The sequence below is a fragment of the Dendropsophus ebraccatus genome, chromosome 4 (genome assembly GCF_027789765.1).
Source record: "Dendropsophus ebraccatus isolate aDenEbr1 chromosome 4, aDenEbr1.pat, whole genome shotgun sequence".
Taxonomy (NCBI): domain Eukaryota; kingdom Metazoa; phylum Chordata; class Amphibia; order Anura; family Hylidae; genus Dendropsophus; species Dendropsophus ebraccatus.
Genome location: NC_091457.1, coordinates 37159803 through 37231891, shown reverse-complemented (window position 1 = coordinate 37231891; position 72089 = coordinate 37159803). Strand labels below are relative to the sequence as shown.

General features: G+C 45.7%; 1 protein-coding gene across 2 annotated transcripts; it reads left to right on the top strand.

Moving 5' to 3' along the window:
* Positions 1 to 32248: 32248 nt before the first annotated feature.
* ZFTA (zinc finger translocation associated) lies at positions 32249 to 56054 on the top strand. Of its 2 annotated transcripts, XM_069965593.1 has the most exons (6): positions 32249 to 32619; positions 37661 to 38128; positions 40777 to 42264; positions 43511 to 44047; positions 52538 to 52960; positions 54638 to 56054. In XM_069965593.1, the coding sequence occupies exons 1-6, from the start codon at positions 32283 to 32285 to the stop codon at positions 55072 to 55074; spliced, it is 3690 nt and encodes a 1229-aa protein (XP_069821694.1). In that variant the 5' UTR covers positions 32249 to 32282; the 3' UTR covers positions 55075 to 56054. The 2 variants fall into 2 exon arrangements, with proteins under 2 accessions (XP_069821694.1, XP_069821695.1); XM_069965594.1 differs by lacking the exon at positions 37661 to 38128 and having other exon boundaries at positions 32250 to 32619.
* The last annotated feature ends 16035 nt before the right edge of the window (positions 56055 to 72089 follow it).

The following is a 72089-nucleotide window of genomic DNA, read 5'->3' as shown; positions in this document are numbered from 1 at the left end:
AGAAATATGTGCAGGAAGGTGTGCATGCTGTGGCTCAGCACTGCCTCTACAGAACTGATAGAACAGGATTTTATACCTCTACCTATGGCCATCTGCAAAAGTAATGGTATATTTCCCTAGCACCAGACGTGTGTGTGTAGCAGAGCTGTGTGCACATATAATATACAACAGTGCTGTGCATTTAATATGTGTGCGGCAGAGCTGTAGAAATATAGATACACAAAAGTATGTAAATGTGTCATCCTTGTATTTTATTTATATATATATATATATATTTTTTTTTTTACTTTTTTTCAGGGGAAAAAAGGACACTGTAATGGACTGTATTTTCACAGCTGTAAAATGAAGTCCAAGGTCCTGTTTTCTGTTCCTGTGGAACAGAGGCAAATTTTTTTTAGTTTTCTTTTTTTTTTTATCCCTTTACAGCATGTACTAATTATTTTAAAAAATTTTAGGAAAATCCCTTTAAGCTGCTGTAACGTTTATTAACCATGTCACTTAGAAAATATTCAAGTAATATTTGGAGTACAGCACATAATGGTAAACTGTGATATTTAGGGAAAGAAGTAAATGGGCTCTTCAAAGTCCTGGCAGAGGCGCAGTAAATCAGGGCACGGTCCCCGTCATGGATGGTGTTGTCATAGTGACAGAACTGCAGGGCAATGCCCCTATAGTTAGTGTGCAGTCTGACGTACATGTAGAGTCAGCCGGTTAGAGGCACACATCAGCTTTCTATACTGCACTTTGACAGCTCAGTGTACTGCACAAACTATGCTGTGCTGAGCTCTTAGCATCAGAGGTCATGGCAGCTGCCTATGAAAACCATCGGAGCACCCTTACCCGGTGAAATGTTCTGGAAAAATGTGCACAATGTAAGGTGCAACATTTAATGGCAAATTAAAATATATACGTTTAAAATGGTAACACAATTTACGGTGTTAGAGACAAATTTAACTTGCAATATTCCTAGGTTAACAACACTAGAAGACCTAGTACCTATTTGACTAGTATATTGCAAGGTGCCTCAAATATATTGCGTGCCAATTTTGACAAATTTGGTGATATTTGTGGTAAATTATTTCCTTCCTCTAATAAAGTTATATTAGGCCTGGTTCACATCTTGATTTTCTTATCCGTTTAATGTATCCATCCTACGAAAGAAAAAAAAATGGATGCTCTTGTATGCCATCCATTTTGATCTGTTTTCAATTGACTTACATTCTAAAAAAAAAAAAAAGATCTGTTTTTTTTTTTTTTTTTACATTTTGTTACGTGCACAAAAACATGGCTGACCACGTTTTTCTGTACGTTTTCCAAAACGGATACAGTGAGATTACAAAATAGTTATGTGAACCTAGCCTTACTTTGTAGTATAACTTTATTATATAAAAAAAAAGTCAGTATTTTACATAAGCACTTGTGTTGAGTAGCAGCAGTATGGGGGGACACAGACCCTTCTGCTGCCACCAATGTTTGTGTTGGGAACTGCAGGGTGCTCTAAGCCCGATCCACTGATCTGCTTAAGCAGTGATGCACAGCAATATACAGAGTAGGGGCTGGTGAACTGTATGCGACACCAGAAGTGGGGGAGGGACCACGCCCCCTTGAGGCAACCTGGAAGGGAGTCCAATGCTGTGCTTTCAGCTAATCCCGCTTCTCCCGATGTCCTCCTGCTGTGTCTCTGGGACCCCTCCTGGCTGCCACTTTTTAGATGGTCTCATCTCTGCAGTGACAGATACAGGGTAAGTAGATTTTAAGTAGATCTCAGAATGCCCCTTGTCTGTCCTTGCACAATTTGATGCCAGCTCTTAACTGGCGTAGATTTCAACTATGAACAATGCCAGTTTACTGGAATGCAGTGATCACACCCCTTTACACCAGGCTCCACCCACTTTTTTTAAAAGTATTGAGCAAAACGTAAACCCGCTAAAAGTCACACCTTTTTATTAATAAGAAAAAGTGAAAAATACATAACAGGGCTTGTGAAACAAGTTTTAAAATCAGTCAGAGCACGTGCCATTGTGGTTTGGTGTATCCTCTGCCTGGTCTGGTTTTATCCTAACTTTACACTATTTCAGTGCGTGAACGGTGAACCCAGCCCTGTGTGGACAGATTTACTATTAAGAATGTGTGCCAGAATTGGCATACGTGATTTTCACCACATTTATTATGTACTTTAGACACTTTTATGCCTTGTTTGACAATGGGGGGTGGCTTTAAAGGAAAGGGGCAGGGCTTTAAAAACAATAAAGTCATTAAAGTTCTACAAAATGTAAATATATCTATAAATATATTTAAATACCTTAAAGTGTACCTGTCATAATAAAAAAAACATTTGACATGTCATAGAGACCTGGTCTAAGTGTTCAGACCCTTACTGAACATGAGAATGAACAGGGAAAAGACCGCACTAAGCGCAGTCCTCTCCCAGCTCTGTGTCACATGATGAGTCGGGCTCCTAATGTTAGTCTATGGAGCCTGACTTTTTTTTTTTTTACACAGTGCAGGCAGTGGGTGTGCTGCAGGGTGGTCTTTTACCCGCTTGTTCTCCTAGTTGGTACAGGTATTAACAACAGACCAGGAGCGATCAAAACTTTTTTTTTTAATGACAGGTACACTTTAATGTGTTTTCTGCACTTTCACCTCCTTACTCCTGATTTTACAAAAACACGTTTTGATCAGGGGAGTCAGTAGTGCAAACCTATACTTAATTCACTACAATTCATGAATAGCTCTGTGTCACTGCCCTTTTTAATGCTCGTGAACATTGAAGGAGAAGTTTCAGCAGGTTAGACAAATCTCGCCTGCTATGTCCTTATTGCCAGATTATCGCTATGGGGGCGGGTAGTGTTCCTAAGGCCCCCCCCCCTACACGTTCTCCTAACGGTCTTACTGGACTGTGGCACCGGAACGGCGCTGAGGAGGGAGGTAAGAGACATATCATCATCCTCAGCGTCTCCTGTGCTCTAGGGACACATCAGCAGGTGAGATTTGTTTAACCTGCTAACACTTCTCCTTTAATGTTAATCATCATTATAAACGGCCGTGCCACAGAGCTATTCATGAATTGTAGGGAAAATATTATCAGATGTTTTATTTCTATCAAATTCAGTGATGAAACCTGCCAGATTTAATTTTATTTCATCCGGGGCATCCCTCAGGAAAATATACCCATCTGCCCACTTGGATGCCAGTTTCAGCACCCAGAACCACTTTGGGCCAGGCTGCACTCTATTGGATGTAATGCATGTGTGTAGGCAGTGTGAGATCAGTCGCCCAAACTCATTTAAACCCTTTAAAAACACCGGTTACTTATTCCTGTATGCCCACTTTGATGCCAGTGTCAACACTCTGAGCCACTTTGGGCCAGACTGGACTTTTGCATGGCATGGGGAGCATCCCTCTCTGTGTATTATCAGTGTGATATCAGTCACCCAAACTCACTACTTTTTTTAAGACCAGTTTCATACGGAACTGCAGCGGATTTCCCAGCCAGGAACCCACAAAGCAAGCCGGAGCGTGGAGCCACCTGGCAGGGGGCTGTCACTTACATACTTGCAGGGGGATGTCAATCCCGCTGCAAGTATGTAATCTGATTGAAAATGAGGGGCAAGGGATCTGCAGCAGATTTCGAAACTGGCCTAAATCTCAATTATGTATTTTCACTTTGATGCCCATTTTATGCCAACCACAGGGTACCTTTGGCCATTTTGGCCTTTGGCTCTATTCCCCCCAGGGCACCTCAATTATGGGTAATTTATTTTTATTATAAATTTCCTATAAGAAAAATGTCTAAAAATTTAAATAAAAAATCCTATGAATAAGAAAACTGCCGAATAAGAAACCAACCTTAGCATGGTTTAATAGTTGACTTTTGCTTTGTGGTACTGTATTGCAATTGACTGAAATTTTTAGACATGTATAAAATATCAATATAATTTTGGAGGCTATATTATTTATTCTTATAACTTATTCTTGGCATTTCGGACCACTCTCCAATTTTTGTAGGACATCTAACGGGGGAAGGTAAAATCTGCTTTTCTTGGAAACTCAATGCACATTGGTTCAAGTTATTAAACAAGAAAGAAAGGGTTAAACAGCTAGGAGAAATGGAGAAAAAATGGAATACATCCACAGACGGTATAGTTTGGGATGCCGCTAAGGCTTTCTTAGGAATAGACAAAAGGAAAGATGCAGAGGGTCAGGTATTAAAGAAGGAAGAAGAGTACCCTAAGTCATAAGATCTACTAAACCAGACCTCCCAAGCGTTAAGATTCCACTGCAGCCATAGGCTCTCTCAGCAGTTCCTTCCCAGATCAGATTTTGCAATAACAATGTGACTGACCCCTATAACCCAGTTTTATGCCCCCTTCTCAAGGAATAGTGCCCCCTGTAGCCATTAGTAATGCCACGTCCCCAATGTCCCCTGTAGCCACATACAGTGTGTCCCATACAGCCAGATACAATGCTCCTGTAGCTAGTGATAATGTTCTGTATAGCCAGATATGGCCCCTGTAAAAAGATGTCATTCTCTTGTAGTCAGAAACAGTATCTTCCTTGCTAACAGAAAGAAAAGCAACCTCACCTCCTCACCGCTCCGATGCTCATTGTTGGGTGCTATTGGTGAAATGTAGTCATGGTGAACTAGATGCGTTTGCCAGGTGGGCAACTATCAGGATCACTTATAGGCTGTGGGTATGAAACAGTCTACAGCAGTGTTTCTCAACCGTTTCAAGCCAGGTACCCCCATGCAACAAGATGCTCCGGCCGAGTACCCCCAAGGATGCGATCTGTTATAAACATTGCCTTAGGGTTGATTCACACGTACATTTCACAGCTAAATCCACTGCGATACTCTGTACTGTTATGGCCTATGGCTCTGCATTCTCCCTGTGGATTTTCATTCCACTGCTAGAATGTAGCCACTGCCTATTTACCTAATTAGCTGCCGGGCCCTGAACAGATCATACTTACCTGTCTGCACTCCCACCTGCTTCTCTTGCTCCCGGCTCACTAAGGACCGGCAGCTAATTAGGTAAATAGGCAGTGGCTACATTCTTGCAGTGGAATGAAAATCCACAGGGAGAATGAAGAGCCATAGGCCATAACAGTACAAAGTATTGCAGTGGATTTCGCTATAAACTCTGTATGTGTTAATCTACCCTTATTTAGGACAAGATCACACCGCTGCCATGGGCTCTGGATAAAATCTCTGTCAGCATTTCATTCACAGATCAGATCCCCCCCATAACAATGTGACTGACCTGTAGGACCCAGTAATAATGTCATATAATAATGCCCCCCTAAGTCAATAATAATGCCCCCTGTGGCCAGTAATAACATAGTAACATAGTTAATTAGGTTGAAAGGTTAAAGCTAGGGAAACCTTACTGTGCTGTTCCTCCCGACTCCAATGGCAATCAGAATAATCCCTGGATCAATGCCCCTGTGGCCAGTAATAATGCCCACCCTGTAACTTAATGAAAAGCCTCCTGTAACCTGATATGCCCCCTGCAGCCAGGTATGACCAGTACAACTAAGTATGCCCACTGAACCCAGATATACCACTTGTAGTTAGATATGCCCCTTTTAGCTAGGTATGCTACTGGAGCCAGATATGTCCCCTGCAGCCAAATACACCCCTTGCAGCCTCATATGCCCCTTTCAGCTAGGTAAGTCCCATGTAGTAAGATGTGCCCCTAGCCACGTATGTCCCCTGGATATGGTGTCTGTAGCTATGTATGCCCCCTGCAGTCACATATGTTTTTTTATGTCAGGTATGTCCCCTGCACCTGGATTTGTTTCTTCCAGACGGATTAGTCCCCTGAAGTTGAAGATGCCTCTTGCTGCCAGATCTGTCCAACAGAGCTGGATATATCCCCCAACAGATACCTCCCCATGTAGTAACATACCCCCCATGTAGTCACATACCTCCCCCCATGTAGTCACATACCTCCCCCCATGTAGCCAGATACCTCCCCCCATGTAGCCAGATACCTCCCCCTATGTAGCCAGATACCTCCCCCCATGTAGTCAGATATCCCCCGATGAAGCCAGATACCTCCCCATGTATTCAGATACCTCCCCATGTAGTCAGATACCTCCTCATGTAGTCAGATATCTCCCACATGTAGTCAGATAACTCCCCAATGTAGTCAGATACCTCCCCCATGTAGTCAGATATTTCCCCCATGTAGCCAGATACCTCCCCATGTAGCCAGATACCTCCCCATGTAGTCATATATCTCCCCCATGTAGTCAGATACCTCCCCTATGTAGTCAGATATTTCCCCCATGTAGCCAGATACCTCCCCATGTAGCCAGATACCTCCCCCATGTAGTCAGATACCTCGCCCATGTAGTCAGATACCTCCCCATGTAGTCATATACCTCCACATGTAGTCAGATACCTTCCCATATAGTCAGATACCTCCCCTATGTAGTCAGATATTTCCCCCATGTAGCCAGATACCTCCCCATGTAGCCAGATACCTCCCCCATGTAGTCAGATACCTCGCCCATGTAGTCAGATACCTCCCCATGTAGTCATATACCTCCACATGTAGTCAGATACCTCCCCATATAGTCAGATACCTCCCCTATGTAGTCAGATACCTCCCCCATGTAGTCAGATATCTCCCCCATGTAGTCACATACCTCCCCATGTAGTCACATACCTCCCCCATGTAGTCAGATATTTCCCCCATGTAGCCAGATACCTTATATAGGTGCACAGCAGGAGCATTATTACTATTTACCTTGGGGCACCCCTACCAAATAATGTTCTATGAAATAAAAAATAAAAATAAAAAAACTGTTCAGTGACTCACAGGTGACATCTTCTTTGATCTGAGGCGTCACTTTCCTTTTCCCCTCCATCCGGCCCAGACCATCATGATGATTTCTTGCAGCTACAATTCATCCCTTCAGAACCTGCCGGACATACATCTTAGGCTCCAGCAGGCTTCCTTCCCTTATTCCCTCCCGTAGCAATGCCCTCATAGTAATGTCCCCCATAGCAATGTCCTCCATAGCAATGTCCTACATAGTAATGTCCCCCATAGTAATGTCCCCCATAGCAATTCCCAATAGTAATGTCCCCCATAGCAATGTCCCCCACAGCAATCTCCCCCATTGTAATGTCCCCTGTAGTAATGTCCCCCACAGCAATGCCCCCCATTGTAATGTCCCCCATAGTAATGTCCCCAATAGCAATGTCCCCCATAGCAATATCCCCCATAGCAATATCCCCCATATTAACATTCCCCATAGTAATGTCCCCCATAGCAATGCCCCCATAGCAATGTCCCCCATAGCAATGTTCCCCATAGTAATGTCCCCCATAGTAATGTCCCCCATACTAACGTCCCCCATAGAAATGCCCCCCCCTAATACCCTAACAACAACAAAAAAAACTTCATACTCACCTAATCCAGGTCTTCGTGTCTTCTGCCTCTGAGTCGGCTCTGCAGTGAGGTCCGAGGGGGAGATAGGGGATAAAGAGGGGAATGGAGAAGAGAGGAATAGAGGAGGGGAAGGGGGGTGGAGAGTGGGGTCGTTCCATAGCTCCCAGCGGCACCTGTAGCCGCGGGTCTCTGGGGGACGGAAGGGGGAGACGGGGCCATATCTGCCGGCGCGTGTCCCAGGGGGCGGAGGCCAGGATTGCCAGGGGTCTGTAGATGCCGCCGTGGATTCAGATTCGGGGGGGATATGTCGGCGCATGTCTTACGAGAGGGGGAGATAGCTGCCAGCGCCCCCTGTCGGCTCCTTGTGCTATTAACTGCCCTGAGTCTCTGTCCTTCCCCCAGCAGCAACTTCTGTCCCTCACACAGAACGCTGCTTGGCTGCTGCTGGGGGAAGGAGGAGAGAGCAGCGGCGGTGATCTGGGCTGGGACAATGCTGTGTCCCGGCACCAAAAGTAAAACTTTATTCTTTTTTTCCCCCTCTGGCGTACCCCCTCAGACTGCGGAGTGTGCCCCCTGGGGTACGTGTACCGGAGGTTGAGAAACCCTGGTCTACAGCATGCAAAAGTAACGGGGCGCCATAGGTTTAAAGGGAACCAATCAGCCCGTTTGGGCTGATATGGTTCCTTTGAGCATTGTATAAAGCACCTGGAGCGGCCCCGGCACGTACCGGCCGCAGCTGCAGCAGGAGCTTTATAACGAAGAAAATGACTTTTATTCCCCGGCTCGTGACTAGATACGAGCGGGGAAGTAGTCATGGTGGGCGGCTCCCCGCTCGTATCTAGTCACTGCGCTCTGCCTGTCAGCGCGCTCAGAGGGGATGATTGACAGGCAGAGAGGTCCGTTACTGCAGCCTGGAGCTCTCCTGGTTGCATTACTATAGGCCCCATCCTCATCTTGTGGTGATGGTACATGATGGGAATTGTAGTTATGCAACCAGGAGAACTCCAAGTTGGAAAACTACAACTCCCATAAAGTATAGTCCCCCACAATATGATCATGGGACTTGTAGTTCTGCAACTTGGAGCTCTCCTGGTTGCATAACTACAATCCCCATCCTCATGTTCTAGTGATGGTACATGATGGGAAAGCTCCAGGTTGCAGAAATACAATTCCCATCTTGTACTGTCACCACAAAATGAGAATGGGGCTTGTAGTTATACACTAAATACAGCATACACTAAAGCACATACTATATACACTATATACAGCATACAGTACAGCATATACTATATACACTACATACAGTATACAGTACAGCACATACTATATACACTACATAGAGCATACAGTACAGCACATACTATATACACTATATACAGCATACAGTACAGCATATACTATATACACTACATACAGTATACAGTACAGCACATACTATATACACTACATACAGCATACAGTACAGCACATACTATATACACTACATACAGCATACAGTAAAGCATATACTATATACAATACATACAGTATACAGTACAGCATATACTATATACAATACATACAGTATACAGTACAGCACATACTATAAACACTACATACAGCATACAAAACAGCACATACTATATACACAACATGCAGCAGATACTCTATACACTAAATACAGCATACACTACAGCACATACTATATACACTACATACAGCATACAGTAAAGCATATACTATATACACTACATACAGCATATACTATATACACTACATACAGCATACAGTACAGCACATACTATATAGACTACATACAGCACATACTATAAACACTACACACAGCATACAGTACAGCATATACTCTATACACTAAATACAGCATACACTACACAGCACATACTATATACACTACATACAGCATACAGTACATAAAAAAAACTCTTCTTTACTGAAGGAGCACGTAATACACCAGTTGACAATAGACTTTTCACTTGACTGGACAAAATCTGTGCTGAGAGCTTCAAAGGTAGACTAATAGTGTTGACTTGGTTGCATGCTGAGAAGTATGCAAAATAGCAGAGTTCAAAATAGCGGAGTAGAGTAGGTTGTGAGAGTTCAGAGTAGTGGAGAGGAGTTTGTCGTGAGAGTCCCAACCCAGTTTAGAAATGTGCTCTGCCGGAACTTTAGAAGAAGAAGAAAGAGAATACTTGAGAGAAGAATACTTATGCCCGTGTTTCAACCTCTGTCGTGATACCACCTAATGCCCTGCAGTGTCAGGTGACCTGTCCTAACAAGGTGACACAAGCCCCAGTCCTTGTTACCTGAGTTAAGCAAGGTGGCCAAAGCTACCTGGTTATACCTGCACTGCGAGATAGAGTACATAGGCTTCTAGCAAATTTGCTCTATCCGGATCAGTTCCTCTTGTTTCAGGATACTGTCCTGCATCTTTAGAGTCGTTCAATGGTGTGGGTTGGGATAATCCCTGACTTGTCCTCTCTTGAGTGGTTTAGCACTGCATAAGTAGAATAAGTGTTCTTTTTAAGAAAAGAGTCTCTGCATCTCCCATGTGTGTCCATCCACTACCACACTCTAGACTAGACTACACTGGACTTGGTGGGGGACCTATCAGAGCCAGAGCCCAGGTGGACTATAGCAGGGACAGACTTGTCTTGTGTCTTCGCTCTACAGAAACTTGGCTAAGACTGACTAAGTGTGGGTGTGTACTTCCTCTCCCCAACTTCCTACAGGGTATGTAATAACTCCTGTGAGTGGTGAAGAGTGTATAAAAAGAAGAGGATAGAGATAGGTGGAGAAAAAAAAGCTCTCATTGGTGCACAGATCACAAATAAACAATAACCCCTTGCTTACTACAGCTGTGCAATATACAAGTACATAGATTTACAGTAGCAACATCTAGTGGCAAAACTTAGGCATCACTTCATTACCACTTCACTTGGAGTACAGGCTTTTGCGAGGGGTATACAGAGTAGCAACACCCGTGGTGGGACACTACATATAGACCCCCTGTGTGCTCCCCGAGTAGTATATAGACCCCTTTGTGCTGATGCCAGTAGTATATAGTCTCCTGTGCGCTGCACCAAGTAGTATATAGACCCCCTGTGTGCTGCCCCCAGTAGTATATAGACCCCCTGTGTGCTGCCTCCAGTATTATATAGACCCCTTTGTGCTCCCCCAGTATTATATAGCCCCCTGTGTGCTGCCCCCAGTAGTATATAGACCCCCTGTGTGCTGCCTCGTTATATATAGATCCCTGTGTACTGCTTCCAGTGTTATATAGACCCCTGTGCGCTCCCCCTGTGTGCTCCCTCAGTTTTATATAGACCCCTGTTTGCTCCCCCAGTTTTATATAGACCCCCTGTGTGTTCCTCCCGTTGTATTTATAGCCCCAGTTAAATAAATATATATATATATATATATATATATATATATATATATATCCCCTGTGTGCTCTCCCTCCCATATAGCAGGCACCTGGCATCCTCTAAAACAACAACAAAAAACAAGCATCTCCTCTTCTGTGCACTGTTGTAGTTACAGGCAGTGCTTTGCCTGCAGTCACAAGAGGCCGCTCTCCCCCTGTGGTCCCGGAGGCCGACGCTATAGTGGCGTCACTCGAGCGCCGCCACATCAAGGAGAGAGTGGCTTCTTGTGACCGCAGGGAAAGCACTTCCTGTGGCCACAAAAGTGACTGACAGAGAGGGAGCCAATAGCTCCTGCTCTGTCAGTGCTGCTGCATGTGTGATGTCCCACCACGGGTGTTCCTTGTATGGCACCTGTCGCAAAAGCCTTATACTCAAAAGTAAGGTGGTGATGAAGATGTTTATGAGTTTTACCATAAACTACTTACCTTACTTTTGGTGGATGTGGGTGCTCATAGATTTGTTGTGAATAATTACATAATTGAGTTAACAATGATTCATTTCCTCAATGAACCGGTTTACATTGGAATAGGACAAAGAACTAACCTACTTCTTAGGCTAGATTCACATAGAAATCCGCTACAGATGTCAGTACCAGGAGGCTCTTGGTTACCATTTGCAAACAGTGTAAACTACCCCACCACGTTAAGGTGGCCTCATACCGGGGCAGTCCTACACTATACTATGGCCTCTCCATGGCATGAAATACACCCATGCTCGGGGCATGCAAGATCCATCTTATACCGGCAAAAGTAATTACACCACCTGGGTGGGATGGGTGGAGTGCACGACCAAGTAGAGGCAGCCACTCCCCCCATCTGGAACACAGAAAAAAAGACAAACTTGGTCAGCTCTCCTAGTACACCATTCACACTAGGCAGGAGCACGTTGCTATGGCTGAAATGGCCAACACACAAAAACCCGTTTATAAACATGCTAGGAATCAAAATTAAACAAACGCTGAAAATAAAGGCCGTTATTTTACGCAGTGTGAACATAGCCTTACACTGCATCATTACAGTCCAGACAAAACTGAGATATTAGTTGTACCAGAAAAATGTGCACCCAAAAGAAAAGAAAAAGCTTACATCTTATGTATCCTATTTATTTAAGATGATCTATGAGTAAGATGGCGTGAACGCCCAAAACATGTCGGATCAGGATTGGGCTCTACATTGTTTTAGCCTTTGGATTTAAAGGGGTACGGTAATCTTTGCCTTTCAAATCAACTGGTTTCAGAAAGTTATATAGATTTGTAATTTACTTGTATTTAAAAATCTCCAGTCTTCAGTACTTATCAGCTGCTGTATGACCTGCAGGAAGTGGTGTATTTTTTCCAGTCTAGTGCTCTCTGCTGCCACCTCTGTCCATGTCAGGAACTGTCCAGAGGAGAAGCAAATCCCCATACAAAACCTCTCCTGCGCTGGACAGTTCCTGACATTGACAGAGGTGGCAACAGAGAGCACTGTGTCAGACTGGAGAGAATACACTACTTCCTGCAGGACTTACAGCAGCTACTAAGTATGGGAAGACTTGAGATTTTTTAATAGTAAGTAAATTACAAATCTATATAACTTTCTGACACCAGTTGATTTGAAAGGAAAAGATTATTGCGGGAATACGTCTATAAGTTGGAGAAAAAGCTGGCTATGCAAGGGCCCTGCAGAAGCAGCTACTAAATGAGATCCATCTTTATCCACTCTGTATTGCATTGCATGATCAGAGCAACAAGCCCCCCTACCACACACGCATGTGGTGAGCCCCCGGATGGTGTTATAGCGGTGGGGTGGCCGGTCACTTGCTAGATGGAAGTGTGACGCCACTTCTTGAGGTGAATGGACGAGACACAAACGGACCTTAAGGTTTAGTCACGTGATGCCAGTGCCTGGTGGGCACACAGGTGTGATGACACTCCTGCTTTTAAGGTGAGATTAGAGGTACACTTGATAAAGTTCCAATAATAACAAAAAAACACCAGATTTGCGCAATAAGTGCTGAGTAGGATGTAGTAGAGTTGTACTGAGGTAGTGTGGTGGAGAGTGCCGTGAGAGTCTCAACCCAAGTTGTAATGTGCTCTGCCGGGATGTTGGAGTGTAAAGAAGAATACTTTTAGAAGAAGAAGAAGAAAACCTGTGCCTGTGTATTGACCTTCTTATAGTCTTCACACCACCTTATGCCCACTAGCGTTGGCTGAACTGTACTAATAGGTTAAACAGGCCCCAGACCTAGCTACCTGGGTTGAGCAGAGTGCTGAGGGTTTTGTGGCTGACACTCGCGCTGTGAGATGAAGTTCATAGACTTTATAGTAACTTTGCTCCACCCGGATCAGTTCCTAGCTTTTTGCAGTGGTTACTGTCCTGCACTGTTGTAACTCCTAGTCCACGGCGTGGGTTGAGATGATCTGTTGGCTGGTCCTCTCCTAAGAGGCTTTAGCACTGCACAGTGCTGCGTGTAGTTGCTGAGAGAGAAGGTTGGAGCAGAGCACCTGCGTCCTACCCATGCGGGGCACTGACTAAGACTACTCTTCTCTTCTTCTCAGAGGGACCTGGCAGAGGGCCAGGGCCAAGTAGAACACTGTGGAGAGCTATCTGGTCTTCGTCCTTCCTCCACAGAATCCTGACTAAGGCTATGTTTACACTATGTATGTGTGCGGCTGTATTTTTTATGCGGCTGTAAATGTGCGGATGAAACTACGGCCGTGGGAAAAAATAGACATGCGGCTGAAAACATACGGTCATTTACTTGGAAATTTGGTTCAACTAAAAATAACAAATAAAATCTTAAGAAAGTGATGCAAACACCTCTGGATGCATCTGGGAAAGCAGGAAAACAGTTTACAGGAATCGCTATTACTGGGGTTTCCGATCCTCTGCAGTATGCCGATGCCTCTCATGGTTAATATATTGAATTAATAAAACACATTTTCGTTGTAATAAAGTCCCTTTCATTGTTCAATAATTAAATTTAAACGATTCCATCATTTTGCAATTAAGTATACTGTTAAAATATATATATATATATATAAATAAATGTATATTTATATATATATTTATTTTTTGACAGTATATTTAATTGCACAATGATGGATTTGTTTAAATTAAATTATTGAACAACGAAACTGATTTTATTTCAACGAAAATGTGTTTTATTAATTAAATATTAACCCCTTCACGTCAGCCATCTGTATATATACGTTCCTATTGCACATGCCCAGTGCAGTAGGAATGTACATATACGTTCCTGACAGGGGCTTTGTGATGAGAACGGGATCGCTGTCCCTGCGATCCCGCTCTCATCTGTGTACAGCACCGGAGATAATGAGGATCAGCTGCGATTCTGCAGCTGACCCCCATTAACCCCTTAGTGACCGCCGAAACGGCGGTCACTAATGGGCCGGTGCCGCCGCTGTAAGTAAAAATCAGACCCCAGATCAGCCCCCTAGTGCCCCAGTCACTAACCCCCCCTCCCGCGGCGGCCATCGGATCCAAGATGGCCGCCGCGATCACTGTGAACAGACTAATGTCTGTTCACAGTGATCAAAAAAGAAAAATGAATGAAAGCCCCATGCTCTCCGCCACCGGAGGTAGCGGAGAGCATGAGGCAGTCATCGGGACCCCCCCTGTGGGGTCCCGGTACAAGCGATCAGGGGTATATACTATATACCGCTGATCGCTTGTGCCATGTGCCGCTGGCACTTTTTATCCCCTGTCACCATGAATGATTGGTGACAGGGGATAAAAAGTGATGTCCCCCCCCACCCCCCAAGTCGCCCCCCACCCCCCCTGTCACCCCCGTCCCCCAGTCACCCCCCCCTTCCCCATATACTCACCTGCTCCTGGAGCTCCTTCCTCTTCCGTGTCCTGGCTGGTTATGAAGTGCGCATGCGCTCCACAACCAGCCAAGCTCTGAAAATTTAAAGTGACAGAGACCAATTTGGTCTCTGTCACTGAACTATGATTACTGTGATAGAAAATATCACAGTAATCATAGTAATACAGTGAACATGAATGTATAAAGTACAAAAAGTGACAAACATACAAAAAAATAAAACACACACTTTTTATTATAGTAATAATTGCAGTTTACTCCCAAATTACCCCTAACTCCCCCCCCCAGATTACCCGTAACCACCGCAGGTTGCCCGTAACCACCGCACGTTGCCCATAACCACCCCAGGTTGTCCGTAATCACGTCAGATTGCACGTAACCCCCCAGATTACCCGTAACCACCGCACGTTGCCCATAACCACCGCACGTTGCCCGTAACCACCGCACGTTGCCCGTAACCACCGCACGTTGCCAGTAACCACTGCACGTTGCCAGTGACCCCCTCCAGATTGTCCGTAGTCACCCCAGATTGCCTGTAACCACCCCAAATTACATGTAACCACCCCAGATTAGCTATAAGCACTTCACTCTATCCGTAACAATTCTAGATTGTCTGTAACCCCCCAGGTTGCCCGTAACCACCCCAGGTTGCCCGTAATCATGCCAGATTACATGTAACCCCCCAGATTGCACGCAACCACCGCAGGTTGCCTCTGACCACCGCACCTTGCCTCTGACCACCGCACCTTGCCTCTGACCACCGCACGTCGCCTCTGACCACCGCACCTTGCCTCTGACCACCGCACGTCGCCTCTGACCACCGCACGTCGCCTATGACCACCGCACGTCGCCTATGACCACCGCACGTCGCCTATGACCACCGCACCTTGCATCTGACCACCGCACCTTGCCTCTGAACACTGCACCTTGCCTCTAACCACCCCAAATTGCCAGTGACCCCCTCCAGATTGCCCGTAACCACGCCAGATTACAGGTACCCACCTCTGATTACCTATTAGCACTTCAGTTTATCCGTAACCACAGCAGGTTGCCTGTAACCACCCCAGATTGTCCGTAACCACCCCAGATTGTCCGTAACCACCCCACGTTGCCTGTAACCACAGCAGGTTGCCTGTAACCACCCTAGATTGTCTGTAACCACAGCAGGTTGCCCGTAACCACCCCAGGTTGCCCGTAACCACCCCAGATTGTCCGTAACCACCCCAGATTGTCCGCAACCACCCCAGATTGTCCGCAACCACCCCAGATTGTCCGTAACCACAGCAGGTTGCCTGTAACCATACCAGATTGTCTGTAACCACAGCAGGTTGTCCGTATTCACCACACGTTGCCCGTAACCACCCCAGGTTGCCTCTAACCACCCCAGGTTGCCTCTAACCACACCAGGTTGCCTGTAACCACCCCAGGTTGTCGTAACCACAGCAGGTTGCCTGTGACCACCCCATGTTGACCGTATCCACCCCAGATTATCCGTAACCACCCCAGATTACCCGTAACCACCTCAGACTGCCCGTAACCACCCCAGATTACCCGTAACCACCCCAGACTGCCCGTAACCACCCCAGACTGCCCGTAACCACCTCAGACTGCCCGTAACCACCTCTAGATTACCCGGAACCACCCCAGACTGTCCGTAACCACCCCACATTACCTGTAATCTAATTTTTTTTATTGTATTTTAGTAACTGCGCTATTCTAATAACTGTTACTAGCTGCGGTTTTGCTCCAGCAAATTGTCGCTCCTTCCCTTCTGAGCCCTGCTATGTGCCCATACAGTGGTTTATGCCCACATATGGGGTACCGTTGTACTCAGGAGAACCTGCGTTACAGATTTTGGGGTACATTTTTTCTCCTGTTCCTTGTGAAATTTAGAAATTTCAAACTAAACCAACATATTTTTGGAAAAATTCAAGTTTTTAATTTTTACTGGCCAATTTTGAATACTTTCCTCTAATACCTGTGGGGCCAAAATGCTCATCCTACCCCAAGATGAATTCTTTGAGGGGTGTACTTTCCGAAATGGGGTGACTTTTGGGGGGATTCTATTCTGTAGACATTACAGGGGCTCTGCAAACGCACCTGGTGCTCAGAAACTTCTTCAGAAAAATCTGCAGAGAAAATGCTAATTGGCGCTCCTTCCCTTCTGAGCCCCGCTGTGTGCCCATACAGTGGTTTATGCCCACATATGGGGTACCGTTCTACTCAGGAGAACCTGCGTTACAGATTTTGTGGTGAATTTTCTCTCCTGTTCCTCGTGAAATTGAGAAATTTCAAACTAAAGGAACATATTTTTGGAAAAATTCGAGTTTTTCATTTTTACTGTCTACTTTTGAATACTTTCCTCTAATACCTGTGGGGTCAAAATGCTCACCACACACCAAGATGAATTCTTTGAGGGGTGCACTTTCCAAAATGGGGTGACTTATGGCGAGATTTTACTCCGCTGGCACTACAGGGGCACTGCAAACCCACCTGGCGCTCAGAAACTTCTTCAGCAAAATCTGCATTGAAAAAGCTAATTGGCGCTCCTTCCCTTCTGAGCCCTGATGTGTGCCCATACAGTGGTTTATACCGACATATGAGGTACCTTTTTACTCAGGAGAACCTGCGTTACAAATTTTGGGGTACCTTTTTTCTCTTGTTCCTCGTGAAATTGAGAAATTTCAAACTAAAGGAACATATTATTGGAAAAATTCGAGTTTTTCATTTTTACTGTCTACTTTTGAATACTTTCCTCTAATACCTGTGGGGTCAAAATGCTCACCACACCCCAAAATGAATTCTTTGAGGGGTGCACTTTCCAAAATGGGGTGACTTACGGCAAGATTTTACTCCGCTGGCACTACAGGGGCTCTGCAAACACACCTGGCGCTCAGAAACTTCTTCAGCAAAATCTGCATTGAAAAAGCTAATTGGCGCTCCCTTCCTTCTGATCCTCGCTGTGTGCCCATGCAGTGGTTTATGCTCACATATGAGGTACCTTTTTACTCAGGAGAACCTGCGTTACAAATTTTGGGGTACTTTTTTTCTCTTTTTCCTCGTGAAATTGAAAAATTTCAAACTAAACGAACATATTATTGGAAAAAATTTGAGTTTTTCATTTTTACTGTCTAATTTTGAATACTTTCCTCTAACACCTGTGGGGTCAAATTGCTTATCCTACCCGAAGATGAATTCTTTGAGGGGTGTACTTTCCAAAATGGGGTGACTTATGTTTTTTTTTCTCTCTGCTGACACTACAGGGGCTCTGCAAATGCACCTGGCGCTCGGAAACTTCTTCAGCAAAATCTGCAATGGAAAAGCTAATTGGCGCTCCTTCCCTTCTGAGCCCCGCTGTGTGCCCATGCAGTGGTTTACGCCCACATATGGGGTACCGTAGTACTCAAGAGAACCCGTGTTACAAATTTTGGGGTGCTTTTTCTCTCATGTTCCTTTTGAAAATGAGAAACTTTAATCTAAATGTATATATTATTGGAAAATTTTAATTTTTTATTTTTTTACGGCCTCCCTGGTGAATACTTTCCTCCAGCCCCTGTAGGGTTAAAATGCTCATTATACCCCTAGATTAATTCTTTAAGGTGTCTAGTTTCCAAAATGGGGTCACTTATGGGGGTTTCCAGTATACAAATCTCCTAAATCAACTTAAAATAAGAACTGGTCCCTAAAAAAATCAGTTTTGGAAACTTTCACGAAAATGTGGTAATTTGCTGATAAATTTCTAAGCCCCATAACACCCTAAAAAAGTAAAATATGTTTATGAAATGAAGCCAGAATAAAGAGGACATATTGGTAATGTGACTTAGTAACTAATTTATGTAATACAACTTTCTTTTTTAAGAAGCAGAGAATTTCAAAGTTCATAAAATGCAAATTTTTTCAATTTTTCATGATATTTTGATGTTTTTCACAAAAAACACACAAAGTAGTGACCAAATTTTGCCACTAATATAAAGTGCCATATGTGACGAAAAAACAATCTCAGAATCGCTAGCATACGTTAAAGCATCACTGAGCTATAAGCGCATAAAGTGAGATAGGTCAGATTTTGAAAAATGAGCCTGGTCTTTTAGGTGCAAATAGGCTTGGTCTTGAAGGGGTTAATTAGTACAGGAAGCTCCATAAGCCGTTAATTCATATTGCCGGCAATAGAGCATTCTGTACTAATCATCACTTTACTTTAATTAAAACATCAAATGTTTCTTCTAATTATGTTATGACAATAGCATTATTAGAAGAAACATTTAGAATTATATGTGCGCTCAGCTGATTGGCTGATCGGCTGAGCGCACATATAAAGAGTCGGTCCGCAGTACAGTGACTTCATTGTGCTGCGGACCAGCGAAGAGACAACATCGGGGTGAGTATAGAGCTCTACCCACCCCCTCCCCAGCACTGCACCCCTCCCAGCAAAGAAGGGGGGGTCACTTAGCCCCTTCCTTGCTGGGATGGGTGCAGTCTGACATCAGTCTGGCCCCCAAAGGGTTAAGGGGGATGCAATACATCCTCCCTTAACCCCTTGGGGGCCAGACTGTAAGCAGCGATCTGTAAAGATGCTGCATACTGTAAGGAGCACAACACCGCTCACAATGATGGGTGTTGTGCTCCTGTTTGTGTGTTTTTTGTGTGTTTCTCCCTTTTTGTTTTTCAGATATCGGTATCCTGTGGATTACGTCGGATTCCGTGGACTACGACGATGACCAGCGGTTGTTTGTTTGTTTTTTAAATAAAATGGTCAATGTGGGGGTGTGGGGGTGTTTTTATTTGAATAAAAAAATTTTTTTAACTTGTGTCTTGTCTTTATTTCTTTACTTTATAGACTTAGTAGTGGAAGCCGTCTAATAGACGGAATCCATTACTAAGTTGGGGCCTAGTGTTAGCCGGTATAAAATGGCTAACACTAACCCCCCATTATTACCCCAGTACCCAATGCCACCAGGGGTACTGGGAAGAGCCGGGTGCCAGTGGTCCCGGAGCGTCAAAATTGGCGCTCTTGGACCGGGCGGCAGCAGGCTGGTAAGATTTAGGCTGGGGAGGGCCTAAACCAATGGCTCTTCCCACCCTGGTGTTACCAGGCTGCTGTCGTTTGGTTTTTAACCCGGCTGGTTATAAAAATAGGGGGGACCCTATGCGTTTTTTTTTTTAAATAAATAAATAATTTAAAAAAAAACGCATAGGGTCCCCCCTATTTTTATAACCAGCCGGGTTAAAAACCAAACGACAGCCGCCTGGTAACACCAGGGTGGGAAGAGCCATTGGTTTAGGCCCTCCTCAGCCTAAATCTTACCAGCCTGCTGCCGCCCGGTCCAGGAGCGCCAATTTTGACGCTCCGGGACCACTGGCACCCGACTCTTCCCAGTACCCCTGGTGGCATTGGGTACTGGGGTAATAATAGGGGGTTAGTGTTAGCCATTTTATACCGGCTAACACTAGGCCCCAACTTAGTAATGGATTCCGTCTATTAGACAGCTTCCACTACTAAGTCTATAAAGTAAAGAAATAAAGACAAGACACAAGTTAAAAAAATTTTTTATTCAAATAAAAACACCCCCACACCCCTCATTGACCATTTTATTAAAAAAAAAACAACAAACAACCGCTGGTCATCGACGTAGTCCACGGAATCCGACGTAATCCCCAGGATACCGATATCTGAAAAACAAAAAGGGAGAAACACACAAAAAACACACAAACAGGAGCACAACACCCATCATTGTGAGCGGTGTTGTGCTCCTTACAGTATGCAGCATCTTTACAGATCGCTGCTTACAGTCTGGCCCCCAAGGGGTTAAGGGAGGATGTATTGCATCCCCCTTAACCCCTTGGGGGCCAGACTGATGTCAGACTGCACCCATCCCAGCAAGGAAGGGGTTAAGTGACCCCCCTTCCTTGCTGGGATGGGTGCAGTGCTGGGGAGGGGGTGGGTAGAGCTCTATACTCACCCCGATGTTGTCTCTTCGCTGGTCCGCAGCACAATGAAGTCACTGTACTGCGGACCGACTCTTTATATGTGCGCTCAGCCGATCAGCCAATCAGCTGAGCGCACATATAATTCTAAATGTTTCTTCTAATAATGCTATTGTGATAACATAATTAGAAGAAACATTTGATGTTTTAATTAAAGTAAAGTGATGATTAGTACAGAAATCTCTATTGCCGGCATATGAATTAACGGCTTATGGAGCTTCCTGTACTAATTAATATTTAATTAATAAAACACATTTTCGTTGAAATAAAATCAGTTTCGTTGTTCAATAATTTAATTCTAACGAATCCATTATTGTGCAATTAAATATACTGTCAAAAAATAAATATATGTATAAATATACATTTATTTATATATCTATTTATTTTAACAGTATATTTAATTGCACAATGATGGATTCGTTAGAATTAAATTATTGAACAACGAAAGGGATTTTATTACAAAGAAAATGTGTTTTAGTAATTTAATATATTAACTATTAGAGGCATCGGCATTCGGCATCATTGCCGGCTATTTTTGAAGAACTCCGTACGGACCGCCTGTCAATCCACGGCCGGATTTCCAGCCGCAAACAATGGTCTTGTTCATTTTTTACGGGTCCGTTTACGATAGGGCCGTAGATTCATACATAGTGTGCACTGTGCAGCCGTATATGGTATACTTTCCAGCGTACGCATGAACCACCAAAAATACCGCCGCACAATTACAGCCGCAAATATAGCCACACAGTTACATAGTCTGAACCTAGCCTAATGGTGCGTTTACACAGAAAGATTATCTGACAGATTATCTGTCAAAGATTTGAAGCCAAAACCAGGAACAGACTATAAACAGAGATCAGGTCATAAAGGAAAGCCTGAGATTTCTCCTCTTTTCAAATCCACTCCTGGCTTTGGCTTTAAATCTTTGGAAGATAATCTGTCAGATAATCTTTCTGTGTAAATGCACCATAAGACTTCTCCTTTACCCAAGGGACTATCTTCCTATCCAACATGTAAAGTGCGCTGTGGTTGGGTGGAGAGAGTGCAAAAGAAGAGCAGAGAGAGAAGAGGTGATAGGACAGAAGAAAGTAAGTATCCTACTGGGTCGCAGATTCTGGTACACAAACACAATAACCCTTTGAGACACTTCAGCTGCGCAGCTTCCACACTTAAACACATAATATAGCGACATCTAGTGGTCATCGTTAAATACTATTTTGGCTGCAATAACATCCCTAGTAGGAAACCACACACACACACTTTTCCAGAGGAGGGCTCGGCTGCACCTCAACATATTGACGGGACACCAGCTCTTGGTGGAATGTCAATGCAGGATAGGGTTTACCTGCTGCACCTCCTGCCAGGAACTACAGCAAGCTAATGAGCCGCGTTGGTCACCTCCACCCCCCCCCCCCCCCCCAGAATTCTTACAGGCCGCACCCTATTAAATTCCCTAATGACACCTCTGGTGGCTGACGTCTTTTCTCGGACGTATCGCTGAGGATCCAGGAGATAGGGCAGGGGACACCGCTGCTGCGTACCGGAGCTCTTGGAGGAGAAAGATGTATGAAGGATGTATTTGGTTGTGTGGTGAGCCCCCGGGGTGCTATGGCGGAGGAACGGCCGGTCACTTGCTAGTTGGTAGAGTGTGACGCCACCCTGCTGGTGGTTTGCCGAAATACAGCCGGGCCCGATGATATGTTGTGATGCCAGTGCCGGTTGGGCACACAGGTATGGTGGCACACCTGCTTTTAGTTTAGAGGGACGGTTGTACCTTATTCCCCTGTGGTCAGTGTCCTGCAGGGTTGCTACGGGGTCCCTTGAGATGTTATCACGGTGGGCCTCCCGAACTATTGGTACTGCCACCCACAGAAAGGGGAAACGTCCCAAGGATGTAGTGTACATTGTGTTGGTGTGGGACGAAGAATAACAGAGTCTCTCTACTAAAAATAATCTCTTGTTTACTTTGTAAGTACTTGTTTGCAGCAGAACATACAACTTTGCTTTGACAGGGTACGTTAGACTTCATAATACACTTGACAATACGGGATCCAGATCTGTGGTAGGAGTGTAGTAGAGAGTACAGTCGTGCTGACTGAGTTGCGTTTTGAGAGATACAAAGAATCAGAGGAGCAGAGAGGAGGATGACGTGAGAGTCCCAGCCCAAGTAGTACTGTGCTCTGCCGGAATGTTGGAGGATGAGATAGAAGAATACTTTAGAAGAAGAAGAGAACACCTGTGCCTGTGTTTTGACCTTTGGGTCTTCGCACCACCTAATGCCCTACCAGTGTCGGGGGACCCGTCCTAGTGGGATAAGTGGAATGCTGAAGGTTTCCTGCTGAAAACCGTGCTGCGAGATAGAGTTCCTAGGCTCTTAGCAACTTTGCTCTATCTGGATCAGTTCCTAGCCTCTTTGGCTTTGTTGTGGATACTGTCCTGCACTGTGACTCTCCTAGTCCACGGTGTGGGTTGAGATGATCTCTAATTTGTCCTCTCCTGTAAGAGTTCTAACATTGCATAGTATTGTGTAGAGTAAGCTGAGAAGAAACTGTTAGCTGTGTCTTGTCTTGCTTCCTTCTCATACAGAAACCTGACTAAAACTAACCTACACTTCCTGTCACCCATGTGACTTCCTATCTCTAGCGTATCTAAAGTGCGCTGTCAGTGGGTGAAGAGTGCATGAAGAAGAAGTAAAGTGAAAGATGATAGGACAGAAGAATAAGACACTCCCATAAGTTCACAGATCCATGTGACACACAAATAATAACCCTTTACATACTTCAGCCGTGCAGCATCTAAGTACATACACCTACAACAGAGACATGTTGTGGTGAAACTTTATCACTACCTCATCACCACTTACAATAACTAAAGGCTTTTATGAAGGGTGTAACCAATAGCAACACTGTGTAGTATCAGTGTGATGCGAGGCCACCATCTCTATGTAATATCAGTGTGATGCGGGGTCCCCCCTCTCTGTGTAGTATCAGTGTGATGCGGGGTCCCTCTCTGTGTGGTATCAGTGTGATGCAGGGTCCCTCTCTGTGTATTATCAGTGTGATGCGGGGTCTCTTTCTGTGTATTATCAGTGTGATGCGGGGTCCCCCACTCTGTGTATTATCAGTGTGATGCGGGGTCCCCCCTCTCTGTGTATTATCGGTGTGATGCGGGGTCCCCCCTCTCTGTGTATTATCAGTGTGATGCGGGGTCTCTTTCTGTGTATTATCAGTGTGATGCGGGGTCCCCCCCCTCTGTGTATTATCAGTGTGATGCGGGGCCACCCTCTCTGTGTAGTATCAGTGTGATGCGGGGCCACCCTCTCTGTGTAGTATCAGTGTGATGCGGGGTCCCCCCTCTCTGTGTATTATCAGTGTGATATGGGGCCCCTCTCTGTGTAGTATCAGTGTGATGCGGGGCCACCCTCTCTGTGTAGTATCAGTGTGATGCGGGGTCCCTCTCTGTGTAGTATCAGTGTGATACAGGGTCCCTCTCTGTGTAGTATCAGTGTGATACGGGGCCCCTATCTGTGTAGTATCAGTGTGATGCGGGGCCCCCCTCTGTGTAGTATTAGTGTGATGCGGGGTCCCCCCTCTCTGTGTATTATCAGTGTGATGCGGGGTCCCCCCTCTCTGTGTATGATCAGTGTGATACGGGGCCCCCCTCTGTGTAGTATTAGTGTGATGCGTGCCCACCCTCTCTGTGTAGTATCAGTGTGATACGGGGTCCCTCTCTGTGTAGTATCAGTGTGATACGGGGCCCCTCTCTGTGTAGTATCAGTGTAATGCGGGGCCACCCTCTCTGTGTAGTATCAGTGTGATGCGGGGTCCCCCCTCTCTGTGTATTATCAGTGTGATGCGGGGTCCCCCCTCTCTGTGTATTATCAGTGTGATGCGGGGTCCCTCTCTCTGTGTAGTATCAGTGTGATGCGGGGTCCCTCTCTGTGTAGTGTCAGTGTGATGAGGGGTCCCTCTTTGTGTAGTATCAGTGTGATGCGGGGTCCCCCCTCTCTGTGTAGTATCAGTGTGATGCGGGGTCCCCCCTCTCTGAGTATTATCAGTGTGATGCAGGGTCCCCCCTCTCTGTGTATTATCAGTGTGATGCCGGGTCCCTCTCTGTGTATTATCAGTGTGATGCCGGGTCCCCCCTCTCTGTGTATTACCAGTGTGATGCCGGGTCCCTCTCTGTGTATTATCAGTGTGATGCGGGGTCCCCCCTCTCTGTGTAGTATCAGTGTGATGCCGGGTCCCTCTCTGTGTAGTATCAGTGTGATGCGGGGCCCCTCTCTGTGTAGTATCAGTGTGATGCGGGGTCCCTCTCTGTATAGTATCAGTGTGATGCGGGGTCCCCCCTCTCTGTGTATTATCAGTGTGATGCGGTGTCCCCCCTCTCTGTGTATTATCAGTGTGATGCGTGGCCACCCTCTCTGTGTAGTATCAGTGTGATGCGGGGTCCCTCTCTGTGTAGTATCAGTGTGATGCGGGGTCCCCCCTCTCTGTGTATTATCAGTGTGATGCGGGGTCACTCTCTGTGTATTATCAGTGTGATGCGGGGTCCCTCTCTGTGTATTATCAGTGTGATGCGGGGTCACTCTCTGTGCATTATCAGTGTGATGTGGGGTCCCTCTCTGTGTATTATCAGTGTGATGCGGGGTCCCTCTCTGTGTATTATCAGTGTGATGCGGGATCCCTCTCTGTGTAGTATCAGTGTGATACGGGGTCCCTCTCTGTGTAGTATCAGTGTGATACGGGGTCCCTCTCTGTGTAATATCAGTGTGATACGGGGTCCCTCTCTGTGTAGTATCAGTGTGATGCGGGGCCCCTCTCTGTGTAGTATCAGTGTGATGCGGGGTCCCTCTCTGTGTATTATCAGTGTGATGCAGGGTCCCCCCTCTCTGTGTATTATCAGTGTGATGCGGGGTCACTCTCTGTGCATTATCAGTGTGATGTGGGGTCCCTCTCTGTGTATTATCAGTGTGATGTGGGATCCCTCTCTGTGTAGTATCAGTGTGATACGGGGCCACCCTCTCTGTGTAGTATCAGTGTGATGCGGGGCCCCTCTCTGTGTAGTATCAGTGTGATGCAGGGTCCCCCCCCCTCTGTGTATTATCAGTGTGATACGTGGTCCCTCTCTGTTTAGTATCAGTGTGATGCGGGGACCCTCTCTGTGTAGTATCAGTGTGATGCGGGGCCCCTCTCTCTGTAGTATCAGTGTGATGCGGGGTCCCCCCTCTCTGTGTATTATCAGTGTGATACGGGGTCCCTCTCTGTGTAATATCAGTGTGATGCAGGGTCCCCCTTCTCTGTGTAGCATCAGTGTGATGCGGGGCCCCTCTCTGTGTAGTATCAGTGTGATACGGGGTCCCTCTCTGTGTAATATCAGTGTGATATGGGGTCCCTCTCTGTGTAGTATCAGTGTGATGCGGGGCCCCTCTCTGTGTAGTATCAGTGTGATGCAGGGTCCCCCTTCTCTGTGTAGCATCAGTGTGATGCGGGGCCCCTCTCTGTGTAGTATCAGTGTGATACGGGGTCCCTCTCTGTGTAATATCAGTGTGATACGGGGTCCCTCTCTGTGTATTATCAGTGTGATACGGGGTCCCTCTCTGTGTAGTATCAGTGTGATGCGGGGTCCCCCCTCTCTGTGTAGTATCAGTGTGATGCGGGGTCCCTCTCTGTGTAGTATCAGTGTGATGCGGGGTCCCCCCTCTCTGTGTAGTATCAGTGTGAGATCAGTGGCTCAAACTCAATATTTCTTTTAAATCACAATTTGTGTTTCCACTCTGATGCCCATGTTATGCCAACCACTGGGTACCTTTGGCCATTTTTACCTCTGTTCCCCTCAGGGCTCCTCACTTATGGGTAATTTATGATTATTAGAAATATCCTGTAAGAAAATTGGCTAAAAAAAATGAAAAAGAAAAATCCTGTGAAACCAACTTCAGCATCGTTCTATTAGAACATATAGCTCAGTGGTGTAGCTCTGTTCAGGATACAGCTGTAAGAACATATAGTACAGTGGTGCAGCTCTGTACAGGTCAGGATACAGCTGTAAGAACATATCATAGCTCAGTGGTGCAGCTCAGTTCAGGATACAGCTCTAAGAACATATGGCAGAGTGGTGCAGCTCTGTACAGCTCAGGATACAGCTGTAAGAACATATCATAGCTTAGTGGTGCAGCTCTGTACAGGATAATTATAAAGCTGTAGGAACATCATGTAAGAACATATCATAGCTCAGTGGTGCAGCTCTTTTTAGGATACAGCTCAGAGCATATAGCACAGTGGTGCAGCTCTGTACAGGTCTGGATACAGCTGTAAGAACATATAGCTCAGTGGTGCAGCTCTGCTCAGGATACAGCTGTCAGGACATATAGCTCATTGGCAGTGATGCAGTGCCGCAGCTGTCAGATGATACAGCATAGTGGTAGTGATGCAGCGCCGCAGCTGTCAGGACATATAGCACAGTGGCAGTGATGCAGCGCCGCAGCTGTAAGAACATATAGCACAGTGGCAGTGATGCAGCGCCGCAGCTGTCAGATGATACAGCATAGTGGTAGTGTTGCAGAGCCGCAGCTGTCAAGACATATAGCACAGTGGCAGTGATGCAGCGCTGGAGCAGTCAGGACATATAGCACAGTGGCTGTGATGCAGCGCCGCAGCTGTCAGGACATATAGCACAGTGGCAGTGATGCAGCGCCGCAGCTGTCAGGACATATAGCACAGTGGCTGTGATGCAGCGCCGCAGCTGTCAGGACATATAGCACAGTGGCAGTGATGCAGCGCCGCAGCTGTCAGGACATGTAGCTCATTGGCAGGGAGGCAGCACCGCAGCTGTCAGGACATATAGCACAGTGGCAGTGATGCAGCGCCGCAGCTGTCAGGACATATAGCCCAGGGCCAGTGGTGCAGTGCCGCAACTGTCAGATGATAGAGCATAGTGGTAGTGATGCAGTGCCGCAGCTGTCAGGACATATAGCTCAGTGGCAGTGATGCAGCGCAGCAGCTGTCAGGACATATAGCTCATTGGCAGTGAGGCAGCTCCGCAGCTGTCAGGACATATAGCAGTGGCAGTGATGCAACGCCGCTGCTGTCAGATGATACAGCTAAGTGGTAGTGTTGCATAGCCGCAGCTGTCAGGACATATAGCACAGTGGCAGTGATGCAGCGCCGCAGCAGTCAGGACATATAGCTCAGTGGCAGTGATGCAGCAACGCAGCAGTCAGGACATATAGCACAGTGGCAGTTATGCAGCCCCGCAGCTGTCAGGACATACTGTATAGCACAGTGGCAGAGATGCAGCGCCGCAGCTGTCAGGACATATAGCACAGTGGCAGTGATGCAGCCCCGCAGCTACCAGGACATATAGCACAGTGGCAGTGATGCAGCGCTGAAGCTTTAAGAAAATATAGCACAATGGCAGTGATGCAGTGGAAAGAACATAAAGAACAGTGGCAGTGATGCAGCTGTCAGGACATATAGCTCATTGGCAGTGAGGCAGTGCTGCAGCTGTCAGGACATATAGCACAGTGGCAGTGATGCAGCGTCGCAGCTGTCAGAACATATAGCTCAGTGACAGTGAGGCAGCACCGCAGCTGTCAGGACATATAGCACACTAGCAGAGATGCGGCGCCATAGCTGTCAGATGATACAGCATAGTAGTAGTGATGCAGCGCCGCAGCTGTCAGGACATATAGCACAGTGGCAGTGATGCAGCGCCGCAGCTGTAAGAACATATAGCACAGTGGCAGTGATGCAGCGCCACAGCTGTCAGATGATACAGCATAGTGGTAGTGTTGCAGAGCCGCAGCTGTCAGGACATATAGCACAGTGGCAGTGATGCAGCAACGCAGCAGTCAGGACATATAGCACAGTGGAAGTGATGCAGCACCGCAGCTGTCAAAACATATAGCACAGTGGCAGTGATGCAGCGCTGAAGCTGTAAGAAAATATAGCACAATGGCAGTGATGCAGCGCTGAAGCTGTCAGGACATATAGCACAGTGGCAGTGATGCAGCGCCGCAGCTGTAAGAACATATAGAACAGTGGCAGTGATGCAGCGCACCACCTGTCAGGATATATAGCACAGTGGCAGTGATGCAGCGCCACAGCTGTCAGGACATATAGCACAGTTGCAGTGATGCAGCACCGCAACAGTCAGGACATATAGCACAGTGGCTGTGATGCAGCGCCGCAGCTGTCAGGACATATAGCACAGTGGCAGTGATGCAGCGCTGCAGCTGTAAGAAAATATAGCAGTGTCAGTGATGCAGCGCCGCAGCTGTCAGGACATATAGCACAGTGGCAGTGATGCAGTGCGACAACTGTCAGATAATACAGCATAGTGGTAGTGATGCAGCGCCGCAGCTGTCAGGACATATAGCTCAGTGGCAGTGATGCAGTGCCGCAGCTGTCAGGATATATAGCTCATTGGCAGTGAGGCAGCGCCGCAGCTGTCAGGACATACAGCAGTGGCAGTGATGCAACGCCACAGCTGTCCGATGATACAGCATAGTGGTAGTGTTGCAGAGCCGCAGCTGTCAGGACAGCTCAGTGGCAGTCATGCAGCCCCGCAGCTGTCAGGACATATAGCTCAGTGGCAGTCATGCAGCCCCGCAGCTGTCAGGACATATAGCACAGTGGCTGTGATGCAGCGCCGCAGCAGTCAGGACATATAGCACAGTGGCAGTGATGCAGCTGTCAGGATATATAGCACAGTGGCAGTGATGCAGCTGTCAGGATACATAGCACAGTGGCAGTGATGCAGCTGTCAGGACATATAGCGCAGTGGCAGTGATGCAGCTGTCAGGATATATAGCACAGTGGCAGTGATGCAGCTGTCAGGACATATAGCTCAGTGGCAGTGATGCAGCGCCGCAGCTGTCAGGACATATAGCTCAGTGGCAGTGATGCAGCGCCGCAGCTGTCAGGATATAGAGCACAGTGGCAGTGATGCAGTGCCGCAGCTGTCAGGACATATAGCTCAGTGGCAGTGATGCAGCGACGCAGCTGTCAGGACATATAGCACAGTAGCAGTGATGCAGCGCCGCAGCTGTCAGGACATATAGCACAGTGGCAGTGATTCAGCTGTCAGGACATATAGCTCAGTGGCAGTGATGCAGCTGTCAGGATATATAGTACAGTGGCAGTGATGCAGCTGTCAGGATATATAGCACAGTGGCAGTGATGCAGCTGTCAGGACATATAGCACAGTGGCAGTGATGCAGCACAGCAGCTGTCAGGATATATAGCACAGTGGCAGTGATGCAGCGCCGCAGCTGTCAGGACATATAGCTCAGTGGCAGTGATGCAGTGCCGCAGCTGTTAGGATATATAGCACAGTGGCAGTGATGCATCGTCGCAGCTGTCAGGATATATAGCACAGTGGCAGTGATGCAGCGCCGCAGCTGTCAGGACATATAGCTCAGTGGCAGTGATGCAGCGCCGCAGCTGTCAGGATATATAGCACAGTGGCAGTGATGCAGCACCGCAGCTGTCAGGACATATAGCTCAGTGGCAGTGATGCAGCGCCGCAGCTGTCAGGGCATATAGCACAGTGGCAGTGATGCAGCGCAGCAGCTGTCAGGACATATAGCACAGTGGCAGTGAAGCAGCTGGCAGGACATATAGCACAGTGGCAGTGAAGCAGCTGGCAGGACATATAGCACAGTGGCAGTGATGCAGCTGGCAGGACATATAGCACAGTGGCAGTGATGCAGCTGGCAGGACATATAGCACAGTGGTAGTGATGCAGCTGGCAGGATATATAGCACAGTGGCAGTGATGCAGCTGTCAGGACATATAGCTCAGTGGCAGTGATACAGCTGTCAGGATATATAGCACAGTGGCAGTGATGCAGCTGTCAGGATATATAGCTCAGTGGCAGTGATGCAGCACCGCAGCTGTCAGGACATATAGCTCAGTGGCAGTGATGCAGCGCCGCAGCTGTCAGGACATATAGCACAGTGGCAGTGATGCAGCACAGCAGCTGTCAGGACATATAGCACAGTGGCAGTGATGCAGCTGTCAGGATATATAGCACAGTGGCAGTGATGCAGCCCCGCAGCTGTCAGGACATATAGCACAGTGGCAGTGATGCAGCTGGCAGGACATATAGCACAGTGGCAGTGATGCAGCTGTCAGGACATATAGCTCAGTGGCAGTGATGCAGCTGTCAGGATATATAGCACAGTGGCAGTGATGCAGCTGTCAGGACATATAGCTCAGTGGCAGTGATGCAGCTGTCAGGATATATAGCACAGTGGCAGTGATGCAGCTGTCAGGATATATAGCTTAGTGACAGTGATGCAGCGCCGCAGCTGTCAGATGATACAGCATAGTGGTAGTGATGCAGCGCCGCAGCTGTCAGGACATATAGCTCAGTGGCAGTGATGCAGCTGTCAGGACATATAGCTCAGTGGCAGTCATGCAGCTGTCAGGATATATAACTCAGTGATAGTGATGCAGCGCCGCAGCTGTCAGATGATACAGCATAGTGGTAGTGATGCAGCGCCGCAGCTGTCAGGACATATAGCTCAGTGGCAGTGATGCAGCTGTCAGGATATATAGCACAGTGGCAGTGATGCAGCTGTCAGGACATATAGCTCAGTGGCAGTGATGCAGCTGTCAGGACATATAGCTCAGTGGGAGTGATGCAGCTGTCAGGATATATAGCTTAGTGACAGTGATGCAGCGCCGCAGCTGTCAGATTATACAGCATAGTGGTAGTGATGCAGCGCCACAGCTGTCAGGACATATAGCTCAGTGGCAGTGATGCAGCTGTCAGGACATATAGCTCAGTGGCAGTGATGCAGCTGTCAGGATATATAGCTCAGTGATAGTGATGCAGCGCCGCAGCTGTCAGATGATACAGCATAGTGGTAGTGATGCAGCGCCGCAGCTGTCAGGACATATAGCTCAGTGGCAGTGATGCAGCTTTCAGGACATATAGCACAGTGGCAGTGATGCAGCACAGCAGCTGTCAGGACATAGCTCAGTGGCAGTGATGCAGCTTTCAGGACATATAGCACAGTGGCAGTGATGCAGCACAGCAGCTGTCAGGATATATAGCACAGTGGCAGTGATGCAGCACAGCAGCTGTCAGGATATATAGCACAGTGGCAGTGATGCAGCTGTCAGGATATATAGCACAGTGGCAGTGATGCAGCTGTCAGGACATATAGCTCAGTGGCAGTGATGCAGCTGTCAGGATATATAGCACAGTGGCAGTGATGCAGCACCGCAGCTGTCAGATGATACAGCATAGTGTTGCAGCTCATGTCTATTGCAGGTGACTTGCAGAGCTGTTTAGGTTCCCGCTGTGCAGGACGTTACATAACACTGTGCAGCGCCGCTTACTAGGACGCTGCAGAGCCATCAGCTTATTACACATGTGGGGGCGCAGTACTCGGACACGCAGAGGCCTATGCCCCGTACTCAGCGCCGCCGGAGACCTTGGGCCCCCAGGGTGTCCCGTTTCCCCACCCCTCGTCCCGTGCGGCACCAGGAGGGGGGAGGAACCACGCCCCCTTTGACGCAACCCGCCCGCCCCAGTCCAGTGCTGCGCTTCCAGCCGGTCATGTGACGTCACTGGCCCCGCCTCCTCAGTCCTGTGCGGCGCTGTCCACTCGCGCTTCTCCAATGACGCCATGTACCCTCCCCTCAGTCCTGTGCGGCGCGCGCTGGCCTTGCCCCTTCCGTGGCGTCAGGCGATAGCCCCGCCCTCCTGTGCGGTGCTGTGCGGCGTGTACCTCGGGCCCTCCGTGTCCCTACCGTGTGCGCTCGGGGCTGAAGAGCGAGGAGCGGCACAACAGGCGGAGAGGAGGACGAGAGGCGGAGAGGATATGCAACGCGACACGATGAGTGAAGAGGAGCCGGAAGTGGCCATAGGGCCCAAGACGGGCCCTGCCGGGGGGTCACCGTGCAAGAGCGGCGACCTAGCGCTGGATAGCGCGGTGATGGAAATAAAGGAGGAGGCCGCAGGGGGTGAGTGGCGGAGCCTGTTAGCGAGGGCTGACACATGGCGGTACGAGGCGCTAACTGCAAGGCAGGGAGGGTGGCGACATCTAGTGGCCGTGCCTAGTATGGCATGCTGGGTCATCTCTCGTGACCAGGACGCGCAGAATGGCGGGGCCGGGGGCTGCAGGGGCCATGGGCTCCACAGAGGGCGCGCTGGAGCTTGTAGTCCCCGAGCAGCTGCTGCGCAGTGGGTGAACACGACCTTGTTATGGCAACGTAATATGCTTTTATATACACAGCATAGTGGTGTCTGAGCCATTATTGAGATATATGCAGAACACATGCCTAGTGGCTTCTGGCTGCATCCAGGACCCCCCTGCACTAGCTTATCCAGAAACTATCCCAGCATGCCCTGACAGCCAGGCTTATCCAAAAACTACTACTCCCAGCATGCCCTGACAGCTGAGCTTATCCAGAAACTACTACTCCCAGCATGCCCTGACAGCCAGGCTTATCCAAAAACTACTACTCCCAGCATGCCCTGACAGCTGAGCTTATCCAGAAACTACTACTCCCAGCATGCCCTGACAGCTGAGCTTATCCAGAAACTACTACTCCCAGCATGCCCTGACAGCCGAGCTTATCCAGAAACTACTACCCCCAGCATGCCCTGACATCCGAGCTTATTCAGAAACTACTACTCCCAGCATGCCCTGACAGCCAAGCTTATCCAGAAACTACTAATCCCAGCATGCCCTGACAGCTAAGCTTATCCAGAAACTACTACTCCCAGCATGCCCTGACAGCCGAGCTTATCCAGAAACTACTAATCCCAGCATGCCCTGACAGCTGAGCTTATCCAGAAACTACTAATCCCAGCATGCCCTGACAGCTAAGCTTATCCAGAAACTACTACTCCCAGCATGCCCTGACAGCCGAGCTTATCCAGAAACTACTAATCCCAGCATGCCCTGACAGCTGAGCTTATCCAGAAACTACTACTCCCAGCATGCCCTGACAGCTGAGCTTATCCAGAAACTACTACTCCCAGCATGCCCTGACAGCCGAGCTTATCCAGAAACTACTACTCCCAGCATGCCCTGACAGCTGAGCTTGTTCAGAAACTACTGCTCCTAGCATGCCTTGACAGCCGAGCTTATCCAGAAATGACTACTCCCAGCATGCCCTGACAGCCGAGCTTATCCAGAAACTACTACTCCCAGCATGCCCTGACAGCCGAGCTTATCCAGAAATGACTACTCCCAGCATGCCCTGACAGCTGAGCTTATCCAAAAACTACTGCTCGCAGCATGTTCTGATAGCTGAGCTTGTCCAGAAACTACTACTCAAAGTATGCTCTTACAGTCAGGTTTATCCAGAATTACTACACCCAGCATGCCCTGACAGATGAGCATATGCAGAAACCACACCCAGCTTGCTTTGCAAAACCACAACTGTTGCTGTCAGAGCATGCTGGGAGTGATAGTTCTGCCACAGGATGCATAATACTGCTCTATATCATGAATTGTTGGCATTTAATGCTTGAACATTTAAGCCCCACCCCTGAGCATTCACAGACCCCTCCCCTTTAAGAGTTTGCTGCTAAATAGGGGAATACTATCCAGTGTAACTGGCTGGAAATGTTCCAGACCAAGGAGGTAGGGCTTCTACCCTAGCCGTATTAAAGGGGTAGTTTACCCCAATAAGTTCTTGCAAATCAACTGGTGACAGAGATTTAAAATTTACTTCCCCTAAAAAAAAATCTCAAGTCTTCCTGTACTTATCTGCTGCTGTATGTCCTGCAGGAAGTGGTATACTTCCCGGTCTGGAGAGCAGGAGAGAATTTTTATGAGGATTTGTTACTGCTGTAGTAAGTTCCTTACATAGACAGAGGTGGAAGCAGAGAGCACTGTGTCAGACTAGAAAGAATACAACAACTTGCTGCAGGTACTGAAAGCCTTGAGATTTTTTAATAAAAGTAAATGACAAATCTCTGGCACTTGCTGGTACCAGTCGATTTGAAAGAACTTTTCTTTTGTGAACTATTCCTTTAAGGATTTATAATGCAACCTCCATAGCCTGCTCTAGGTTTTTTCTGTACCATGTGGCTGAATTATTCAGGCCTGTTGGAACCCATTGTCCAGGGTCTCAGCATCTATACTAGACAACAGTCTAGATTTGGCAGGGACAGTTCTGTTAACCAGTCTACAAAGGGGGTGGGGGTTAACTAAGCCTCATAAATGGGCATTCTGCATACGTATTCCCAATGAAATAACGATTACGAAAACTGTTTTTATGGCTCGTCTGTGTTGTACCTCGCTCTTATTCTTACTAGCAATGTATGACTAAATAGACAACTGGGTGTTATTTTTTTGTTTCCCTATCCGATCAAAACTGACAGTGTCGTAGGGACACTACCCCTAACTAGTAACACCCACTTGGCTTTTTAGTCATACAATTCTAGTAAAAATAACAGGAACAGCTATGACTAAGACAGCTGAGGGACAGCTAGATGTAGATTTTTCTAATATAATTTTTCAGCCACAGGGGCCCTAATTCCATTTGTTTTTTATTCTGTTCCTGCACCACCCTTTGTCTCTTATGTATAGTGATTTTATGTGTACTCATAGCATGTAATGGAAAAACGACCTGCAAGTCGCATGATGCTGGGTATTTTAGGTATAATAAAGGTAAACAGTCAGTATAAACATCAGTGCGAAATCTGCAAAAACATTAGCAAAACAATGCAATACCATTTGCACATAGACAGAAAAGAAAGCGGGAGAGAGGAGGAAGGAAAAGGAATCTAAAAGTTCTGCAAACCAACGAGGGGGGGGCGGAGGGGGATCGGAGACCAAGGCCAATCACATACCAGTCCAGGACCATGTGACCCTTATAGGCCTGTGGCTGATGACTAAAAGATAGGAACTCCTTGTAGTCCATATACGCGTGCCAGGGACACCACAAGTGATCAAACTTGTCAGAGCAGTCGTGAACCTCCGCCATAATCTCCTCCATCCTACCTATTTCCCTAGATTGTCCTATCCATTCCATAATTGTGGGAATGGTGGGCGTTTTTCAATGCTGAGGAATGACCATGCGAGCTGCTGTCAGAAGATGCAGCAGGATCCCCTTTTTTATTGTAAATATATCTGGTAGTTAGGACAGCAAGACCAACTGAAGAGAGTTGACAACAGCCTTTCCAGAAAATGCGGTGTACATTGTCAGGAGTTTGTCAGGTGTGCTTGGTAAACACTAAAGGAGCTGCAGGTGTGAGAACCAGCCCATCAAAGAGGAGTGCTGGGATTTTGGCCCTCAGTCTCAGGCCCTGCAGTGAGGTCATCTCCTCCTGTCTTCTATTGTCTGACATAGCTAAAGATTTTTTAATGACAGGTACTCTAATTCTAGTGCTGTGATTGTCTTTTATGAACATTGATTCTAAAGTAACAAACTAGGAAAAAGAGGGAAGTTCGTAGGTGTAGGACCCCCCACTGCTTTGAGTATGTCTAGAATCAAACAGTATGGTGACCATACCCCTTAGGTATAGTAGCTGTAGGCCAGTCCCAACCCTGCTTAGCATGCCGGGTTGGTGGAGCGTGCATTGTGTTTTCAATGGGAAAAAGCTGCTGCAGGATTCCTTTGGCAATGTCTTCTCTCCCATGGGAAGTCCAGTGTGCCCAGTCCTCCTTTCACCTGACATCTGACACTGGGGGCAGAGCCGGGACACCTACAGTTACATTAGATAAATTATCTATCATGCGTGAATTGATGCTTTGTACAGTGCTGCCTTTAGGTGGCGTACTTACTCTGTTTCATGATAAAACTGCACACCATTGCAGATTGTACTTCAACCCAGCCATAGCTGCTACATGTAACCTTATTATTCCTGTGGTTATTTAGGCTGGAGCTCCACAGTGAGCGCTTCCATAGACTTTAATGAGTGGCGTCCATGCTGACAATCTGGAAAAAAATAGGACAGGATCTTAAAAAAAAATAAAAAAAATCCTGATCTAATGTAATCTTATGGGTCTGGAAATCAGAACAGATTTTCCAGATGGGGGTCTAACACTTAATCCACTGTGAGCTCCCACTACAAAAACAAATTGCTTCCTGGCTAATAGGAATGAACAAAGCATATACAGTACAACTATTTGGTTTCTTAATATCAGTCTATTTCCCTGGGGGCAGAACGTCACAAGTAACCTTCACCATTTTTACTTGATGTTGCGCTTGTGTCAGGGTACGATTCATTGAGACCTAGCTTTAGCCGCACACAGTAGCAGCCATGTGACTTGGCAGGTTGAATGCAGATCTGTTGTCTTGTGGGCTATATGTGTGTAATTGATTCATGTACAGGCCAAGGGTTAGTGACTTGCTCCTATGGACTACAACTACATTGCAAATCTTTTCTGTGTAGCTCTTGCCTTTTGGCTTGCACCTGTTGCCATATAACTGTGCAGCACATGAGCTGCATATATAGTGGCAAGATGATGATTGGGGAGACCAGTTTATTGGCCGTCCCTTTTCTAACCACAGGGTATCCCACATACAGGACCTCCAGCATGCTTGTCTTGTCTTGATCTGTCTTCTTCACCTGGTATGTGAAAGGGCTTGCAGTGATCCAGCTACCTCTGAGGATGCATAGGATGCAAGCAGCTTCAGAGGCATCTGTCTCACCGCACCATTATCTATCCGCATATCATGGAGAGAAAACAGAGAAGCACAAATAAGCATGTGTGTCCACCTTGGACCAGTCACTGAGGTGGACCCAGTAAAGCCATAAGGAAAACAGCAGGTGGGGCTATACTATCCCTGGAATATCTCATGATAGGGGAATTTGTTAAAATTAAGTCTACATACAAAAAATGTTCTTTTAGGGCTGGATTGAACAATTTTCTTCACAAGGACAACCCCTTTAAATTAAAAAAAATTAATAAAAAAACATTTTTTTTTTTATTTTGTCTTTCTAAAGATACTTTTGTCTATTGTGGTCTGCCAATTTAACCACATGCTTTTTATATTTTTCTTATATTTTTATTTTTTTTATTTTTTATTTTATTACTTTTAGATACAAGTTATGCAAGCTCAATAGATGCCATGTATCCAGATCCGTCCGATTCATTTCCTGGTGGGCTTTTCCCAGGCTCTTCCTCTTTTGATTGGAGCTCCCCAGATAGTAGTAGTGAGGGGCGAAACAACACCGGAGGAGTAGCAGGGCAAGAGACCTGTGAAGAAAGGGCTTCCCGGCCAGGAAATAGCCGAATCCCTGGAAAAGACCACAGGCGTTACTACCATAATCACTGGAGACTAGAGTATCTGATGGACTTTAATGCCCGTTCCCATAGTATGATCTGTATGGTTTGCGGCAGTTCTCTGGCCACTTTAAAACTCAGCACCATCAAGCGACACATTCGCCAGAAGCACCCCTATTCCCTCAACTGGACTCCTTGTGAGAAGGAGGTCATCATTGGTAGCTGGGATGCGCACTTATGCGTTGATGCTCAGACACTTGCTGGGAGTGAGGAGCACATGGCAGGTAATTCTGCTAGTCTGCCAGTCATGAATGTTTGTCTGGTTTTTGATAGTAACCTCCAAAGTAAAATTATTGTTATAATTAAAGGGGTTGTCCGGTGATAGAAAAATGTTGCTTAGCTTGCCTTAAGGAAACAATACTCCCCTGCCCAATCCCTCGCACTTCCTGGTCCCATGGAGACACTGGTTAAACTCACTCATAGCCAATCACTGACTAAGGCGGCTTATGGCTGTGGCCAGCGATTGACTGAAAAGGCATTTTTTGTATGTAAATACGGGACCTAGAAGTGATGAAAAGCACAACCCCTTGAATTATTTAACAGCTGGAAAAATTTACCAGGAATTGAAACTATGTACGGCGAAACTCTGAATCTCCAAATAACTACCTATTTGAGTGCTTAGACCAGAGTACCTGTAACAGATTATTTAGTTCCATCATACACTATAATATATATATGTATAAAATATCCAAGTATATATACATACCTTTTACATCATCTTTGGGAGGACTTTTTCAGTGCAATTTTGGGTGGTTTTCTCAGAGGTTTTATTGTATTGCATAAGAAAAGTTTGGTGGGAACAACAGACCATTTAATGTGCATAGAAGCTTCTCAGGTTATATCAAGGAATAGGAGGGTCGGGTATGTTGAATTTCAACACCTGGTCCTTTTGTTTTTACTAGTCCACCAAAAGTATCTGGCAGTGGCTTTACCTCTTCCTCACACTGGAAACACATGAACAAAATGAGCAAAACTAATATTCAGCTGATAGCTACTGAAGGTGTATGGCCATTTAGCAGGGAAGAAAAGTCTTATTCATTTAACTCAGAAGTAAATTTGATGTGGAAATAGCATGGTGTAAGTTGGTATTCCAGCCCCAGAAATATATATATATTTTTTAATGGTGAGTTGGGTTAAAAAAAAAGAAAAAGCAACAATACTCACCTGCCCTGATTCTCAGCAGCTGCTGTTCGCTCCCAGTCCCTGCTGCTTTCTGTGACCTGTCAAACTTGCAGGAAGTGTCATGGCAGAGTAATGGGATTGGGAAAGACGAGTGACTTTTTATAGCACCTACAATTTCTGGGGCTGTAATAGCCTTTAAAGGAAACCAGTCACCATGAACATGCTACCTTAGCTATTGGCATTGTGTTTTAGAGCAGAAGGAGCTGAGCAGATTGATATATATCTTTATAGAAAAAAAATTCAGTATAACTTTAATTTATTGATTAGAATCTCTGTTTCCATGCTAAAGAGCCTAGTCCATTAAATAACTTTGTTCACTGGACTCCTTAAAGGGGTACTCCGGCGACAGTCTTTTTGTTTCAAATCAACTGGTTTCAGAAAGTTGTGTAGATTTGTAACTTAAACTGTAATTTAAATTTAAAAATCTTAAAGGGGTTATCCAGCGCTACAAAAACATGGCCACTTTCTTCCAGAGACAGCACCACACTTGTCTCCAGCTTGGCCAGGGTTTTGCTGCTCAGTTCCATTGAAGTGAATGAAGCTTAATTACAAACCACACCTGAATTGAGACAAGAGTTAGGCTGTCTCTGAAAGAAAGTGGCCATGTTTTTGTAGCACTGGATAACCCCTTTAAGCCTTCCCATAATTATCAGCTGCTGCATGTGCTGCAGGAAGTGGTGTTTTATTTTCATTCTGACACTGTGCTTTCTGCTGCCACCCCTGTTTGAGATGGAAACTGCTGGAAAGTTCCTGTCACGGACAGAGGTGTCAGCAGAGATCACTGTGTCAGACTGGAGAGAATACACCACTTCCTGCAGGACACACAGAAGCTGAAAAGTATGGAAGGCTGGAGATTTTTAAATAGAAGATTTTTGCTGAAGTACCCCTTTAACACAGAATGAGGAGGGATTTCAAACAACATGCTAGAAGTTATACTGCATCTTTTCTCATAAAGATATATATCAATCCGCTCTATAACGTGATGCTGATAGCTTAGATAGCATTGTCTTGGTAACAGGTTCCCTTTAAAGGCTATTCTCTCTTTCTACATAACTTTTTTTAAGGATCTGGAATGTATAATGTGATATAAAACATTTTTGCAATTAGTTGTCATAATATTTTTTTTCCCTTTTTTTTTTCCTGCAGCTTGCATGCATTACAAAACACTGCAAGCTGCTCGATTCCATTCAGTTTCAGTCCTGACAGCCGTCTTCCTGTCGGCTCAGTCTCCAACCCCTGTCTGTAGGACAAAATAAAAGAAAAGGTAGTAGACAGAGGAAGGGGGTAGTTTGGGATTCAAAGACTCACTAATATGTTGCTTGTGAAAGTTTTGTCTTTAATAAGAAGCAAATGTCTCTCACCTCTTCTGTCTTTCTCTCTTTTCTCTACTTTGCGCCCCATTTACATAATATTTCTGGGTTCCCCTATCTGCATCCTAGCAAACAGGTAATCTCACATACACTTCAGTGTACTCATAGGCTTTTCTATACCAAACATAGTCGACTAGTGTCAGTAGAAGACTATGTTCTGTCTTTTAAAGCCTTGTGGGTATGTCCCAGTATACGTCAGAATACTATTATTGACAGTATTCCAGCAAGACACAAATTGTGATGTGAATGGGGCCCTACCAATTTCTATTTCTTATTTAGTATCAGTATCTTATGTTTAGTGTCTCCTTTTCTTTTTCCAGAGAGTGTGAAAGGCAAAACTGGTCCCAAAAAGAAAAGACGACGTCTGCCGCCAGTGACTAAAGGAGCATGGCGGCCTATGCTGGGTTCAGAACATCCTCTGCCTTCTCCACCTGACAAAACTCACTTGGAGCAGTACATGAATGAGTCTCTTCAGCAGTGGTTTAGAATAGAGTTTCTAATGGATTATGATTACCTAGGAAACATGCTTCATTGTATGATGTGTACAACTGCCTTACCAAGTCTCTGTCTTACCGACATCAAATATCACATTCTGGATAATCATCCCACTTCACTGCAGTTCACCCCCAGCCAGAAAAGTGTGATTATTGATGCTTGGATAAATCGTAAGGGGACTCCAGAAGTGGAGTTGGAAGGGGACCTGACTCCAGATGTTGAGGTAGAAGATGACATGACTCCAGATGTGGAGATGGAAGATGACGACACAACTCCAGAGGTGGAGCTGGAAGAAGACCTTACGCCAGATGTGGAAGATGATGATGATGGCGATGAAGCAGATGGGAAGTCGGCTAAGATAAATGAACAAATTACACAATCAAGTACAAAACCAAGATCTGAAAATAGGATGCTGGAGCCTACAGATCTGGAAATAGTAGAGGATGAGGAACCAGCATCTGGAGATGTTCAGCTACTTGATAAAGAGGAATGGGATGCCAAAGAGGTACAACTACTGGCTGAGGACGAATGGAAAGCAAGAAAGAGACATCTGCTGGAGTCAGGACGTAAAGCCAGAGAACTGCGGATTGTAGAGGAACATCAGAAAAGTGAAGATGAAGAGAAACCTGGTGATAAGGAAAGCCAGTTCACAGAGGAAGAGAAGAGGAAAATTAGAGAGAGACAGCTGCTGGAGGAGGAACAAAAGCTCAGACAAATGTTGTCGGAAGAGAAAGCCAGAGAGGCCGTTCTGATAAAAGCTAGGAAGCCCCAGGTTGTTGAGGAAGCAAACAGAAAAGATATAGAGGCACCGCAGCTGGAGGAAGAGAAGGGAAAGGCTGAGCTGCTAGATGAAGAAAAAAGGAAAGCTAAGGAAGAAGCAAAGAAGGCCCAGCTTTCAGATGAAAAGAATCCTAAGGAGACCCAGGTGAAAGAGGAAGACATTAGTGAGGAGGAAAAGTTAAAAACTTGGGAAGCTCAGCTTTTAGGAGATGAGAGGGTTAAGGAGGCCAAGAGATTGGAACAGGAGAAACCAAAAGACCAAAATGAAAAGGGGCAAGAGGGCCAAGGGTTATCAAAGGAAGTACAGGATGCAGAAGAAGTAATTGTAAAGCTAGAGGACCTTGAGTCTGCTGAAGTGACCAACAGTGAGCAACAAGACACACAGACTGCAAATCACTCTCAAGTTGAAAAGCAGCAGATTTATAAAAAAATGGTAGAAGGTGGAAAGACACAGCCCAGTGAGCCAGAGAAGCGAGTAATACAGGTGCAGCAGGCCCCGGCCGTACTGGGAATCGGACTCCCTGTGTTAAAAAGTACGTACAAAGATAAAAATGAGCTACTTTTGTATTGTGTGCTAACAAAAAGTGATAATGTCTGTAATACAGCTTAGATACATAAGTTGTACAAATTTAGACTCATTGACAAAAATAATGCCCCCAGAAATATTGGATTGCTGCAAAACTCTGTCAGGCAAATGTATAAATGATTACAGGTGTGTACTGAAATAAAAAGTCACTATTAAGCTGGGTTCACACTATGTATATTTGAGGCTGTATTTGTGAGGCTGTATAGCAACCAAAACCAGGAGTGGATTGAAAACACAGAAAGGCTATGTTCACATAATGTTGTAATTGAGTGGATGGCCGTCATTTAATGGCAAATTTTTGCTGTTATTTTAAAACAACGGCTGTTATATTGAAATAATGGCAGTTATTTACCGTTATATGACGGCCATCCACTCAATTTCAACATTGTGTGAACAGAGCCTTTCTGTGTTTTCAATCCACTCCTGGTTTTGGTTGCTATGAGGACCTGACTTGAGGACCAAATACTGCCTGAAGTATACAGTGTGTGAACCCAGCTTAATGGTGCGTTCACACCTACAGGATCTGCAGCTGATTTTTCATTTAAATAACTGAACACAGCATCAAATCTGCTGCAGATCTGCTGCAGATCCTGTAGGTGTGATGGCTAGATTTACACTGGACGTATCTGCAGCGGATTTCACGCTACAAGTTCGTAGCGAAATCCACTGCGGATACCTCTCCTGTCACTGCCAATGTGATTACATACTCGCAGCGCTATGTAAGTCCTGGCCCCATAACACTGCCGCTGGGATGATACATTACCTGTTCCACGCTCCGACTGCATCTGAGGCTCCCGGAGGCCCCGTGCAGCCATTCAGTGAACGGCCCTGCTGCAGTCACTGCTGCTTGGCTGGACGGGACCTCCAGGAGCCTCAGATACTGCCGAAGCGTGGAACGGGTAATGCATCATCTCGGCAGCAGGGGGTTAATGGGGCTGGGACTTACACAGTGGCAGTGGGATGACAATGAAATCCGCTGAAAATACGTCCAATGTGTATCTAGCCTTAGCAGGATGGTTGTTCAGAATAATTTCCTGCTGTCTTGGCAGCAGTGTTTACGTAAGGGTATACAGCAAACAGGTTCCAGACAGCTCAGATGGAGTACATATAAAGTCAGTGAGTGTATATAAAGTTATTGAATCTAAATGTAAGTTAGTAACCTGACAAGATACTCTTCTACATTTCTCTTTCAGTGGAAACTCCAACACCTATTATTATAACACGGGTTTCTGTTATCCCAGAACATACAATCCTCCAGTCGGCAAAACCCAAACCTTCCACTTCTACTTCTACTTCTGATATCTCGAAAACCTGGCGAGTTATTGCTCCTAAGGTCTCCCCAGCAGATAACCAAAATCTGAATCCTCCCTCTGCAAGCACTGATCCCTCACAGAACCCTGCTGGGGTTGACCACAATGTGTGGGAGGTTAGCGTGTCACGTGGTAATAATGCAAGTGCTATCCAGAACAATATGTACCAAACCCGTTGGCGCTCAGAATACTTGATGGACTTTAATGGAGTGCGTGGGAGTGTGGTCTGCATGTATTGTAGCTCTACTCTAACTGTACTCAAAGAGAGCAGCATCAAGAGACACATCACACAGAAGCATCCACATACAGCAAACTTCTCTGCTAAGGAGAAGGCAGCAGTGTTACTTGACTGGGAGAATAAGTTAATTAAAATAAAGAAGATTGTAGCTAATCCAAACAAGGATGGTTTGGCTATAGGAGGTAAGATGTGGCACGGGTATTCTGGTTATTGTATAGTTTGGTGGAATACCTACACGTTAAGTGTATTTCTACTGTCATGGGGCACATTTAGGGAAAATGAATTCCGCACTGGGATAGCTTTCTCAGCATCCGTTCTCCACACCGCACATAACTATGAATTAGAAGGTGGCGCTTTCCACTTTGTCTCCACAGCACCTGTCCCCAGCACTGTTCAGATAAATTACACTGGGCTACAGGCAGGAGACTGCATGGGAAGCTCTTAATGCATAGTTATATGCAGAGGGGAGAATGGGCACTCTTCCAGTGCAGATTTAAGTGACTGATTAATGGTGCCTTTACAGAGACAGATTATTTTTTTTTTAAACATTCTTTATTTAAGATATTTTCTCATTTCATAAATACATAGAAACAGACTGATTTTGATCATAAACCGGTAATATTTTCCTCCTAACGAAACAGGAACAGAAAACAAGGAGGGCAAACGGCCTGTCTGGGGCAGGTAGGCAATCCATCTGTGTATAAAGTTCCGGTGGAGATCATGGGTAGGACCCAGGGTGGGGGGGATCATCGGAGGAGGTCCTCCAACCAAGATTCGGGGTGTAAGTCCCACTTAGGGAGGGAAGCAGCAATGTAGGTAATGTGTGGGAGTGGGTTGTCCTGTCCCTTTTAGTGGTGTCAGAAGCATGTGTAAGGCCTTTTAAGGGAAAACGATGTAACTGGAAAGCAGGGAGAGACGATAGACATATATGGATATCAACAAGAGGGTGGGAGTGGGGGGGGGGTGATTGGGAGGGGGTCGCTGCTAGTATTTTACGTGGAAGATGAGTAGTGGTGGAGTGTGTAGCGGTCTCTGGGGGCAATCCATTCTACAGAGTGAGTTGGTGGGTCTCGACGTATTGTGTCCAGGGAGCCCATGTCTTTAAGAACGTGGTGTGGGCGCGCGTGGTCCAACTCGCTAGCTCCTCCATAGTGCGCATACTGTCTATCTTAGCGTACCATGTTGATATGGGGGGTGGTGTAGATTGTTTCCAATAAGTTGGAATAAGTAGCTTTGCAGCAGTGAGGAGATGGACCAACAGACTCTGTTTGGATAATTGGGCGTCAGGGGGGGGCAGCCACAGGAGTACTAGTTGCGAAGTTATGACAATAGATTCGCCACACATCTCCCTAATGGCTGCAATCACCTGCGTCCAGAAGGGGGTGAGGAGGGGACATGTCCAGAAAATATGGGTTAATGTGCCTCCCAGGTTACCACATCTCCAACAAGAATCTGCAGGTATAAGTCCCCATTTATGAAGTTGATGTGGCGTTCGGTACCATCTGGTTAGTATTTTGTAGGAATTTTCCTGTGTAGTGATGGAGTTAGAAAACCCGTGGGAGTGTGACAGTATGAGTTTGATATCTTTCGGCGTGAGAGAAATGTTTAGTTCTTCTTCCCAGGCAGCGAGATAGTTGGGTTTAGTAGGGGCATCTAGGGATAGAAGGTAAGAGTGTAGTTTGGAGAGGCATTTAGTTATAGGTTGTTTGAGCTTTAATAACGCTTCAAAGCTAGTCGGGATGTTTCTTCTGGTGTCTAAGGAAAGAAGAGCTTGTAAGGAAGAGTTAAAATCGTGGGTATGTAGAAAGTTTAGGGGTGAGGTACGGGGGCCCAATAGAGACATTGTGGTGCAGTTATCTATGGAAGTCGGAATATCTGCAAGGGTCTTCTCCATAGGGATCGTGTGCCAGAAAGAGTCGGCGAGTGGACCGCGTTTTAAATATTGCTTTAAAAACCTGAGGGGCATCATGGGAGAGGGTTGTGGGGAGAGCTTGTATTTTTTATTAAGTTTATGCCAGAGACTTAAAGTGGCTTTAGTGATTGGGTTCAGTGTGCGGGGTATGGGAGCGTCAGAGGGCGCCCAGAACAGGTACCGGGAGGGAAGGGGTATCGTGGCCATTTCAGCACGTATGTGGAGGGGCATGGTGTTTTTATGGAGGAATGCGATTGCTCTGCATAAGTGTGAGGCCTCATAATATTTTATTGGGTTTGGGAGTCCTAGGCCTCCGTCACATTTTCTCCTATTGAGAGTGGAGAAGGCTATCCTGGGGGTTTGTTGGTTCCAAAGGAATTTGTTAAATAGTTTCTTAAAATTTTGTAGGGAGGTGATAGGGAGTGCGATAGGAAGCATTTGCATAGTATAGAGTAATTTCGGTAATATGTAGGATTTTAACAGGTTTTTCCTGCCTATCCATGACAAAAAGGGGATAGCAAGAGAATCAAGTTGGTTTTTAAGCTTTTGTGCTAATGGAGGGAAGTTGCAAGAGTACAAAGTATTTAGGTCTTTGGGAATGTGTACCCCTAGAAACTTAATGTGTTTCGCTGGCCATTTAAACGGGGTGATTCTACGTAGGTGTGCAAGCGTGACTTCATCTGCTGAAATGTTTAGGGCTTCAGATTTATCGTGGTTAATTTTGAAATTGGAGACAAATCCAAAGTCTTTGAAGATTTTAAGAAGGGGTGGGAAGGAGATTTTGGGATCTGTCACAAATATCAGAAGATCGTCCGCGAAAGCTGCAGCGTAGTGTGTATCTTTTCCTAGTGTCAGTCCCGGGATTAGGGGGTGGTCTCTTATAGATTGGAGTAGGGTTTCCATCACTAAAACAAAGAGAGTGGGGGACAACGGGCACCCCTGCCTCGTGCCATTGTTAATAGCAAACGGAGGTGATAGGCGTCCGTTGACTAGTACTCGTGCCGACGGTGAGGAGTATAGAGTAAGAATAGCAGAGATAAATGAAGGGGGGAAGCCAAATTTTTCTAGGGTTTTACCCATGAAATTCCAGTCTACCCTATCGAACGCCTTTTCTGCGTCAGTGCCTAACAGGATGAGTGGAATTCCATGGGTTTGAGTATGATGAATTATACTGATGAGTCTGTGTGTGTTGTGTTTACCTTCCCTGTTTCGTACAAATCCCACCTGTTCCTCATTCACTAGTTCAGGCAGCAAAGGTGCTATACGATTTGCCAGTAACTTAGCCCACATTTTGACATCTACATTGAGTAGAGATATAGGTCGGTAACTGCCACAAGAGTCCTGTGGTTTACCTTCCTTATGTATGACCGTGATGGTGGCTTGTAGTGATTGAGGAGGAGGGGGTGTACCTTGCATCATGGCCTTGCACCATCTAACTAGGTATGGAGTTAGTGTATTTAAAAATTTTTTATAATAAAAGGCTGGTAGACCATCTGGTCCGGGGCATTTATCGTTAGGAAAGGAGCCAATCACTTTTTGTATTTCAGAGTCTGTTATTGGTGCTAAAAGAGTGTTAGCTTTAGATTTGGATAGGGACGGCAGGTTAAGTGTGTCCAGAAACGTCTGAGTAGCCAGATCTCTGTTGGTTTTAGTAAGTGTGTCTGTATTTTCAGAAAGGTTGTAGAGTTTTTGGTAATATTCGCTGAATAGTTTGGCTATTTCGTCTGTATCTGATACAGCCTTTCCTGCCTCTGAGGTTATTTTAGAGATGTGTGTTTTCGTTCTGGTTTTCCTAATTAAAGTGGTCATCATCTTGTTAGCTTTGTTGCTGAGTGTAAAGTACTTAAATTTACTTTTTTGGTATGCTTTAGCAGTGTTGATGATAAGAAGGTCTCTTAGTTCCTTCCGAACGGAGGTGAGGTCCTGGAGATATGAGTCTGCCTGTGTCCTCTTATGTAACAGTTCTAATGCAGAAATCTGTTCAAGAAGGGAGTGCAGGCGTTGTTTCCTTTCTTTTTTAACACGAGTGCCCAAGGAGATAAGTTCACCTCTTATGTAGCTTTTGTGTGCTTCCCATAAGGTAGTATCAGAGACCTCTCCGTTGTCATTAACAGAGAAATAGTGCTGTAATGAGGTTATCAACTTGGTTGCGTGTATATCGTTGTCTATTAATGTCTCATTAAGTCTCCAAGACCACTCTCGGACCGGAAGAGAAGTGAGATTAAGATGTAATGTGATAGGTGCATGATCAGAGATCGTAATTTGCTCTATGGTTGCCGCTTGCATGGATGGTAAATAAGAAGCGGGTAGGAAGAAGTGATCTAAGCGGTGATAGGTTTTGTGGACTGGGGAGTAAAATGTGTAGTCTCTGTCTTCTGGATGTAGTGTGCGCCATGAATCTAGCAGGTGCATTTCTAGTAGGGTTTTTTTAATTTTCCGCAAAGCTTTAAAGCTTTGGGTGGAGGAGCGGTTGGATGTATCTAGTTCTGGTTCTAGTGCCATATTCAGGTCTCCCCCAATAAGGAGGAGGCCATCTCTAAAGATTTCTACCTTTTCTAGGACTTGGATCAACCAAGGGACTTGTTTGGTATTGGGTGCATAAAGGTTTACTAACGTGATGGGTGTGTTGTGAATCGTACCTTTAACGAAAATGTACCTGCCTTCGGGGTCTTTTTGTGTGCAGATGTGTTCAAATGTCACATTCCGGGAGAAACCAATGCTGACTCCTCTGGAGGCGGAGGATGGGTTCGGGCAGTGGAACCAGGTGTTGTAATAGGAGTTGGAGAGGTTGGGTATGTGATGTAGGCGGAAATGGGTTTCCTGTAAGAAAATAATGTCAGAGTTAACTTTTCTCATCAGTGAGATAATTTGGCTGCGTTTTTGGGGGGTATTGCACCCTTTTACATTGAAAGATGAGAATATTAGCGAGGCCATCATGGGGGGTTAAGTGTAGTGCACCATTGCATCTCAGACTGGGACCACCAGGGCCGTGTATAAGTAGCAGCAGGAGGGGATGGGAAGAGACAACAGGAGGGAGGGAACGGGAGGGAGGGTGGACAAGACAGTGACAGACATTGAAGACAAGATATATAAACTAGTGCAACTTGAAACAGTGTCCTAATCAATAGGACAATAACTCGTGGCCAAGGGTTTCGAGCTACCCTGGCTGGGGGCATGTGTGGTGTTGTCATCTGTTTCGGCTATTTGGATAGCCGCGGCCCCCCCACCAACATCTGTATATGTTATAACAATGTAAGCTACTAGAAAGAGAGCATATGCTCATAGAGACAACCGAGGTGGATAAGGTAATAACAATGGAAAGGGTCTATATCTATAGGAATCTACTTTCTGAAATAAACAACTAGAGAACAGGGTATCGTGTGTCTATGTCTGCATGACCAAAGAAAGCTATAGACTGCTAAACATTTGTAAACTTAATGGCAGGATAGCCCCAGCGATATCGTGGGGTATCAGCAGTTGTAGCAGGTGGGAAGTCAGGTGATTTCCGGTTTCTTCGGGGTCTTCTTGGTCTTGGCGGACTTTGCCTTGCCTGCCTGTGTCCACGGCTGTTTGGCAGGGAGGTCAGGGAGATCGGCGTCTTCTGGGAATGGGAGCCAAGAAGGAACTTCTAGTGGTGGTATGTCGAGAGCTTCCCATACGCGTGGAATATCGTCTGGTGACCTCACTATGGCATGTCTGCCTTCTTTGGTTATGGCCAAGCCAAAAGGAAACAGCCAGCGGAAGACAGCCCGGTGAGCTCTCAGGTGGGTGGTGAATGGTTTCAAAATTCTGCGTTTGGTCAGTGTTGAAGGCGATATGTCAGAAAGTATGATAATCCTTGTGGAGTTGAATTGTAGTTCATCGAGTTCTCTGGCTTTTTTGAGGATAGCGGCTGTGTCTGGGTATTTGAGGAGACCACACACTACATCACGTGGTGGATCGGTGGGTTTGGGCTTCGGTCTTAAAGCTCTGTGGATCCTTTCGATGGTGATGTTTGCTGCGGTATCCTCTCCTACCAGGGTGCCAAAGATACGTAATGCCGCTCCTGGGAGGTCATCGTGTGAGATGTCTTCTGGGAGGCCTCTTATCCGTATGTTTTTCCGCCTGCTCCTGTTCTCTTGGTCCTCAATTGCCAGGTGAAGGTCGTTTAGATGGCGTTTGTGTTGGAGTATCTCTGACGTCATCGCCTTGCTGTGAGCAATTATAGCGGATTGTGAATTTTCCATAGATTCAACTCTGTGGCCTAAGTGGGTTATTTCAGATTTAATCTCTGACAGTTCTTTTAAAACAGAGGAGTTGGCTTGTGCGACAATGTGAGACACCACTTTTGTAAGGAAGGATCTAGAGACAGGTGCGTTGTCCGAGTCTGGGATGGAAGAACAGCCGTCAGGCATGCTCTCCGCGTCTGATTCTTCAGCTTGTTCCCAATTCTGCTGAGCGGTGTGTTTGGTTTTAGCTTTAGAAGAGGGAGAGGTGGACATGTTTCTTTTCAGATAGGAATGTATGTCGGACTGCTGGTGTCTCGTGTCTACCGCTGGAGTTCCTTTACCTTTGCCTTTTGTATTCCTTATCATGTCTTGTGAGGATATGATCGGTTGCCAAGTATTGCTGGCGTAGGTGGGGTGGCCTGTGAAGGTGTACTTTTACATCTGAGAACGAGGTGTAGTAGAGGAGCTGTCACAAAAAGTACAAAATAATGGTGTTGAGTTGTGATCCGCCTGGCTGCTGTTTCTCAGAGGTTCCTGTGTGTACAGTTGAAAATTCAGGAGAGGGAAGAGATATTTGTAGGATATTGTAGAAGTTAGAAGGTAATTGGGGATTTTGCCACTAGGTGGCAGCAGAGCACTACAGTTGAAGGGTCCCTTGCGTTTCTGTCTTTATAGGCACAGTGCACTGTTCTTTCTGTTAGGTGATTTTATTGTAATTAGGGTTGCACTCCTTTCCTTAAATTCTCAATCCGCTTCATACAGTATTGAGTAGTGGATAGTCTCTTAGATGAGGGCGCAGGTGGAGGGTTTATGGCACAATGTCACAGGGGTGATCTAATTAGGCAATAGATCCTCCTGGGGGGAGGGGGGAGGGAGAGAGTCTCAGGAAGAAAAGCGCGGGAAACCTCTGAGGGACAGCGGTGAAGATTTCAGGAGAAACGGGTGATGAGAGGGGTGATCGGGGTCCCCGGGGTATTCACAGACCCGATAAATAACTGTCAGTGGCCTCTCGTTTGGCTCCGGGCAGTCGTGTGAGCCAGGGAGGCCTCTTCTCACTGGCGCTCTCTGAGCCGGCAAGATGGCGCCCGTCGGTGTGGTGAGTGGCAACGTTCAGGTTTTTATTGCCGCAGCTGCCGCTGTCCCCCCTGTCTGGTGCTCCCCGTTACCTCTCCGTCTCGTCCGCCTCTCCAGCTGGGTGACGGGGTGCGGGGAAGCGCTGTTCCGGTGTTTGTGGCGGCGGCTTGCAGCAGTGGGGCCGCGTCCGTTGCGGCGGCAGCGACGGGCGTGCGGGGAGAACGGCAGTAGGTTCAGTATTCACCCGCCGGTGCTGTGGGCTTGTCCGGTTCTTCTCTGGAGGTAGCTGGGGTGTTGGGGTTAGGTTTGGGACCCGGTGAAGTGCAGGTTATCGGGGTTTTAGGGGGTTAGGAGAGAGAGCTCCAGGACTTCACGTCTGCTCTCTCTAGCAGCCAGGACACGCCCCCAGAGACAGATTATTTGACAGATATTTGAAGCCAAAGCCAAGAATGGATTTGAGAAGAGAAGAGTCTTTCCTTTATGGCCAACCATCTGTGTACGGCTGCTTTTTAACTTTTTTTCATAGTGACAAGGAGTGTTGAGTGAAGAGCTCCAACTGTTTGGGTTTGGCAACGCTTCTACAGCTCTGTGCATGCATCCATGTTTTCCAGGACTCCATAGGGCTGCATCCTCTGCAGCCGCAAGGAGTCAAATTCTGAGTGTTCACGTTTAGCGAACGTTGCTGAACCTGCACAGTGTGGCCTCTCTGTTCAACACTACTGGCAGGCGTTTGGGGAGAGAAGGGTCAGGATGTTGGATTTTAACTATGCTATTGTTTAATTTTAGAAGGATAAGTTGCCACCCGAGGAGTGTGGCAGTGGCAGTATTCTGTTAAAAAATGTTCAACATGGACTGTAATACAAGCTGTATCTTTAGATCAGTACAATTATTAAAATAATTTGTTCATTAATATACTGTGGTTTGCCTGCAGTATGCCTTTTACATTAACAAACTGATACTAGTCTACTAGTCTGATTTTGTAATAAAAAAAAAAATGCGTCCAATACAGGGCCAATATATGGAGCTGTGCCTGATAAGGCGCCGCATAACTTTCATGAGGACCACAGCCCCTTTCATAAGCTGATCAGAGAATCTTGGAGGTCGAAACCCCCACCAGTCCTAAACTGATAGCCCTATCTAAGAATAAGCTAATCGTAAGTTCTGGAAAACTTTGTTTAAAATGGTTACCTCCTAAGTTTGTATGCCTTACTAGGACACATCACTGAGGGGACCCCAGCACTGGACCCTCGTAGGAGCCAGATTATCTGTGACATTCATGCATTATTTGGACTGCAGTTAAATCAATATATTCAATCTGAAAAGGGGATGTCTTTATGCAGAGACCCTTTTACATTGCTTATTGGTGGCTAGGGGTCCCTGTTTACTCTGCACCCAAATACAGTGTTAGTATGTTGGCTGTTTCGTCTTTATTTCTTTTTCTCTCTCTTTGATCACTATTTTTCTTATATCTATTTTAGACCTGGGGCTGAATATTGTAAAAGCACCAGATTGCGACCCTGTAGAACCTGAAGAGGAAGAGACTAACTGGGCTGGTGTATTACCAGAAAATAAAGGTGCCTCTTGGGAATTTGCATTTGGAAGACTTCAAGATAAAGTAAAGGACCCTCGTAAGTACCAGCATGACCGCTGGAAGCTAGAGTTCTTAATGGACTACACTCCAGCAAAGGACGGATTAATCTGCATGGTATGTGGGGCGACATTGATAAATCCGAAAATCAGTACAGTGAAGATGCACATCCAGCAAAAGCACCCCGATACAACGTACCTGAGCGATCAGGAGAAGGCTGTGGTCATGGAAGAGTGGGAGCAAAAGATGGCCACAGGCAAAAAATCAGCAGGACAGCAACATGGCGAAGATGAAATCTGCATAGAAATAAATGGTAAGCTGATGGTGTGTTATAGTTGATCCATAGTAGTTCCATTCTGTGTAGTGAAAGCACACAAATCATTATCGACATGTAAAAGCAAAACTCCATGTTCTAACTAAATTGCACAGATAAAATAGAGTAGAAGTAGACTACCCGCTGCTTTACTCTCAGAATTGTGCCTGCCTCATCTGTAGCATCTGGCAGTCTTGTTCCACAATCACCTGAGCTCCCACAATGTCTGGCTCTTTGGCAGCGGTAGTTGAGCAGAATTTTGAGTTTACATTTTTATCTGACCAGCGGATAAAACATCATGTACTCATTTTTATGCTGTTACATGCCGCTTTATCTGTCCGATGTAATTCATGTTCCAAACTTCTGACGGTTAGATAGCTGTTAGGTCAAGGAGACACATGTTGCCTTTTATATATCTGTCTGTGCTTCCTGAACGTAGAAGGACACCGGGACAGGATGCTGTGATGCCGGTCTAAATCTGCTTTGCATCTCTGTGTCTCCCACTAAGATTACACTTGCCTCCAGGGACAACCTACAAGCCCTGGAAATATCTGTGATTTTAATTTTGCTGCAGGAAGGTAGAGGCAACTTTCTTTAACTACTCCTAAGCCAGGCAAGTAAAAATAATAAAGACACCATGCTTAACCACTCCTGTTCCTCCAGCACGCTCCCGTCTGCTTCTCAGTGTCTTATTTCAGCGACTGCCCGCTCAGCCAATTACTGCGCTGTTCCGCTGCAGCCACTGATTAGGTCCTGGGTTACTGACAGTCCGCTCAGCCAAAGAAGCAGATGCAAACTGTCCGGAGTGGGTAAGCATGGTGTCTTTATTATTTGTATTCGCCCTGCATTGAAGTAGTTAAAGAAAGTTGCCACAACAATCATCTGTCTAAACACAACCTATTGGTTCATCTTCTTACTGCCACCAAGTTGCTCATACCAATACATTGAAAACAAAACACACCGCCATCTATATCGGAATGGTACGCCAAGGTAGAACACATACGCACCATGGAAGAACTAGCAAGCTGGACACTACGGTAACACCTTTTTAAAGACCTGGACTCCCTGGAAGCAATACATTTTGGCCCACCAAGTGACACTGTAATCTACACAGACTTCACAGAACAGAACCTCATGCAATGATAGCAACATCCCCCTCGCTCCCATCCTTTGTCCCCTTGTCAATGTCTGTCTGGCGTTTGTCGGTTCGTTTTTTATGTCAGTTCGTACACTTACCATGTAGTAGAACTCCCTCCACTGAAGTTGTTTACCACATGCGGCACTATGCCTTCCCACATAGCAATCCATGACCACTCTTCTATTACATATTCACCCTGTTGGGCATAAGTTAAGTTTTGTTAAGATAACTTCACTGTTTTCTATTGGTCACTACTCTTTGACTTTGTATGTTTATAACTCAAAAAATTAAATAATGTTAAAGAAAAAGAAAGTTGCCACTACATTCTCACAGCAGAATTAAAATCCTGGAAAGCCCTCCAAGTCATCTCAAATGTCTGGGTGCAGTTACTACTGCCAAAGGAGATTTGTGTCAGATTTGCACTCCCAGACTAAGAAGGGATAGTAACCTAAAAACTCTTTTATTGGTTTTACAGCATGACATTTTTTTGTAATTGCTAAAAATCCTAATTGTACTTGTTATATTTTTCTTTAACACAGAAGACTCCACCACCTCCGAAACCAATGGCTCAAGTGTTGCAGCCAGCAGCCCCCATCCCACAATTGTTCTACCCACCTTCCCCAAGACGCCTAAATCTACAGTTTCCTTGCCACCCCCATGCAATAGTGCAAAGCGTAATTACCAGGTGCGTTGGCGCACAGAATTCATGATGGACTATGACTGCCGACGGCAGGGCCTCATCTGCATGGTATGTGGTGGGACATTAGCCACTCTGAAAGTCAGCACTATCAAGCGCCACATAGTCCAGGTGCACCCATACTCCGTAGATTTCACAGCCGAGGAGCGGCAGAGGATCTTGGAGGCCTATAGTGAAATGGCACTACATTATATCCATTCTGAGGAGTGTTTTAAAACTCAACCCCAGGAGGAAGCGAAAGGACGCAAGCGAAAGTCCACTGCTATGGACGAGTCGTGAAGATCCCAAAAGACCTCGTACCTTAATGTGTAAAGAAATAACCACCACATTGACTTGGCCTAATGTTGCAGTCTTTGCACATGAAGGTGGTGTCGTTTTTATCCCACCATTTCAGAGACTGCTACAGAATTCCCTTGCCGTTTGAAGACTTGCATTGAGGATCAGCATTTTTCATAGTTCTTCCCGTGCCACCAGTGACCATGCATCTCTTAGTTGCTTTCAGGAGTATCTATTGCCTCCATCTCCCTTTGCGTGCAGAGTGTAACTATGCATACCATATGTGTGGCATTGCATTTTACAGCCACGTCTACCAGACTGTGAAATCGTGGTCCATGAAAGATTTCTCTTTTGAGGCAAAATACATAATCGATGATGTTCTTTATTTTTTATATTCACCTAAATGCTTTAATCCCAGCAAATGTATTGACCCTCTGAATAAGTGTTATGTCCCATGGCTTGAAGTATGCTGCAGTAAGGACAATTTTAATGGTTTCAATGGACTATTTCTCAGAATACGTAATGCAGACATTTTATGTATTCTCTCAAAGTGATGAAGCTTACTGCACCTTGGAAAAATAATGTATACCTATAATTTATAGTATGATGACAGCCATCATACCGCTGGTCTGGAATTTCATTTGTTAACAACCCCTTTCCCCTTTACCGAAATCGAGGAGTTTCATCTCTGATAAGCACTTGAGCATCTTGAGGTGTTGTAGCAGAGCTCCCACTCCAGCTACAATAATGAACCTTTTCTCTCTGGCGTTGAAAGGGATTTGTTACAAAAGTTAACAGGAACTGTCTATTCTCTTTATTAATCTGCCTCACTTTGGCTTTCATTTATAAGAAACCATTCCCAATGTTCAATTTCATACTGAAAAGCTTTTTGGTAGTGCATCCGGGGACCTGTTCATTACTTGTTTTTGTTTATGAATATTAAAACCGATGCTCTATAAAATAAACTGTGGTCATTGTATGTTGCAGATAAACCTTGTTTCCTCATGCAGGTTGTGACCTTTTCTTTCCTGAGTGAGTCTACAGCGTTTCACATTGTTGGATGTTGGTGCCAGTGAGCTGTGCTGATTGAGAACGCCTTACATGCAGCTGTACACACTTTGGGATGTTATATATAAATAGAGTAATAAATAAAATCTGTAGTTTGGGCCCACACAGGTGATCTGTAAAGGTACCGAACCAATAGGGCCAATAGTTTTGAGTTTTACAACAGCTGGGGAGCCGCAGATTGGGTAACACTGCCTCAGAAGAACAGCATTTCACGTGATTCCCAGTGAGATCTCCCGTAACTGGTTCAGCAATGTAAATAAGTGAGGCACAGTATTCACCTCCTTGATGTTTTTCCTGTTTTGTTGTATTAGAACCTTAACTTTAAAGAGGGCCGACCCCCAGCTAAATCCCCTTATACTGACCTCATCTCGCCGAGTCCCGCTCCCAGAGCCAGTCCCGGGACGGAGATATCCGTGATCAGCCCCACACACATTCCTGTTCCAGGAGTTTGAGATAATCACAGACAGCTGTGATCACGCAGCTGCTTGCCATTAACCCTTAAAGGAAGAGTACCTGTCACTGACTGATTGGGGTCCCAATCGCGTTCCCTGACAGCCGTAGGAAGGGAAGAAGGCGGATCTGTGATATTCTTATAGAGTCTGCCTTAGGCAGAGCTCTGATAATACTGATTAATGCTATGCAATGGCATAGCATTGATCAGTATAAGCAATATAATGATTGCTAGAGGGCTTATAACATGTTAAAAAATCAAATTTTAAATATTTTAAAACCCTTCCCCCAATGAGTTTAAACCACCCCCTTTTTCATTAGACAAAAATATGTATTAAAAACATATTTGGTATTGTAGCATGTGGAATTGTCCGATCTATTAAAAAATAGGAATATTCTGCATTGTACAGTGTAATCCAAAAGAGGGATAAAACACTGGGAATGCTGTTTTTTTTTTTTTTTTTTTTTTTTTTAATTCTATAAGAAAATTAATATACTATCAAATTTACACCAATATGATACCAAGAAAAACACTAGATAGTAGCACAAAAAATGGACCCAACCTTATTCAGGGGTTTCAATACAATGCAGCTTTACAGCTTTTGTTGATGCCCTAAATTCCATTTATTTCCAGTTCGTAATGCAACAATACGGGAAAAACATCAAGGGAGGTGAATACTTATGGCACTGTACAATGTCCCTTAAACTTTGTAATGTATGTTATGTCTGTGAATGGCCCCCTTCCCCGTGTCCCACCACCCCCACCCGTGTACCCGGAAGTGTGGTGCGCTATACTCACTTGTCACGTGCCGACCACGGTCTCCGATCCTCAGCAGTGACGTCTTCTTCGGGCGGCCGGCGGATCTTCCCCGAGTGCCGGCCGCCCTCTGCAGCGTCATCCGAAGCTCAGCCGCGATTGGCTGAGCATAACTGTTATATAATTGATGGCTCGGAAAAAAATAAAACCTTTTGCAGAAAATATACGTTCCTTAAAATTGCTCTATTCCCATGCTTATAGCGCTTTTATCCTTTGGTCTATAGGGCTGTGTTAGGTGTCACTTGTTGCGCCATGATGTGTTCTTTCTATCTGTACCTTGATTGCGCATATGCAACTTTTTAATCGCTTTTTATTACAATGTTTCTGATTTTGATGCAACCAAAAATGTGCAATTTTGCACTTATTGTGAGGGATCATGAATTACGCACGCTGTGATACAAAACATGTTTGTTTATTTTTATTTATAAAATGGGAAAAGGGGGGTGATTTAGACTTTTATTAGGGGAGGGGTTATTTATTAAAAACACTTTATATTGTTTTTACTAACAGTAATTAGAAGCTCCCTGGGGGACTTCTATATACACAGCACTGATCTCCCATTGAGATCAATGCTGTGTATATAACACAGCACCGATCCATCAGATGTGCTCTATTATAATGGTCTGTTGCAGACCATCTGAATGGATTGCCGAGTCGGGATCAGCGTCATTCCAACGCTGAGCCCCGGCCGGCTCATTACAACGGATCTCATTGCAGGGGGGAGATCCCCCACTAGACACCAGGGACAGGGGCCACCACCACTATTCAAATGCAGCTGTCAGCTTTGAGAGCTGCATTTGAATAGTTAATCAGCCGGCCGCGGCGGCTAATACCTGCGGTCCCTGGCTACACATAGCAACCGGGGACTGCGGGCTGCAGAGAGGGCTCACACCTGGAGCCCTCTGTGATCCCCCTTAATGGCCGCGTGACTGGTATACCCATCATGCGTCGTTAAGGGGTTATCCAGGCATAGAAAATCATGACTGTTCTCTCCCCCCCCCCCCCCCCCCCCCCAGAAACTGTACATCTCCTGCCCTCAGGTAGGGTGTAGTTTTGCAGATGAGTTACTTTGAAGTGACTTGGGCTGAATTGTAACCTTCCCTCCTGTTTACTGTTTTGAAGCCAAAGCCAGGAATGGATTTGAAAAGAAGAGAAATCTCAGTCTTTCCTTTATGACCTGTTCTCTGTGCTTCATTTAGCATTCAGTAAAACAAATTGGTGCAATGTTGTCCATAGCCTTTGAACTGAAGAGCACTGAAGTGGAATTACCTGTTTAACCCCTTGCCTCTTCAGCCTGTTTTGGCCTTAATGCCTGGGGCCTATTTTTCAAATCTGACCTGTCTCTCTTAGTTATAACTCTGCGGTGCTTTTAACTATCACGGATATTCTAAAATTAGTTCTTTCGTGACATATTCCTCTTTATTAACACACAGATACGCTGCACATGAGTCTCTCACACTGGTGTGTAAGTTAGAGGGCCTGTGAACCTCCAATGGCAATCCAAGAAAACAGAGGATACACACCATGAATTCTTTAAACTTTCTTTATCCAAAATAATTTCAGGATAACAATGCACATAAGGTATATCACCCAACACTCGTGCTCATCGTCTTCAGATGCTGTGTGAGAGACAATAAAGTCCTTTAAGGCTCCATCAGAGCTCTGTCGTCCTCATGGAAGTGATCGGCGTCGCGGGAGCAGACGCCGGATTCTGCGACATTTCGTGGAAATGCTCCACTTTGTCAAGCATCACTTGATCAGCCCACCACCAGTATAAAAAGGCTAGGAAGTATCGCGAGACTTCCTAGGCTAAGGGCTAAAGGTGTTGATGTGGAGGATGTTCAATGGTTTTGCACCATGGACATAAAAAGCTTATACACCAACATCCCATGCGGAGAGGCGATGACAGTTGTGAGAGAACTGCTGTCCCTTGACGCTGATCTCAGTAATGAAAATATTGGGTTTATTATGTCTTTGTTGGACGTGATACTCACTAGGAACTACTTCAGATTTGGAGACGACTACTACTTGCAGCTACAGGGGACTTCGATGGGGTCCCCTGTGGCTCCAAGTGTAGCAAACATCTTCATGTCCCATTTTGAGACGACTTTCATACACCGTCATCCACATAGCCAATTTGTCCATCTCTGGCTTAGATATGTGGATGACGTCTGTTTGTTATGGCGTGGTAACAAGGAAACACTTGAGGAGTTTGTATCCTATCTCAACTCATGTCACCCCCTCATTGAATTCTCCCTTGAATGCCATAAAAGTAGTGTTCATTATTTAGATGTTGAATTACATCGTAATGAACAAAATAAAATTACCACCACACTGTTCTCTAAACCCACCGATAAAAATAATATGTTGCTCAGAAGTAGCTGCCATGCCCCCCAGACCTTCAAAGGTATCCCTAAGGGACAACTAATACGGGCCAAAAGAATCTAGCACAGAAGATGAGTATAACAAAAATAAAGAAAAGATAGTGGCTAAGTTCGAACAAAGGGGTTATAAAAGAGAAGAACTAGTTAAAGCAGAAGAAGAGGTTGAGAAGTTGTCAAGAGAGGACGTCATGAAAAGACAGAATAAGACTAAAGATGACCGACTACTGTTTATATCTACCTATGACAATCATGCCAAATTGGTACAAAAAATCATTACCAAACATTGGGACATGCTGCGACTGGAGCCTAAATTTGGCCAGTTATTTCAGCAGGCCCCTAGGTTTGTGTATAAGAAGGGTAAAACCCTGGCCAATCAGCTAGTAAGGGCTGACATAGGTAAGAAAAAACTAAGTAGACAAACGTTCATCAGAGCCGCTAAAAAGGGCACCTTTCCCTGCCATAAATGCCAGCATTGCAATTCCATCATTAGGGGCAACACAGTGAATCATCCCTTAAAAGGACATCCGATCGATGTCAAGGGATGGTTCTCCTGTAATTCTAAACAGGTTGTATATCTTCTCAAGTGCCCATGCGGACTTGCTTACGTTGGCCAAACATCTAGAATGGTCAAGACTAGATTGGGGGAACACAAATCGGCGATCAGACGATGCATACAAAATAAAGGTATTGTACCAGAAAATGATTTTGGAGAAACCGGCGTAGCTCGCCATTTTGCCACATGCCGACACCAGGTCAGCGATTTACGTTGGATGGTGCTAGAAGAGATCGAGGGTGAAAATGATATGCAGATTAAGAAAAGATTATTGCAGAAAGAGACATTCTGGATTCAGCGTCTTGGTACGCTGAATCCGGGAGGTCTGAATGAAATATGCGGTTTCAGTGCGTTTTTGTAGCTTTGCTTGCTTAGCGGGTACTTCATGGTTATTACTATTTTCACTCAAGAGGGTTATTTTATGACCACCCAGAATGGCCTATGTGTACTATTTACGCTCAGGTGATTATGACGTATCTAATTGTATCTTCTTGTACCCTTAGCCTAGGAAGTCTCGCGATACTTCCTAGCCTTTTTATACTGGTGGTGGGTTGATCACGTGATGCTTGACAAAGTGGAGCATTTCCACGAAACGTCGCAGAATCCGGCGTCTGCTCCCGCGACGCCGATCACTTCCATGAGGACGACAGAGCTCTGATGGAGCCTTAAAGGACTTTATTGTCTCTCACACAGCATCTGAAGACGATGAGCACGAGTGTTGGGTGATATATCTTATGTGCATTATTATCCTGAAATTATTTTGGATAAAGAAAGTTTAAAGAATTCATGGTGTGTATCCTCTGTTTTCTTGGATATTCCTCTTTATGTTTGTGGTATACTTTGGTTGATACTTTTTAGGATGTTAGAGGGCTTTAAAATTTTCCTGAGAATTTAAAAAATCGCTGCAAAATTTTGAATTCCGATTTTATTAGGGACCAGTTCACTTCTGAAGTGCATTTTTGGGGCCTGTATGTTAGTTACCCCCATAAATATCTTCACTGTAAAAACTACACCCCCTCAATGTATTCAAAGTTGCATTTTATAAGTTTATTAACCCTTTAGGTGTTTTTCAGAAATTTAAGCAAGTTGGAGGGGAAATTTAACATTTTTAATTTTTTGGGCAGATATTCCATTTTAATGCATTATGTTCCTCTAATACAGCAAATACTAACTGAGAAATACCACTCAATATTTATTCCCCTTATTCCAATGTTTCTAGAAATCCCCCATATGTGGCCACAGTGCGTCACCTGACTCAACCACAGGCCGCAGACATGACAGAGACCTGGGGAATTTTGGGGCCTTTTTTTCTGCTTTTTTTTATATCATGTCACAGAGGCCTTGCGGTGCCAAAATATTTGTGTAAGACAAGCTGACGTATCCATCGGTACCATTCTGGGGGACAAGTGACACCCTGATCATTTTTTTATGAGGTGGTACGAATAAAAAACACAATTTCGCAGCTGTCTTTCATCTTTTATTTTGTATGCCGCTTACTATATGTTACATATGACATGTTATTGTTATTTGTCAGGTCGGTACGATTACAGTGATATCCATATATATAGGTTTTGTTATATTTTATGGCATTTATACTATAAAAACTGTTTGTGTCATGCATATTGTAAGAGCAGTAATATTTTAATTTTTTTGCCAATGTAGCTATGTGAGGGATTTTTGTTTGCGGCATAAGCTGACGTTTTTAGTAATACACCTTTTGGGTACATGTGACGTTTTGATAGCGTTCTATATTTTTTTAAGGGGGCGGAATTAACAAAAAGTTGTCATTTTGGTTAACTTTTTTTTTATGGCATTAATCGGTTGAAATAATTAATGTAACAGGTTAATAGACAGGGTCATTACGGATGTGGCGATACCAAATCTATGTATCTTATTTATAGGGGGATCGTTTATAATGGAGAATGTGTATTTTTTATTTAATTTATATTTATTTATGTATTTAATTATTTCATTCATTTTATTTATGTATGTTTTTATTTGAGTGAGTGCTTTTTTTACACATATACACTCACCGGCCACTTTATTAGGTACACCTGTCCAACTGCACGTTACCACTTAATTTCTAATCAGCCAATCACATGGCGGCAACTCAGTGCATTTAGGCATGTAGACATGGTCAAGACAATCTCCTGAAGTTCAAACCGAGCATCAGTATGGGGAAGAAAGGTGATTTGAGTGCCTTTGAACGTGGCATGGTTGTTGGTGCCAGAAGGGCTGGTCTGAGTATTTCAGAAACTGCTGATCTACTGGGATTTTCACGCACAACCATCTCTAGGGTTTACAGAGAATGGTCCGAAAAAGAAAAAACATCCAGTGAACGGCAGTTCTGTGGGCGGAAATGCCTTGTTGATGCCAGAGGTCAGAGGAGTATGGGCAGACTGGTTCGAGTTGATAGAAAGGCAACAGTGACTCAAATAGCCAACCGTTACAACCAAGGTAGGCAGAAGAGCATCTCTGAACGCACAGTACGTCCAACTTTGAGGCAGATGGGCTACAGCAGCAGAAGACCACACCGGGTGCCACTCCTTTCAGCTAAGAACAGGAAACTAAGGCTACAATTTGCACAAGCTCATCGAAATTGGACAGTAGAAGATTGGAAAAACGTTGCTTGGTCTGATGAGTCTCGATTTCTGCTGCGACATTCGGATGGTAGGGTCAGAATTTGGCGTCAACAACATGAAAGCATGGATCCATCCTGCCTTGTATCAACGGTTCAGGCTGGTAGCGGTGGTGTCATGGTGTGGGGAATATTTTCTTGGCACTCTTTGGGCCCCTTGGTACCAATTGAGCATCGTTGCAACGCCACAGCCTACCTGAGTATTGTTGCTGACTATGTCCATCCCTTTATGACCACAATGTACCCAACATCTGATGGCTACTTTCAGCAGGATAATGCGCCATGTCATAAAGCTAGAATCATCTCAGACTGGTTTCTTGAACATAACAATGAGTTCACTGTACTCAAATGGCCTCCACAGTCACCAGATCTCAATCCAATAGAGCATCTTTGGGATGTGGTGGAATGGGAGATTCGCATCATGGATGTGCAGCCGACAAATCTGCGGCAACTGTGTGATGCCATCATGTCAATATGGACCAAAATCTCTGAGGAATGCTTCCAGCACCTTGTTGTATCTATGCCACAAAGAATTGAGGCAGTTCTGAAGGCAAAAGGGGGTCCAACCCGTTACTAGCATGGTGTACCTAATAAAGTGGCCGGTGAGTGTATATAATGCATTACAGCACATGAGCAGTGTTGTAATGCATTATACAGTGAATGAGCTGTCAGCTTTACAGCTGCCAGCTCATTCAAACAATCAGACCCCTGCCTGATTGTTAGAAATCATAGCAACCCAGACGCACTGGCAGCGTCTGGGTTGCTATGTTTACAACCCCCCCAACCCACGGAGTCGCGCAACAGCTCGCGTGGTTCCAGGGCATCGTAGAGGAAGCCGGCTAGGGGGGAGCACAGGGAAGGGAATCACGGCAGTGGCGGTGGGAGGAGGCAATGTGCCGCAGCCTCCTCCCGCTGCCCGATCTGTGGGAGGGAGTGGATCTCCACATAGACGCTGCAGTCGCACCAACCACGGCATCTATGGGATTAACTGCCCTCTCTAGGCAGTAGTGGCGGGAGGAGGCAATGTGCGGCAACCTCCTCCCGTCGCCAGGGACGGGGGAGGCAGGGAGAGCATAACGTCCAGGGAAGTCATGAAGCAGAATGGCCCTGCTTTTCATGATGTCCCTGGATGTCATTTGGGGAAAGGGGTTAAATTATATATATATTTATTTACTCGTATAGCGCCAACAGATTTCACAGCACATATATATACATACCTTTGTATGTACAGATGTAAAATTGCTCTTAAATGTGTACAGTTTTCTAGCTGTAGCAAACTTATATCTGTTGGAAAGTTACCTTCAGAGTATGGATAGATGGATATGTAGAGGTAAAATACCCGTCTGAATGTACACAGGAACTAACTGGTTTGTTATGTAAGAATCCTTTATTAAGGTGTTATGTACATGCTTAATTTAAAGCCCTTCACAGTATGGTATTTTTAAAGGGGTTATACATAGAGAATCGCTTTGTTTCTATCTGCATTCCACTCCTCCAGCTGTGGGCTTTGAAGTTTGCTCTGCTTTGTGTTGCTCCTCCCTGGGTGTTGGGAAAAAATGGATTCAATCCTGAGAAACTTCTTCCAGTTTCCCAGGACTGGATTCATCTTTTTCCAAGAGGAGCAGCCCGCAGCCTGATGAGAATTCCCATAGGATGTAGGGTCTTTGCTTAAGGCCCTATTCTACCAACAGATCTGACGACAGATTATCTGCCAAAAATTTGAAGCCAAACCCAGGCACAGACTATAGAGAACAGGTCATAAAGGAAAGACTGGATTTCTCCTCTTTTCAAATCCACTCCTGGGTTTGGCTTCAAATCATTGGTAGATAATCTGTTGTCAGATCTGTTGGTGGAATAGGGCCTTTAGATTCTACTGTAGATTCGCTCATCTCTAGTTATACAGCCTGTAAAGATTAATGGCCTATCATCAAGATAGCCCATGAATATTAAATCAGCAAGTGTTTAACTTTCAAAATTTAAGTCAACGGGATGTTGTATGAAGCATGTTTGCAATTTACATTAAAGGGGTAGTGCGGCGCTAAACAATTATTCACTAAATAACACACATTACAAAGTTATACAACTTTGTAATGTATGTTATGTTAGTGAATCGCCCCCTTCCCCGTGTTTCCCCCACCCACACCAGACCTGGAAGTGTAGTGCTCTATACATACCTGCTTCTTGCCGACCCCCATCGGCCATCTTATGCCAATGATGTAATCTTCGGACGAACGGCCGAACCGCTCCGACCGCCATAGTGCCGGACGCCCTCTGCCGCGTCATCAGCTGCTCAGCCGCGATTGGCTGAGCACAGTTATGCTCAGCCAATCGCAAATGAAGTTTCAATCAGCTGGTAAAGGAGGGCAGGTAATCATCTGGGCGGCTTCCCGCCCGTGTGTAGTCACCGCTCCCTCCATGTCGGTGCGCTCAGCGGGATGATTGACAGGGAGAGAGGCCAGTAACTCACTAGGTCGGCCTACACCAATGGCCGCTGAGGCCGCTGGCTATGTGCCAGTGACGTCATGGAGGGGTGCGGCTAAATGGCTCTGCGGCTGCGAAGCCGCACCCAGGTAGCACAATTCACAGATGGTAAAAGATCACTTTTAACTGGAACAAGCACCATGACGTGTGATATAAAATAGGGTATAAAACGGCAAAATTGACTGTTTACACCTGTGTAGAGAAGTCATAATGCAAAAAGGGGGTGACAGTGTCACTTTTACTGTTGTATGTTGACCAAACACAGGTGCAGACACTCTACACCACACTCTCTCTCAACTCTCCTGCCTTCCTGTCACATGACCCTACAAGGGATAGGGGTTTCCTGATTTTAGGCAGTTCTAACCTACACAGTTCAGACAGTTTAGTATATGGGAGAGAAACAACAGAGTTCCTGCTGCAGTGACTAAGCAGGCCTGGCTTAGGCCAGAGCCCTTGACTGGGACTACAATATGCACTGCTAAACCCACAGGGGGGCAACCATCCTCTAGGGTACACATTTTCCACTCCAGGGATCCTCAGTTATTCTCTGCAGCATGGCTTCATTCTGGTCCTACTGTGTTGTTCAGAGCCTGCTGGTAGCAAACTTACAATTCTTCTGACCCCCTCCTTTCTACAGTGTGTTTGAAGGACGGAAGTCAAGGTCTTCAATGCAGCTTTTTAAGAGGACACTCATAGAGATGCATTGGAGACCCTGACTTCCTGCCTCCTTAGCTGTGGGCCAGCCAGCAAAGAAGTCACGGGGGCGCCCGTAGGATCAGAAGGGCCCCGTAGGACACCGATCATCAATGATAAGTTTATGTAAAAAGTGGAAGTCCACAGCTCCAAGTAAAATGTAAAGTCTTCATTTAGAAATCCTCTTAAAATCCAAACATAACAATAAAAAACACGCCGACGCGTTTCAGGACACTGGTCCCTTAATCATGGCAAATTTATACTGAATATTACAAGCTTTTATAAGAGGATATGACCAGTATGTTACAAGGGATACGCCCCCCAAAAGGGAGGAGAAAAACATCACATGATGCTAACAGGTGTGTGCTAATAGTTGAATTAAACATATTTTTACAACTTATATACAATATAAATATATACAAGAGTAAATTACAAATGCCCCAAAAAAAAAAAAAAAAAAATTTACAAATGCAAAAAAAAAAAAAAAAAAAAATTTCAAAAAAAAAAAAAAAAAAAAAAAAAAAAAATTTACAAATGCAAAAAAAAAAAAAAAAAAAATTTCAAAAAAAAAAAAAGTGGTCTAATAAATGAAGGAGAGATCATTTCTGTAATTAAGACCCTGGGGAATGCGTGTACATAACCGCAAAATCCAAAACGCCTCTCGCTTTCTCAGTGTGTGAACAAGGTCACCACCTCTCAAGGGTGTACGGACTTGCTCGATAGCACACATGGACAGACTACTGCACAGGCCCCCATGCACTTCAACAAAATGCTTGGACAAACCAGACATAGACTTGCTGGATGTGCGAGACCTGCTCCAGACGTAATTGAGGACCAGCACCACTGACTATTGCACACATGGTGAGCTGATTTGCCTTTCTACATTCCCATAAGTTTATGTGCCAGCCTGCAGATGGGAGAGAAAAAAAGTAGCCCCATAGACCAAAAAACTTAAGTGTTATAAGGGTCAGAATAAAGCAATTGTAAGCACTTTTTTAAGTTGATATTTACAACCTCTGCTCTATAAATTGGCTATTGTTGGTAATTGGTTATTGTTGTAATTATACTGACTTGAGGAATATAGAGAACACAGAGCCCCTCTGTGACTCTGCAGGCTCCTATGCTAAGAACAGGTGAGATTGGGGGCGTGGCCTGAGCGGACATGTGAGCAGACGCACGACCCGCAGCTCCCGCCACTCGATCCTGCAAAACATCCGTTACAGCTCATACCGACTGCTACAGACAGCACCATCCGGTCCCTGAAGCACCCAGGACACTGCCGGTACCTTTTGCGGCCATGGTTTACACCAAACAGACGAAGGGGAAGGCGGCAAAGGAGTCGGGTACGGCGACGCCGCTGAAACAAGATGGCGCCGCGGCCTCGGAGCGGCTGCGTGACGCGGCGCTTAAACACAGCAAAGATGTCCGTGCACCTACCACTGAGTCTCCTGAGGTGCAGCCTGAAGAGATGCAGGGAGATGGGGAGCGGGGCATGGACTCCCTGGGAGAACCCTCAGGTATGCTGGTGGCCGACTCTGCTGCTGACTGCATTATGGAGGAGGGGGAAACAAACAGGGCAGCTGACCCAGATCCCACAACAGTTACAGAGCCCACAATTAAAGATGTATATACTGCTGTCCTGGCTCTACACAACAACATGGTCTCCCTGAAGGAAGAGGTATCCTTGATCAGACAGGATCTGAGGGTGACTAGTGATCGTATCAAAGCTGTGGAAAGTAGAGTGAGTGACATAGAAGATCAATTGCCTCCAGTTGCTAGGGATCTCAAGAGAGCAATAAATGATGTCTCCCTACTGTTTGCAAAAACCGATGATTTGGAGAACAGACTCCGCAGGAACAATGTCAGGTTCATAGGAGTCCCTGAACGTGCTGAAGGAAGGGATGCAGTGTCATTCTTTGAAACCTGGTTTGCAGAAAAGGTGGCCACTAATAAACTGTCCTCACTGTTCGCAATAGAAAGGGCACATAGGGTGCCGTTCCGGGAGCCGCCACCAGGGGCAGGGGCGCCACCCCGTCCAATTCTGATCAAAATCCTACACTTTCGTGACAGGGATGCCATTTTGAGGGCGGCCAGAGACTGCAAAGAATTAGTCATTAATGGATCAAAAATATCTATCTTCCCTGACTTCTCTGCAGAAATCCAGCATCGTCGTGCCCAGTTCATGGATATCAAAAAGCGCTTGCGGGCGCTGAATGTGATATACTCTATGCTGTATCCTGCCAAACTCCGTGTAGTGGCACTAGGTTCGGTGCACATGTTTGACACTCCAAGGCACGCTATGGAATGGCTGGATGCTAACGAATGTAATCTTAAGCGGGATGCAAGGAACCGCTAAACTTCCTGTTACTTCTGATGGGCCGCAATTGTAGCTATATCCTCTGCCGAAATAGTTCTACTCTAAGTTTTGGTCTGTTGCATTACTCTGTCCTCTGTGCTGTATTTTATGTTTTTATGATGGGCTGATTAGTCTCCTATGGCAACGGGTGGCGGGGAAGCGGAGGGAAGGACCTAGCTTCTTGTCCTCTTTTCTTTTTTCTTTTTTCCCTGCCTCCTTGCTGCTACTGTATATCTGTTTACTGCAGTGCAAGTTTGCACTAGTAATGATTCTCAGGTGCCCTATGGTCTCCACATATGAGACGCTACTCACACTGTTTGCTTTTCAGTTACGGTTAAATGTTCGGTTGTTCTTTCACGCTATGCCACTAGAGGTTCTGTTTGCACCATACTGTGGGTACTGCTTTGCAATGTATCTTTTACCCACCCTTAACATTACCGTCTCTCCTGGGGCGTGGATTAATATTTTAACTGCAATACTATGGCTTATAAGGTACACATAACGGCATGGAATGTGAGGGGGCTGGGAGATGCCAGTAAGAGGAATGCTGTTTTTAATGCCCTGAAAGATTACCAACCTGGAATTATCTGTTTATCCGAAACCCATCTCTCTCGTGACACTATGTCTGTGCTCACGCGGAAATGGATTTCCCACGCTTATCACTCTGTGCATACTACGTACTCTCGGGGTGTGTCTGTTTTAATCCATAGTAAGCTGCCTTTCACCTGTCATGCTTCTTTTGTAGACACTGAAGGCAGATATGTATGTCTCCACTGCACGATTTATAGAATATCATTTATATTGGTTGCACTGTATATTCCCCCTCCCTACAACCAGGCGGTGCTAAGGAAGGTGCTACTATTGGTGTCTGGTCTCCCTCCACTACCAACGCTGCTGATAGGAGATTTTAACAATTTGATGATCCCTCGCCTTGATAAATTTGCCATAAACAATATGTCTTTGTCGGACTCCCCGACCCCTATGGCCAGGATGGTGGCGGAGGCGGGATTAGCCGATATCTGGAGATTGCGACACCCCACTGTTCGACAGTTTTCCTGTTACTCCAGCTCTTACAGATCCCTATCGCGCATTGACTTAGCTATGGGAAATGATACCCTGCTACCCTACATTCAAGATATTACGTTTTTTCCCTTGTAGCATCTCGGACCACTCCCCTCTCTATATTAAGCTACAATGGGGCCACATAATACCTGGGGGAGGACCAATATGGAGATTAAATCCCTTCTGGTTACAATTAGTGGACGTGGACGGGTCTATGGGGGAGGCTATTACAGACTTCTTTGTACACAATGTGGGTTCAACATCCAGGGCTATGGTGTGGGAAGCCATGAAAGCCTATGTCCGTGGGCTTTATATACAACGAATCAGCCGACATAAAAGCAAGACCAGAGCACTAACCAAATCATATGAAAAGAGGGTGGCGGACACTGAGGCGACATACATTGCCGACCCTTCCCCTCGCTGCCTCAGTAACTGGGAGGAGGCGCAATCTCTACTAAAGGAACACCAGCTGAGTATAGCGGAAGATAAGAGGTTCTTCACAAAACAGGCTTACTATCATGAGGGGGAGAGCACAGGCCACACGTTAGCTATGGTTGTTAAAGCCCAATCCGGGCTGTCACATATAGCTGAACTGGTCTCACCTCTGACGGGACGGGCTACGGACGATAGGGACATTCTGACCGTTCTTAGCTCCTTTTATAAAGACTTATACACCTCTAGACTGTCGGACTCTGATAGAAACGGTATAGATAACTTTGTTGCGAATACTTCTCTCCCTACCCTAACACCTACTCAGACCCATGACTTAGACGAACCCATTACTGTTGAGGAGTTGGAGCAGGCCTTGAAATCCCTTGCTAATGAAAAGGCCCCGGGGGTGGACGGACTGCCCGGGGAATTCTATAAACGCCATAGTGCCATCCTCCTTCCACACCTTTTAGAAGTACTTGAGGAATCCCTTCAGACCGGTAATCTGCCACCGTCCCTTAGAGAAGCCATTATTGTGGTTCTCCCTAAATCGGATAAGGACCCTACCCGACCTGAGTCGTACCGTCACATATCTTTGCTGACGGCTGATGTCAAGCTATTGGCTCGGGTATTGGCGGATAGACTAACAACTGTCATAGAATCCCTTATACACCCCGACCAGTCGGGATTTATGCCTAATAGGTCCACGGCTCAAAACATCAGGCGCCTATATATGAATATCCAAGTTAGAGGGGGGGGGAGTAGGGCAGCGGTGCTCTCACTCGACGCTGCGAAGGCTTTCGACAGCGTCGAGTGGGAGTACCTATGGGCTGTTATGAGGCGAATGGGCATAGGGGAGGGATACATGAAGTGGGTCAAACTATTGTATGCTAATCCAACTGCTCGAGTCCGGGCTAATGGGGGACTGTCTGACTGTTTCTCATTACATAGGGGTACGCGTCAAGGGTGCCCACTGTCCCCACTCTTATTTGCTATAGCTATAGAGCCCCTGGCATCTCTCATACGTGACTCTCCGGACATAATAGGGATCCCTTGGGGGGGAGGAAAAAGTTTCTTTATATGCCGATGATATGCTGCTGTACACTAATGACTATGAGAAATCAATAGGCCCCATAATGTCCGTGATATCTCTGTTTGGTTCCTACTCTGGTTTGACTATAAATTGGGATAAGTCGGTGGTGCTCCCCCTGGATTCGCCTTCCCTGCCCCTCCATGCCCCTCAGGTGCCCCTGCAGAGTGTTGACCGGTTTAAGTACCTGGGGGTTGTGGTCTCGGCAAAAGTAGGAGACTACATCCCAGACAATCTTAGCCAAATACTTCACAGGAGTGCAACCAAAGTAGATACATGGTGTAGACTTCCTCTTTCGGTTGTGGGACGGGGTAATCTCGTGAAAATGATACTTATGCCTCAACTATTGTATATATTACACAATGCCCCTTTATGGATACCAGCCAAGTATTTTAAAAAAATAAACACATTATTTAGAGAGTTAATTTGGAAAAAGAAGACAGCTAGGCTTAAACTAGAAACTCTTCAGCGCCCCAAAAATGAAGGAGGTCTTGCCATACCTGACCCGTTTCTCTACTATCTCGCAGCCCAGCTGCAACAAATGAAAGGATGGGGAAAAGCTACCGAGATAGGGGTGGTGGGCAGAATAGTGACGTGGGTAACTGGGCAGGTGACACCTCTAGCTGCAGTAGATAGTGGGTGTAGGGATAAATGGGTCCGGACACTACCTACTCTTAAGCTACTTGCTAAAGTATGGAACGTGGTGAAACAGCAGCTGGGACTACAGGGGTTTACAGACTACTCCCCATTATGGAACAACCCCTCCCTTCCAGAACTATCTCATCTAGAAGGCTTCTCCTCCTGGAGGCAGATGGGTTTATACTATCTACACCAACTCTGGAAGGAGGGATTGATAGTGTCCTTTGATGTACTTAGGGACACTTACCTATTCACGAATAGAGAGTTTTACAAATACTTGCAAATTAGACATGCTCTGCAAACGCAGCACTCGCTGACTCCCTTAAATGTCACCTCCCATCATGTGTTAACGGAGGTG

Bases quoted from the DNA above. Each gene is read 5' to 3' on its own strand.
- ZFTA (XM_069965593.1), top strand. From the start codon at position 32,283: ATGTACCCTCCCCTCAGTCCTGTGCGGCGCGCGCTGGCCTTGCCCCTT. The intron at 38,129-40,776 runs GTAATTCTGCTA...TTCTTTTTCCAG, and splicing joins GAGTGAGGAGCACATGGCAG to AGAGTGTGAAAGGCAAAACT. The intron at 42,265-43,510 runs GTACGTACAAAG...TTTCTCTTTCAG, and splicing joins CGGACTCCCTGTGTTAAAAA to TGGAAACTCCAACACCTATT.